We start from the raw sequence: 70,999 nt of genomic DNA, 5'->3' as shown, positions 1-70,999 counted from the left end.
ACAAGGAGTGAGCAAGACACATTGTACTCACAAACTGACATATTGAATTGAAACTCCTTTGTACAATTAGGTAAAGATAATAATAAATAAACAAATAGGCAAGTAAATGGAACAATGAAGCATGTTGAGATTTATTTGGGAAGTAGGAGGGGGTTGAAAGTGACTGAAGGAGTCAAGCTACATTGTATGCATATATAGACATGTCAAACTAAACCCCCATGTGTAACTAATTAAGTTAATACAACTGTGAGAATATTAATTTACCTAGTAATTGTGTTTTAGAATAATTCTAGGCTAAAAATGATGATGCATAAGTTATTGCAAAAGTAAATGGAAATTCTGGAATCAGAGATGTAATATACCATAACGACAGTATGTAGAAAAATGTCTAAATTCTGTAATGACCATAACTAGCAGGTTTTCTGACTGTATCTATCAGGGATTAGGTCCTATATTCTGTATTTTAACAAGCAGCGCAAGAGATTCTGATCCAGGTCATCTGGGGATAAAACATGTAAAACACTGTCTCATAACACCCATATACAGAATGTACTCAACCAAAGACTACTAGTGTGGGGCTCTAAGAGAAAAACACTCATAATTCCGAAGAAACCATCCACATTCCCAAGGAACTATCCTTTTTCACTAGTTTTCCCTAGACCCCATTATTTCCAGCCTCTGCTAAGGGCCACTCTACTCTCCTATAAGATCAACTCTATTAGAGTCTACCTGAGTAATACCATATTTTTCCAGTCCTGGGGCTTGAACTCAGGGCCTGAGCACTATCCCTGGCTTCTTTTTGCTCAAGGCTAGCACTCTGCCACTTGAGCCACAGCCCCACTTCTGGCTTTTTCTATATATGTGGGGCTGAGGAATCGAACCCAGAGCTTCATGTATGCGAGGCAGGCGCTCTTCCACTAGGCCATATTCCCAGCCCCCATATTTTGTTTATCTCTTTGGGCTTACCTACCAAAAATCATTTTTAAATACCACATATTCTTATCTACCCCTAGCAAGCACATAGTCACATACAAAGAACATAAATGTTAGTATACTATGTCACACACATATAAAACATTACAAACAATACCCACTCTCTGCTTTCCTCAAGTTATGGAGAAATATGGAAATTTTTCTCCATATCCTTAAGCAGTAGTAGGTATATGTGCATGTCCCTTCCTGAACTTCTATCCAGACAGCTCAGAAGACTTCCCTCCTCTCTTCCCTTTCCCTTATCCCCAGAGTCTCAGTTAATGAGGCCCAGGAGCCCAGTGAAGGTTCAATGACTGTATAAAAATCAGAGATTTAAACAATCACCCTCTAATCTGTTCCTATCACTCCTGGCCTCTAATTTCAGCATTCTTCTGCTTTACAGTGAGGTCTGCAGCCTCTGGACCAAGCCTTGGTATGTGATGATCAATACTGCAGGCAGGAATTCAGTGCTTAGTTGTAGAATCAATAAGAGGTCCAAAACACTCAATCCAAAACTTTGTTTGGGGGGCTGGGGATACAGCCTAGTGGCAAGAGTGCCTGCCTCGGATACACGAGGCCCTAGGTTCGATTCCCCAGCACCACATATGCAGAAAACGGCCAGAAGTGGTGCTGTCGCTCAAGTGGCAGAGTGCTAGCCTTGAGCAAAAGGAAGCCAGGGACAGTGCTCAGGCCCTGAGTCCAAGGCCCAGGACTGGCCAAAAAAAAACAAAAAAAAAAACCCAAAACTTTGTTTGGGCAATTGGAGATGAAGGGCTTTGACCACAAAACACAGCTGCAAAGGGTGCATGCTGAAGAGGCCAGCTGTTAGAAATTCTTCCTTCCTCCACATGAGCCCAGCTCTTAGCACTAGCTCAGAAAGACAATAGCATTTTCACAACCAAATGCTGGCTTACTTTACTGCCAAGAGAAGTTTCTTCTGTATGGTATAAACAGTAGGAATACTGGGACTCAGGAAGACCAACAACTGAGATGGGAAAACTGAGGTGGTGACGCGACATGGACTTGGTTATTACTTGTTCACCATCTACCACTTATTCCCAGGCACAAGGTTAGTAGATTTGTGAGTTGGCTTTATTTTCACAAAGGAAAAAAATACAAAAGTGTCAGAAGCAATGTAAACCTTTGGTTAAAAAAAGCTATCGATCTATGCATACACGCCTATATATACACAGATGTATGTATATATGTATATATACACATGTCTATATATACATATATATGTCACATAAAAATATGTCCTTGAATAATCATGGAGTCTAAGTGATAGAATCAAAAGTCACTCTACTTGCTGAACTCCTTTCAGGAAAAAAGTCTTCAAGAAGAGCAACTGGGTAGAAAGGCCACAGCAAAATGAACTGCCTAACCCTAAATGATTGTTTCAGTACTAGTCAGGAACAATGAAATCTTCCCCCATTAGAAAATAAATGCTTGGACAATCTTTCAATTTTGTAATACTATCTTACTAAAATCTGTAGGTCCAGAAGACTATAGGGGCTCATTCCCAAGAAAATCCTGATTTCATTATTCTAAATTTTCCTTTATTTCTAGGTTCCCTCTGCCAACCTACCCTCGTCAACATTCTCCTTTTGATTCCTCTTCTGTCCTACTCCCCATTTCTAATTCCAAAGAGAGTATCTTCAGGTTAACACAAACAAAAGATAGAACCCCAAACGTTTTTGTATATCAGTAAATAATGTGTCATTTAAACTACATCCATCTTATGCTGTGTTAAAATAACTGCTGAGATGAATTACCTTCGTTAAGTTTTTATCATGGCCATGGAAAAGTCCAGAGATTTAAATTTAATTTCTAGGTGTAGGTTGTATGATATTAGTTGCATTGTCAAATTACTGAAACCTCTCTTTTCACATTTATAAATTGAGGTAATAACCTGCAATGTTTTGTGAGATCTTAATATGATTACATTTGAACTGTCCCTTGTACACTGACAGCAAATGCTTGATGTTCATTGCAAATTATATTTCTTTCTATTTTCACATCCCACTTCATTTTAGCATACAAAGTAACTTCTGTTTCCAAGGTTTGTTTGTTTGTTTTAGTTATATTACAACATTGAAACTTATCTGGCCTTAACAAGCAAGTTTATCACAGCTCTTCTGAATTCACTTTAATGAATAATGTGATCAAGCAGCCACAGAAGCTGGAGCCAATGAGATCTTCAAATGGAAAATGAGTTAATGACAAGAGCTATTAATGTCTCTAGTACTAAGATGGAGAAAGAAAATGTGTACATATTTATTTCTTTAATAAGTTTTTTCCTCTGTAATGGGAATCAAACTCAGGACCACACACCTGCAAGGTAAGCCCTCTATAACTGAACCACATCCCTATAAACACTAGTTTATAGCTAGTCAGAAATTTGAAAGGCCTGTAAGCTTTTTATTTTATACTGACTGCTATTTGTCACTGAATTATTACTTAGGTGAGAAGAATATCAACAGCTGTCTAGAGCCCAGACTCTGAGAAATGTTTGTTACTGGCTAGAATCCTATTTGCTATCTGCTTGATTTTAGAACGATAATATATTTCTTTTCTTTTTCTTTTTTCCAATGAGCTTGAACTCAGGGCCTAGGTTCTGTCCTTTAGCTTTTATGCTCAAAGCTGGCACTCTACAACTGGAGCCGCACTTCTACTTCTGGTTTTTTGGTGGTTAATTGGAATGAGAGTCTCACAGACATTCCTGACATGACTGACTTCCAACCATGATCCTCAGATCTCAGCCTAAATAGCTAGCACTAGCACTTCACCAGTACCACACAGTAATACATTTCTTTAACCCTTCATTTCCTCTAGTATAACATAGCATTACTAATGGATCATTCATGAAGATTTAAGGGACATAAGGCATATACCAAATTATTTGTAATTAACTAAATAAAACCACCTCTTAAAAAAGAAACTGAGGGCTGGGGATATAGCCTAGTGGCAAGAGTGCCTGCCTCGGATACACGAGGCCCTAGGTTCGATTCCCCAGCACCACATATACAGAAAATGGCCAGAAGCGGCGCCACTGTGGCTCAAGTGGCGGAGTGCTAGCCTTGAGCGGGAAGAAGCCAGGGACAGTGCTCAGGCCCTGAGTCCAAGGCCCAGGACTGGCCAAAAAAAAAAAAAAAGAAAGAAACTGAGCATGAGCCATATGGCAGGACATAGTGTATATGCTGGGTTAACAAAGGTAAAGAAAGCAAGGCCTTGCCCTCTCCTTGTATTAACATTCTAGAGAGATCATGAAAGAGTTCCACAGTGGAACTCTGGAAGACAAGAGGTTTTAGTTTCATCTGGCATAGCATCTGACAGGGACTTCATTTCTCAACCTTTGTTTCTTCAGCTAAGAAGAATGGGAGCTACCAGTACGATTACTCCTTCTTCTATAGATTCTCATGAACTTAGCTTATGATAGATGATGAGACCATGGCTAATGGTGCTTCCACTCTCCTATTTAGTTCTGTAGCAGTTGGATCCTAGAATTCTGGGAAATATCAGTTACTGACTGATAGAAGATTAAAGCATTCTTATTTTATCTATTGAGAGTAACTTTAAAGATATCCATAACACCCTTTCTAGTTCTCCTTGGAGTTCTGTGGCCAGCATTTACCAGATACATTGAGCAGGCAAGATTTCTTTATCAGTAAGACCAGAGCAGGAGATAAGAGAAGGACAAGACCTTGACTTTATTTGTTTTAAATGGTTGGTGAAGTTGAAAGGAAGGAAGAAGAGAGAGAGAAAGAGAGAGAGAGAGAAGGAAGGAAGGAAGGAAGGAAGGAAGGAAGGAAGGAAGGAAGGAAGGAAGGAAGGAAAGAAGGAAGGAAGGAAAGGAGGGAGGAAGGGAGGGAGGGAGGAAGGGAGGGAGGTAGGGAGGGAGGGAGGGAAGAAAAGGACAAAGAAAATTAGTTCAAGGAACAGAAAAATGATAAATTATATATACTAATATAAGTAAAGGAAAGATAAGATGAAAGAAAAACTAAAACATTAGTAAGAGGACTAGCCGAATAGAGGTGTATGTTGAGTGTCTACTAAAGGTTTACCCATTAGAGATAAGTAAAGTTAATATGTTCAAAAGGATCATGACACATGCTCTTGTTTATTATCTTGAAGGAGCAAACACAGAAATGACTAGAATCCTAGGAGATAAGTTGCCATGGCATAAAGATCCCCAACAAGAGCTGTGGCCTTCAAAGGTGGAACACAGCCACTACTGACCCAACCCAATTGGCAAGCAACAGAATCACTCTCCTTCGTGACACTGTCCTAGACGCTTGCCATTGACAGAACCTAATGCAAATCCAAAGTCGGTCAGGGTACGAACCACTACAGGCCCACCTACTCAGGAGGCTAAAGAAGGAAGATTTCTTGAGGCAATTAGCTTGATACAAGTGTGGAAAACATATCAAGGCCTCACCTAAATAAATTTTGGAGTGCATAGTGTAGGGTGGAGGGCTGATACAGAGGTCAGAGAAGAGGGTAAGGGTAGAAGAGCTCACCTAGGATTTCCACCTCACCCAGGCAAACTCTTAAATGTTGCATAACCTAAGCAAAGCACTTTACAATTTCATGTCTTTGTTCCTCAAGTTAGATTAAAAATATTTCCCTAAGCATTCACACAGTGAGACCAAAGGAAGATATTCATAGAAAAAGATCACAAGGGCCCAATAGCTGTGTGTATATGATCATATAAAATGAGGCTTATCAAAATGAACTCTAAGTAATGGAAATAAGAGGGTTTTTATTGTACTGTCTGTGGTTCTTTTTTCCCCTTTTGTTGTTGTTTTTTTTTTATTTCTGTACACTTTGTTTTGTATATAAGTTTATCGGATTTGAGGAGAGGAAGGGAAAGCACAGAAATGGCGGGACAAAGGGTGAACCAATTCAGCAGTGAAACTCACTAGACACTATATTAGAAATGAACTATACAACTTTATTGGGGAGAAGACCGGGAGGGGGAAAAACTGGAAAAAATAAGGGAGGGGTGACACTGTTCAAAGAGAAATATACTCATTACCTGACTTATGTCATTGAAACCCCTCTGTATATCACCTTACTGTAAAAAATAAATTTAAAAAATTTAAAGGAAAAAAAAGGTCATTGAGAATAACATGGGTCCAAAACTTGAAACAACCTGTTGGTTGGACCTACCTACTTGATTCTAATCTTTGTTCCTTTGTGTTTTCCAATATTTGCTAGGTATAACCACTAACATTTCCAGAAATTATTTTGAGATTTTTGAAAGGAATCCAAATCATTGCTTCTCTATGAAATACAAAGATGCTGGGCTACCTAGAGAACGGTAGCAGCATGGCCTCAACCTTCCTGCTGAGTGGCATTCCTGGGCTTGAGCATTTATACATCTGGATTTCCTTCCCACTGTGCTTCCTGTATCTGGTTTCCATCCTAGGCAACTGCATGATTCTCTTCATCATTAAAACCGAGCCTTCACTGCATGAGCCTATGTACCTCTTCCTGTCCATGCTGGCTCTCACTGACTTGGGGCTTTCCCTTTGCACCCTTCCTACAGTACTGGGCATCTTTTGGGTGGGAGCAAGAGATATTAGTCATGACGCCTGCTTTGCCCAGCTCTTTTTCATTCACTGCTTGTCCTTCCTAGAGTCCTCTGTGCTACTGTCTATGGCTTTTGACCGGTTTGTGGCCATTTGCCGTCCCTTGCACTATGCTTCCATTCTCACCAACACAGTCATTGGCAGAATTGGTCTGGCTTCCCTGGCCCGTAGCATAGCACTCATTTTCCCATTGCCTTTTATGCTCAAAAGATTCCCATATTGTGGCTCTCCAGTCCTCTCACATTCCTATTGCCTCCACCAAGAAGTGATGAAACTGGCCTGTGCAGACATCAAAGCCAATAGCATCTATGGCATGTTTGTCATCGTGTCCACAGTGGGTGTGGACTCGCTGCTCATCCTCTGCTCCTATGCCTTCATCCTCAACACTGTGCTGTCTATTGCCTCCAAGGCTGAAAGGCTCAAAGCTCTGAACACCTGTGTTTCCCATCTCTGTGCTGTGCTTCTCTTCTACACACCCATGATCGGCCTGTCTGTCATCCACCGCTTTGGGAAGCAGGCACCCCATCTGGTGCAGGTGATCATGGGCTTTGTTTATCTTCTTGTCCCTCCTGTGATGAACCCCATTGTCTACAGTGTGAAGACAAAACAGATCCGAGATCGGGTTACACATGCTTTTTGTTCCTGACTGGATCAAGTTTGTAGACATGACTACTTTTGAGTACCTTTATTCCTCTATCTTTATAATGTGTGATATGCATGGAATAGAAGAGGTGATTTGTGTGTTTTTTTTTACTCTACAACTGTATACAAGGATGAACAGGTAGCAGCTTTCACACAATTCATACTTTATACAGGCAGATTGGGAAGGATCCAGGGTACTACAGGGTAAATGTTACAAAAATACAAAAAATATCTTTAATGATATCCCTAGTCTCACTTTCTGCAGAAGTATTTCCAATCCCAGAAGGTTGCCATTCTACATCAAGACACAGAGTAGTTGTTCTCTTATAACTGAGAAGGCCTATGTAACTGCCTCCGTGAAGTCCACATTATAGAAATGAGCCCAGAAGTATTTCAAGGTTAGATCATAGATGACGACATATGTCTGACTGGTGATGTTTACATATCTCTGGCATTCCTATCTGTCTTACTCAACATTTGCTTTTGCTGCTCAGCCACTATATTGGCAGGAAGCCAAGGCCACGTGGGGAAACTGGATAGTTCATTCAACAGGCTCAACTAAGGTCTGGACCCAGGGAGTGAACAAACCTTCAGATGTGTCCACTTGCCATCTCCCCAGCTTTTCCAGAAAACACTCAAGACACAGAAAGAGAGGAGTCGATCCTACTAAGAGATCCATAAAATACAAATCAAGATAAAAAATAAAATTTTAAGCTGTTTTACAACTCTGTTGTTTCTGTTATTCAGAGCAAAAGCAGTTAAAATGGCATATAAAAAATGAATATCTTCTGAATAGGAATATCTTTTCTAGAAGAAAGCCAATCTTAATAAAAACTCTTTGTGGTATCTCAGGGATATATAAATTTTAGACAAAGATGGTAGGAGAAAGGAGGTAAAAATGTATTTTAATCTAGAATAACATATCCAATGCTGAGACAGAGATGAGGAGAGACAGTGTATTCAGAAAATCATCTGGATATTTAATTGTCACCATAGAGAAAGTTTAGTAAATGGATAAAGGAGCCCAGAAATAACCCTGAAGGGAAAGAGTGGGGAATAATTCTAGAGAAGTTGTTCAGCCAAGACTCAAAGTAGAAGCAGAAGGTAGCTGGGTGACAAGAAGTGCTGATTGTTTACTGTCTTTTAGTGATAGTTGGTTAGACTCTCTAAGAAGGTAATTCAAAGCCTAACAATGGACTGTGCTCTTAAACTTGCTTTGTTTTGTTTTGTTTTTGTAAATACATGGGACTTTGTCTTGTAGCAATCCAAAACAAGTACATCCTTGCTAAAACTAAACACACAAAAACCAAAGATTTAGGTGTAAGTTTAGTAGGATGACACTGCATTTATATTACTCTGCAGAAACATAAGACGGAATGCTGTTAGTAAATCTATAGAGAAAAGTAGATATTGAATAATAGGAGAAAAGACAGGATAGATACACAGATGTCTTGTTACACAATTGTATGTACTATAGTAACATAATACTTAAAAATGAATTATAGAAGCTACACTTTATTCTAAATGCACGAGGAAAACACTATTACAAAAATGACTAAGCAGGAAATATTGTAGTTTAAAATTATGTTCTTGGGGGGAGGGGGAATGAGGGAGGAGGTAACAAACAGTACAAGAAATGTACCCAAGGCCTAACATATGAAACTGTAACCTCTCTGTACATCACCTTGACAGTAAGAAAAAAAAGAGAAAAAAGAATAAAGTGTCAAATATGACTAAAACATGAAAATAAATAAATAAAATTATGTTCTTAGTTACTTAGAGGAATCTCTGACTCTTCCATAAATCATATGCTGATTTTATAACAACATATTGTTCTTAAAATTAGATGTCTCATATTAGGTATTTTTGTAGACTGAATAGAATTTCTAATATCTCCTAAAATTAAAGTTGCAATTCTCTTCTAAATACTAATAAATATGATTCAGTCATTTTTATCCACAAATGATACTCGGTATTTGCCAGGTGACATTCTCATTGTTTTTACAAAATGAACATTCTTCATAAGTAATACTTGTTCCTTGATTTTTGTCTTTCCTTGATGGCATAGAGATCATACACTGTAGCAATAATTTTAATAAATACTAATCATACAATAATCTATCTGCTCAAATTCTATTCCTTAAGAAATGTTGCTGATCCAATTGCTCTGTCACATAAGTTTTATTTCCACTCCTCTTAAAATGCTCATTCAGTTTTAAATTGTTTAAATTGTATTCCCAACTTTATTATATAAATTCTATAGCCTAGCCCCTCACTAGATAGTTCAACACCATCATGGCTTTGAAGATAAATCAGTTTCATTAAGCATTTACTAATGGTTAATGTGTTTCTTACATACTCGACTTATTATCTTACACAGATGTTGACTACCTTTCCCAAGACCTTCTCCCGGATTTGCCGAGTTTTTACACAGTACACAATGGGGTTCATCAGGGGTGGCACCAACAAGAATATATCCGCAATAAGGATAATGACCAGAGGGCTTTTGTGCTTGGCAAAGCGATGCATGGCAGCCAAGGTGATGATAGGCACATAGAAGATGAACACAGCACAGATGTGGGAAACACAGGTATTCAGGGCCTTCAGCCTCTCTGCCAAAGAAGCAATGCTGAGTACAGTCTTCAAGATGAGCACATAAGACATCGCAATCAGTGAGAAGTCCAGCATAGTACAGAGAGCAACAAAGAAGCCATAGATGAAATTGATCTTGTTGTCAGAACAGGCCAGCTTCATGATATCCTGATGAAGACAGTATGAGTGAGAAAGGAGATTCTTTTCACAATACTTCAGCCTCCTTAGAGTGAAGGGAAATGGAAGTACTAAAATTATGCTCCTAAAGGCTAAAATTATTCCGATTTTCGCTACTCTGTTGGTAGTGAGAATAGAACTGTACCTTAGAGGACTGTGGATAGCAAGAAAGCGGTCCAAAGACATAATTAGAAGCACAGAAGATTCCATGACAGTGAATCCATGAATGAAAAATTCCTGAACAAAGCAAGCCTCAGGGGAAATTGTCATGGCATTGAACAAGAAGATTCTCAGCATGGTAGGAAGAGAAGAGAAGGACAGCCCCATGTCAGAGACAGCCAACATGGCAAGGAAATAATACATGGGCTCATGAAGTGAGGGTTCTGTCTTTATGATAAAGAGAATGGTGCAGTTGCCCAGGATGGCAATCAGGTACATGAGGCAGATTGGAATAGCGACCCATACATGAGCATGGTCCAATCCTGGGATCCCCGTCAGAAGAAAATACTTCACTTCAGAGTTGTTAAGAACAGACATGAGTGGAGAACGTGAGATTTTTTAGCCAGCTCTGAAATTACATGAACAAAATCTAGTCATACTTTGGAATAAGACACAGTTTTGTGAGGATAGAAAGTTCTTTCATACAGAGTACGATGAAGTATATTGGTTATATTAGATAATTACACTCTTCCAAATTTACCATAAGGTCTTAAATATTGTAATTTCTCCCTCATGACAAGTTTCCTTTAACAATTTGTGCTAACTATCCATTTTTCATCGAGCATGTAAAGCATATCAAAGTAGAATTGTATCAAATCAATAAAAAGACACCCAGAACCTCTTTTTCTTTTTTCCCCGGCCAGTCCTGGGCCTTGGACTCAAGGCCTGACCCTGGCTTCTTTTTGCTCAAGGCTAGCACTCTGCCACCTGAGCCACAGCGCCAGTTTCTGGCCATTTTCTATATATGTGGTTCTGGGGAATCGAACCCAGGGCTTCATGTATAAGAGGCAAGCACTCTTGCCACTAGGCCATATTCCCACCCCCAGAATCTCTCTCACAGAGTTTTGCCATGCAGTATTCACCAGATTCTAGAGTGCTTTCACAACAAAATTTATGGAAGAAATTTTGAAACAATTATCTAACTCAGAGACCACTGAGAATAGTAAATAAATTCTAAAGTGTTAGGCTTATGGGCTCTTTCATATATTAAACTTAGGAAGTAGGCTCTTATGTACATAATATTCATGAGTATGATTCATATAAATATGTATTCCTTCAAGAATCATATGAAAATAAACATAATAATTTGTGGGCAAATATACGTGCCACCTATTTGGTTTTAAGTTATCTAATCTATCTAAACATCATTTTAATCTACCAAATTAATAGGAGTATTATGCTGTTGGTTTTAATAAAGTATCAATTAGACCTATGTTTACCATGGTATAAAGAAGCATCAGAAAATATTTATTATAATAGATTCTAGTAAGACATGTGAGGGATGTAAAGCAGTGAATTTACCTTGCTTAGTTTAAACATTTGGGCCACATTTCACTCATTATTTCAAGGGAGAATGTGAGTCTGTACAGTAATGTTGTATACATATTAATCTTATCTGTCCTGACTGGGTTATTTTATCTTATAGCTGTGTTACGAGCCAGTTAAGGAAATTCTAAATTAAGAAAGATATTCAAAACACTTAATTCCTTTTTGAAATGTAAATATTAAAACTCTACCTACACAATAAACTAATACAGCCTATAATACAAGTGTGCTATTTGTATTTTCAGAGTTGAGATACATAATCTTCCAGTTTATTACTACATTTTAGGTTTCAGGATAACTAAAGTTGAATAAGTGATATAAATGACACAAAAAAACACAAATGTCTAAAACAGACAACATAACTCCTCCCTCTATTTAATAAACCTTCTAAATAGATGCATAAAATAATTATGAGGTTAATTTCTACTGCAAAACAATAGCAAAGTATCAACTTTACTGGAGAGCTCATAAAAGGGTAATGCACCCAGGATATGTCAATGTCACCTCATGAGTTTTAAAACTTCAAATTAGAACAGAAGAAAATTTATCAGTCTTTGATAGACAATATGAAGAAAGGAAATGTGCTCTTCCAAACTAAAGCTTGAATGCCAATGAAGGTGGCGCCATTTTGTGGTTGTTTGTAGGATAACTTGAAATATGATAAATGACTGCCAGGCATACCTATAATCCTAGATACTCAGAAGGCTAAGATCTGAAGATCACAGTTCAAAGCCAGCCCAGGCAGAAAAGGTACCATGAGACGTCAATTAACCACTTAAAAATCAGAAGCAGAGCTGTGGCTCAAAGCGGTAGAGTGCTAGTCTTGAGCAAAAGAGTTCAGGAACCTGAATTCAAGCACTACAACTGGCAAAAAAAATAAGTAAGAATATATGGTAAATGATAAACATCCTTAGATTAATATATCTTGTTTTCAAAATGCAACCTATGAGAACTTATTTAAGCAATGTAGAAACAATAAAATTAGATTGGTGCCATTCTTTCTATTGCATTTTCAGTCATAAATTCATTCTTCAATGGACTTTGTATCTGGGCATGGAGGTCCAAGCTTCAAAAAAAATAATAACCCAAAATAATTTAAATTAAGAAGTACTGACATAAGAGCTGGTATTTTATATCGTGAAAATAGATGATCTTTACCCAGAAACAAAAACATACAAAATAGATTCTTTAAATACCATAGAACTCTTCAGATCATCAATGTGATTGAGAAAATGTTGAAAGGGAATATTAAGAGAAATGGGAGGAAATCTAAGATAGTAGATATAACATGCACCAAAAGAACACAGTAAAGAGAAGAGTCTTCTGGTTAAATATCATCCAGAACTCAGAATTTTAATACTTAAGGTGAGAAATCAGCCCTTAGCCTAAGGAACAAACATCTAGGCACAAACCTCAGCATGGCATCCTACCTTGTGTGATCCAAAACCAACACACAGCTGTTTCCTCTTCTGTGGAAGACTATAAGAATAATGCCTATCTCAGAGTTCTTTTAGACAGTCTAATATGGTCTTTAACATATGAAGACAATGAGCAAACATCGCTGGCTACTTTAAAAATACTTGGAGAACATTTTCTTAGCCACTCCTTCCCAAACATCAAGTCTTCAACTGGCAAAGAGGACACTTTCTCTTCTTTGTTAATACTAAAGCATCAAGGTTTATTATATTGTCAAGTAAGTTGGACCTTACAAATGTTAGCGTATTGATAAAATAACCTAGTAATGACTTAACTTTCAGATAGTACCATCAGCCACACACAGAGACAAGCGTTTACACAAACACACACACACACACAACCAAACACACACACAATTTGCCGTACTTACTTCCTAGTCTTCCCCCCACAGTCATTTATTTGGACACAAGCCATTTAACAAAGCCCTGGCTTAAGGTTACCAATAGGACGTTTTAGCTCCTCACACTTACCAAAACCAGACCCTTGGTTCCCTGAAAGAACAAGCACTATATATTGGCCTCTACATTGTCTCCATGTATCTACTTCTATTTTCCTCAGGAGTGCAGACCTCTGAGGAGTTAGCTCCTCTAGGATCTCCTAGTAAATTAATAAAGAAAGGGTTGGGGCCCAAGACTTCCCAGTAACTCATTGGTACCCAGAACCTCAACAGAAGCTGGAGACAAAACATAGGGGAAAAAAAAATCTAGAGGATGAGATAGAATAGGATAGAATTATTCCATGATAAGCCACCTTACCTCTGCTTGCATCTGCATTTGAGGTAGGGCTTTCACCAGCAGCCTCTGTGTTTCCCACATTGCACAAGTGCTATTAGTCTAAACACACCTGGAGCAGCCTTCACTAAAAAGACACAAATTAAATTTAAAATGTTTCCCTTTCTTTAAAGCTAAGTCAAACATTCTAAAGTGGATCCCAGTTACCCAAAAGGTGTAAAACTTAATGCTTGGTATCTTACTTCATAATGTAAAACATGTTGGCTTCTTTCTTTTCCCTACTCCATTAAACTACAGGTATTTGGAGAATTAGCTATCAAATAATCAAGTTGTTCTAAAATTATTTTTACATATTTTCCCACATTTTATTAATATCAATGAATTATACAAATGAATTTCATGTTAGCAAGTCCCTATATGCATAAAATGTACCTCTAGCAGACTCCTGTTACCTTTATCATCTACTTTTCCTGCTTCCCAGACCAATTTCAACAAGCTTCATGGCTCTATTTTTAAAATGATTTTCTAAAGTTTGAGAGGAATCAAAAATATACAACCAATTCATTAAAGAAGGCTGAGAAGTGCATCATCAACACTGCTTACACTGGGACGAGAGATTCAGTGGGATGGTGAACAGGGTAAACAGGATCAAAATATCTTATGTACATACATGAAAATGAAATAGTGAAGCTGGTTGAGATTGACTTTTGAAAAAAGGGAGAGTGGTTGAGGAAGGATGATGGAAGAGTGAACCTGATCAAATGTATTAGACAGGTTCAACTGCAATTGAAAGTATCTGTACTACTAAGTAATGCTAATAAATAATGTAGAGGGGACAGCAAACATTGAATACAATAAGAAATGGAAGCAGCGTGACTTTAAGCTGTTTCATAAGCAAGAGTATAACTTAAATTCAGAGAAATATATGGAAATTAAAAAGGTATAAAATCTCTATTTTGCTATTCTTGACGCTGACTCTGCACCTCATCTAAACATCAGAAATCATCCAGTTTTAGTCAAATGATAGATTTAGAAGTCGATGTGTTGTAAAGATTGGTAAATAAAGCACTTCATGCCTATACGAATCAAATTTATCTGCCTAAGCAGGAAGGGAAAGATCTCAGCAGGCAACAGTTAATCCATAGACAACAGTTCCAGCCTATTATGCAGAATCAGAGAAAATTGACACAGGCTCAGAAGAGAGGGCAGGTGAGATGAGGTTACAGTTTCAAGTTACCGCTAGAATAACTTAGGACTAATCAATACAAAAACCAGTTACTCCTAAGAGTTATATCTATTTGGAAAGGAAGTGATATACAAAGCATTAGAATGTAGTAGTTAGCATTGGACAAGGGAATTGAGACAAACTTGGATTTGAATTCCAGTTCAATCTCTTTCTTTCATAAATTTCAGTTCTCTTTTTTTCATAATTTATAGACTAGAATTATAGTATCTGTCTCATAGAGATGCTCAGAGAATTAAGTAAAATGACATAGAGGAGGGATCTTAGACACAAAATACAATCTTCCATGTAAGCACACACACAGGTATATATGTGTGTGTATATATATGTGCAGGTATATATGTGCATGTGTGCATTTGTGTGTACGTGCACATGTGTGGTGTGTGTGTGTGTAATCAATTCAATAAAGAACAGCACATACAGAAGTGAAGCCCCATGAACAATTAACAGACAGTTTAACAAGTGACCATCAGGAAGCTGAAATGAGATTGTAAAGAGGGGGGTAATGGGAGTGGGCAGATGAAAGAAAAGGGAAGAGGGAACAAATACAGAACAATACTCGATGTAGAAATGTGATAACGAAAGCAAGAAATGAAAAATAAATCTGGAAGGAGAATGATGGAAGGGGCAACCCAGATCAAGAAGCATTTGCATAGGTTGTTAAATTGTAACACCTTTATACAACCATTTGAAATTCAGAAGAAAAGGAATCTAGGCATTACCTAAGAGAAATAGTATAAACCCATTTATAAAGTCAGTGAGGAATAATTATTCGTTTTACATCAGTAAGCTATCCATAGAAAGGTTCCTGTTCTGTTAAACCATAAAAAATCCTCATTGTTACAAAAGAAACAGAAAGAATGCTTATACCCTTTTTGATGTTTGTTGTAAATTTAGAAATTCAAATTTGTACCTGATGGAAATGACTTAAACCATAAACTGACAACAAATTAAAATACTGTCTACTTCCTTCTCTTAGATATAATATACATTTTCCATTTGATATTGTTTCTTTGAGAATTTACAGGAATAATTCTAAAATGGAGTTATAGGTAGATGCTAGATAATACAAGAGAAAAATAACAGCAACTAGAATAAGGCTCAATATGTAATTTATTTTATTTATTCATTAAACAGCCCTAAAATTGTGTTTTACTCAGAAAAAAATTAATGAATAGAACAAGCAAATAGAAAAGGCACACTTTGATATACTGTAGAAGATCTAAAAACTTAATACATATTTAAGGAATATAGGAACATTATGCAAATATACTGATTAGTCAACTAATGACAGTAGGAAAGATGGCACGCTATTTATAATAGCAGAGGCTCAGAGGCAGAGTGCTAAACTAAAATAATTTAAGGGTTGAGCACAAATATAACTTTAAATTTTAACTAAATATAAGTAAACAAATTATCAAAGGATGATAACAATTTTCTATGGAAATAACAATGAAAAGTGAAAAAGGAAACTAAATTCAATTTGTTATATGAATAACCTTTTGGTTTGGGGGAGAGGGAGGGTCCTGGGGCTTTAACTCGGGGCCTGGGCACTATCTCTGAGCTTTTTGCTCAAGGTTAGCACCCTACCACTTGAGCCAGAGCTCTAATATGGCTTTTTGCGGGGGCTGGGGAGGGGGCAACTTTCCTTTTGGTCTGGCTTTGAATCATGATCATGAGATCTCAGCTTTCTGAATAATTAGGATTATAGGCATGAGCCACCAACACTTAGCATTTATGAATAACCTTTAAAAACAAATTTAATTAAATTTGTGACTAAACAACAAAGAGTCACCGTACATATCCAGTATTTATCACATATAAGGTTGAGTTGTTTACCTGTATGAACATCATTACCTATTTTTGAGAACACATGAAGGTAGATTTTTATGACTTACTCCTATTCTGTAGAAACTAGTTAAAATTTTTAAATTTTGAATATTTTTCCAATGATATGGAGTTCTCAGAAAGGCAGTAAGATTCCAATGTCTACAATCTCAGACATTAAATGAGGTTGACAATTAATTTGCTTCCTTCAATATTTAATCATTCATATTTATAGGGTTTCAGAAGATAATGGGTATTATATATATTAATACTACTATTTATCAACTGTTACTGAAATATACAATATTGTTAACTAAGTGCAAGACTGAGTACAATAATAGGATTAATAGTAATAAATAGTATTAATAATTAATAGTGATAATATTGATAATTAATAGTAATAATATTAATAATTAATAGTAATAAATAGTATTCATTCATGTAACACAACATTAAAAACTAAGTCATATTTGTTAAATACAATATCAGTCCTTAAAAACTAAAGGTAACATATAACATAGACCCACTACCCATAATCTTAACTTCTCAAATGGCAACAACAACGTAAAGAATCAGCTTCTAGAGGTGAGAATCGGCTTCTAGAGACATGTAAAGCATAATTATATTCATGCCCTAGTTGCATATGATAACTTTCAACTCACATGAAAGAATGACAGACTGCTACTTTGCTATAAAATAAAGGACAGCTTCCTAAAGGAAGTAAAGTTTGAAATACAACTTTACAGTTAAACGGAGAATCATTAATATACTTTCATCATAATTTATAAGTATATGTACCTATCTGCATATATTCATATATTTAAAAAGATAAAGTCACATATAATTTTCCATTAGTGAGATTATAAAGAATATTTCTATGAATTAATTTTCTATATTCCTCGGTGTATTTACAAATTTTAATTTTCTACATGATACATAGGATATAATAAAATATACCATGTAGTATATTAAATATTTTGCTTAAAATAACAACCAAACACAAATCACATTATACAGTCATATCAGTCGATATGAAGTACACTAGTGAAACTGTTTTTGTGATGAGAAGGTAGCTTGCATGTTGATCCAAGTATAAAAAGTACATTTGTAGTGGGATTTCTGAAGAGGAAAGATGTTACACACACACACACACACACACACACACACACACACACACAAATAGCATAATGAAGCACAACACTCTTTGAAAGAGGGAGGGAGGAAAGGGAGGGAGACCAAAGAAATATAATGTAAAGAGTGAACTTGTTCGAAGTACACTAAGCATCTATGGAATGATGCTTTCTTTTTACTCTAAATGTATGCTAATTAAAAACAGTAAAAATGCAAAAACACAACTGATTAAACAGCATGGAAGTTACTATACAATCTACTGTAATGAGCACAACAGAAAGCAGAGGGCGCTAACAATAAAGCCTGCCCGGCAGAGGCTATGGGATGAGAATTAGAACACCCAGGAAATGATTTTTTTTTTTAATGCTATGTGTCATTTTATGTATGAAACTGACTGGGAGGCTTCAAAGTAACCATAAAAACCTTCGCTAATTAAAGAGATTAAAGAAAGCACAGGCATGAATCTGTAGATAGACAGTGCCCTCTAGAAATTACTCTAAGGAACTGAAACCAGCTGATTTCTTGGAGATTTTAATACAAATTCTTATGCGCACACTTTTCCTTTTACTACCTCAAGGAACAATCCTTATTGCTCCTGGGAAATTTGAATCTTATTCAGTTGAATAGAAAAAGAAAACTTGTCACTTACTTCTGACCTAAATCTTTTTAAAAGCAGATAAATTGTTACCTCAGATGGAAATTGTTTTAATTGTGCTTTGAATCTGTACACCCAGGAGTCCAGGTCATTGTTTTAAAATTTTGGTGGTTCGTTTCCCAGTCAGGGGACCAAAATCAAAAAACCAAACAAACAACCAAAAAATTTGGTGGAACTCAAGTTGGTTTTGACAAGTGATATTTGAGAAAAAAACCTCTGTGAGTAAACTCAAGGGAAAATGACGTCTTCTTTCTCCAGTAATCCAGCCACTAAACAAAATGCCTGTGGGTGACATTGTTCCAAGTCTTTTTTAAACTTAACCATAGTTTATATATCAATTTCACCTTCCTCTAAGACTCCTCATACTAGAGTTCCGTGAACCCTTGAATTGGAACAGCTGAAAGATGGCCCTGCGGATCACCTTGGTCTTCAAGCTATAAATGATGGGGTTCAGTACAGGAGGTAAGAGCAGGTAAATGTTGGCCAGCACACTGCAGATCACCCTGGGAGTGGAGCTGAACAGACGGTGGGCTAAAGACAGGCTGATCATGGGCACGTAGAAGACAGTCACGGCACAGATGTGGCAGACACAGGTGCTGAGGGCTTTCTGTTGCTTCTTAGGGGCCACGAGGCTCAGAACCGTCCGGAGGATCAGGACATAGGAGAAGAGAATGAATAGTAAGTCAGTGCCATTCAGGTAGAACTGAAGAAACATTCCCCAAAAGTTGCTGATCCAGGGATTGGTATAGGTAAATTTGATCAGGTCTGGGTGGAAGCAAAATGGATGGGAGAGCTCTTGGCCTCCCTGGAAAGACACCATATTCACGGCCAAAACGCAAGGAAACATGAAAATGACCTGCCGTATCAGGATGGTGAGTCCCATCACCAGGCTCATCATGTCTGTGAGGACAACGGCATACTTCAGGGGGTTACAGATGGCCATGTAGCGGTCAAAGGCCATGGCGACCAGCACGGATGACTCCAGGAAGGAGAAGCCATGCACAAAGAACATCTGAACTCGGCACGCTTTGATGCTGATCTCCCTGGCATGGAACCAGAGAACGCCCAGCACCGTGGGAAGGGTCGTGATGGTCAGGCAGAGGTCAACAGCCGAGAGCATGGAGAGGAAATAGTACATGGGCTTGTGAAGACTGCGCTCAACGATAACTACCAGCACGATCATGCTGTTTCCCACCAGGGCAATGGTGTAGAGGCAACAGACGGGAATGGAGATCCAGATGTGAGCCAGTTCCAGCCCAGGGAAAGCCGTGAGGAAGAAGCTGGAGGAGGATGAGGTGGTGTTATTGACCATCAACATGGTGAACGCATGGCATCCACTGAGAAGAAACAGAACAATGACAATATCTGGCACTAGATCATTCTTATAAGTCTTCTAACCCGCTTATAAACCTTTCAGAAAGCAGATGGCTGTGTCCCTTTATTTAAAATTCCCAGTAGAAATGTGCTCATCATGGAGTCCTCCAGAGTCTTGGATTGTTCTTGTTAGAACCTGCCCTCATTTTCTTACCTTTACTCCTTCCAGATTATAACCATCTGTGATAGTGTGCATCTTACATGCTCCCCACAGCTCATGTGGTAAAATCGTGGTTGCTGAGGCAGCAGTGTGCAGAGGTGAGGCTTGGGAAGGGGAGGCCATTGGAAGGACTCTGACCTCATGATGGGTCCATAGCATAATAGGCTGTTGTCAATTTTAGGAGGTGGGGCCTAGTTGGAGGGAAATAACCTTGAAAGGTAGTTTTTGTTCCCACCCCTTCTAGTCTTTTGGAGTTTTTTTCCCCCCAAATTTCTGTGAGATGAGCAACTTTCTATTGCCTCGGGCTTCAGCCATGCTGTACCTCACTACAGACCAAAGCAACTAGTCCAATAACTAGAGACTGAAAACGTAAGCCAAAACTAACCTTTCTTCTTCATAAGTTGCTTCTCTGAGGTATTTTTTTGTAAGCTCACACACAAACTATCAGTGTCCCATAAGCTCACTCCCCTCTTAGTTCCCAGCATCAAATGGGCCTAAATAAGAAATGCTTTTATATTTAAGTCATACATGTGTATAAATACCAACAAAGCAAAAACAATTGCAGCTGCAACCTAATGGATATTTGTATTAAGTTGCAAAGCTCTCTATGTTGTCCCTAAAATAATGAAGAGCATAGGTGCAATTCTGGGCACTTGCGATGCTCTTGTAGAAATCTAATCTGGGATATTGTATTCAGAGGTATCTTTGTACCCAACTCATAGGCCACTCTATTCTTACACTCTCATTTTATAAGACCAAGGTAAGTCTCTGGGTTCTCTATTTCATTTCCTAGATATACTAAAATAACTCCATTAATTCTGTTATTCCCTATACCACACAGATGTCAGTCTGGATTCACTGTGTTCTCTATTTCTGTTTCCCAGGTATACTGAAATACATACATTTCAGTCCTTTCTCCATCTCATACTTAGGATATTTTGTTTCTATTCCTCCCATAGATGTCTAAAGCATAAGTTTGAACTCCCTCATTATGAGTATACAACGTGTGGAGTCCTGTCTCGATTTCCAAACTCTATTTTGGAATATGACTATAGGCCTCTTCACGTTGGCCTAGCAGAGAAGCTCTGACAAACTATCCCCACACCTAAGCTTCTCTCTTGGTGCTAATTGCTTGTTAGTCGTGGCAACAGTCCAGGGACTTGCTGGAGACATCATTGCTGGCAACAGTGGCATGTGACTGTGGATGCCTGCACCGTGTTATTGGCCCATCAGGAGGATTCGGGGGGGGGGGGGAAAGTCCCCCTTTCTGCTTGCTCTTCTCTTGATGTTAAAATAAGTTGTGCCAATGTGTGGACTGATTCTAGTTACCTGAATGAACGTCTCTTTTATCAGGGCCTGGCTGTGTCCAGGTTGGGATGGACTTAAGATCACTTCTAAGTGATCTTTACACCCGAGGGTCTGCTGAGAAGCAGGAGAGGCAATCTCGTTACCATAACTTGGGGAAATTTATGAATGGGGACTAAAAGAAATTTATAAATAAGGATTAAAAGAAGAAAGTAAGGAAATTGCAGGCTGAGCTGATGTCATACATTGCAATATCTACTAGCTCAAAGGATGCAAAGAAATTCTATAGAACCATAGCATGGAAAAACTGATAAGAGCAAAACAATAACAAAACAACCCATGTGAATTTTTAGGGAGGCAGAAGGACAGGATCTATATTTTAGATGATTATCTCGATACTTTTTAAGACTTGCTTTTTGACTGTTAGTCAACAAAAATCAGAATCGATGATTTTTTTCAAGTTTTATTTCAGCCACGTAGTCATCAGCAAAGGCCATAAGGAATGATGCATCTAGCTTGGTTAGTCAGTGCACATGGTCAGCTCAAGATTCTCCTTCTCCAAAAGTCTAAGCTTTCAGGGCTGGGAATATGGCCTAGTGGCAAGAGTGCTTGCCTCGTATACATGAGGCCCTGGGTTCAATTCCTCAGCACCACATATACAGAAAATGACCAGAAGGGGCGCTGTGGCTCAAGTGGCAGAGTGCTAGCCTTGAGCAAAAAAGAAGCCAGGGACAGTGCTCAGGCCCTGAGTTCACAGCCTAGGACTGGCCAAAAAAAAAAAAAAAAAAAGTCTAAGCTTTCAGCACAGCTTATTAAGGAGTTGCAAGACATTTGCCAGTGGTAGAGAATCTCTGTATTATATAAAGATAAATATGAGAGTGTTGATAGTTTTCTGTGCAAATATAAGATAATGATATCTATAACTATTGTTTTATTCCAGCAGGGACTACAGATTATTTTTTTCTGCTATACTGTAAGTTAATGTATATGTACAGGATTTAATTGGGAATTAACACCAACAATCAAGAAAACTGGTACAAATGAGATGGGTTGCAAACATGTTGGATTAAACAAAACACTTGGATTCTAATTGGACCCTAATTCGAGTTCCATGGTCAAGGCCATGGGAACAGAAAAGAGTAAGGACACTTCTGCTTCCCAATTCTGTCAACATAGTGAGATTGGATGAAGAAAGACGCCAAAGCGGGGAGGTACTTTAATTGGAGATAACTACTACATGACAAAATGAGCGAAGAGCAAACAAACAGTTTGCTGAGAACTCTGGGTCATTATTCTCGGCTGCTAAACACAAACACTCAGAGGGATTCTCTCTGAAATTACCATTCAAGAATCTTCCTTAACATAAATAAAATGTATTGATTCTCACCCAATGATAGGGACACATATGCTTTTGGTACTCTCCCTGGACATTATTTTCCCCCACTAGAAGGCCAGTACTTTGGGAATAAGAAACATTCTATTTTCTCCAGATGAACCATATTGTTTGACACTTAATTTAAAAAAAACAAATTTATATGAGATATGTAAACTGTAGAGAGTAGAGAAATAATAAGTAACAGATGAAAGACACAGAGATTAAGCCTTGAATTTTTGAGGAAGGATGAGCCATAGGGAAAAATACTCCCCTAGAGACTGCTCAAAGACAATCACCTGTCAACCAGGAGAATAAACAGAATATAATGAGAGAAAAGGGATAATAATTAAGCTTGTCAATTGAGTCATAAATTTGACTTATATCTACTTTTATATGATTCCAAGAAAAATTTGAGGTAGATATTTTCCTCCTGTTTTAAAGACAGGACATGAGCAAGGTTAAATGTCATATCTAAAATAAGTAGATCTGGATTCAAAACCAGACTTACTAAAGTCTACATTTTACCAAAATTCAAAACATCAAAGATGCTTGGTTTAGGGGACAATCTACACACTGTGAGATGTTGTGATATCCCTCTTTGAAAATAAAATCTATTCTATTTTAAATAATATGATTCAGAGAAATTATATTGATGAGAAATAAGTAAAAGAGAAATGTGTGCTCACAGCTTTCTAAAGAATATTTGTGGGATCCAAAGGTGGTTGAAGATGTGCATAAAGTACATATATTTTGGCACACAGATGAGATACATAGAAGAAAGTTATAGAATGCAAGTATAATCAAGAGTATCTATGAAGCAAACACCAATTATATTCTGTTCCTTGAATAGCATTCATAAAAGACAAACAATGACATTGGGAAATGTGATAGAGATAGGAGAGAAATCAATCGCTCATTTTGATGTTGAGAACTTTGTCCTATGAGATAAACACGCATAGACAGAAGGACGTGTAGAGGCCTCTCATATGTTTTGGAGCGATATAGAGAACAAACCTGATTGCCTGTGTTCGTTGAAGTTTTTCCAATATTTCTCACCTTCCAAGAAAAAAAAAAACAATGGACTAGTGTTTTCCCTCTTCAAATTCAAGTCTCGGTTTGAATGGCCAAGCAGAAGTTAACATCTGCTCAAACACATATGGACTAGATAAAATGACTTGGCTAAAACCCGCTCAATTCTACCTAAGTGATTTGAGAATCAACATCAGTACCTCTGACATCGATAACAATAGAAGCTCACTCTTTTTCCAGCAGCTACCTTATGTTCATTTATTTGTCAACACTGAATTTTACTGCTTCCACAATCCAGAAATTGATCTGACAGCTCCACAACAGGTTTGGATCCTAGTCTTTGTACCATTTAGTTCGTGAGCATTTTATTTGATTCTTCATAGTGAATCAGAGATGGTATCAATCATTTCTTTTTCTGACTGGAATGAGTTGCATGAAATTTTAGGCATGCATATCACACTTTTCATATCCTGATGCTAGCTACCACAGCAAGATCGGTATCAAAAGAAAACTTTTACCAATAATATCAATTGCACACAGGAAATTTATGGCCACAGTCTTATTATCTCCTTTCTTTCTCCATTCTTTCCCTTCCTATCTTCTGTCTCCCCATCCCAGTACTTCCAGGATATATTATATATGCCTCCATTTCTTCAGTCATCTTCCTCATATCTTACATCAATTCATTGCTTATTCTCTTTCCTATCATCCCCTGCCATTCCTTCTTTCTTTCCCTTCCATTCCCTTGCCAAGTAGGCACCTTTTCTTACCTAGTCACATCAGCAAGAAACACCACAAATTTCTCTTCAGCCTCACCATACAGCAGTGACTCAAGCAGCTCCCAAGGTGGGGGCTTTATAAGTAGCCTCACAGAGTCACCAGGCAACAGTAAGTAATCTTGATTATTTCAATTGACTGTTGGAAGAAGAGTGATGGGATCCATATGAGTATGTTCCTCCCCAGCATCTGAGACACAGCTTCACATGCTGCTCCCAGGCCGAAATAAATGTCATCCATCAGGGTCTGGGGCAGCGCCTTGGCCCTGGAGGCTTACAATAATAGGTGTCTGCAAAAACAGCCTGTGTTGGATCACTAAATCCATTTCTCATTGCCCTGCCTTGGGCTACATATTCCCAGCCAAGAAGCTCCCTCAGTGTCAGAGATGAATTAGGAAAGGACAGAAAGATGAATCCCTCTGTCCGTCTGTTTCTAGTATGTATTCTGCCTCCCAGGTCCCATCATCTCTCTAGCAATTCCCATGTTCCTCTTCTTACGTAGGAACCCTTCCTGAGATGCCATGATATTTTAATCACTTTCAAGGTGCTTAGCTTCAAAAGGGTAAGCAAGCTAATATATTATGAGTAGAACCCCATCAGAAACTGTACTATGTGTTTTTAGTGCATTGTTATATACACTCATGATCAACCTTATGAGCTAAATTTTAGTCTCCATTATTTCCCAGCTAAGAATATTAAAGCTTAGAAAGGTTTTAGACAACTTTGTCAATCAAAGAGTAAATTACAAAGTTGGTATTCTTATTGCTGTTAATAAATATGCTACACATGAGGGCTGGGAATGTGCCTCAGTGGTAGATTGCTTGTCTCGAGTGCATGAACCCCTAGGTTCAATTCCTTCATATTACATAAGCATATGAAAATCACATAAAAAATAAGTTGAAAGTGGTAGAGTGCTAGCCTTGAGCAAAAAGAAGCTCAGAGACAGTACCCAGGCCCCGAGTTCAAGCCCTAAGACTAACAGAAAAAAGAATAAATAAATACACTACACTACCCAGGAATCGTGAAAAATATAAAAATGTATCACTAGCTATGCCCACCATTCCCCCACACTGTGATGGGCTTGTCACAGGTTAATGAGTAAAGGAAACATGGTCAGGGTCCATACAAACAATGGAGTTATTCATTCCTAAAGAAGAATTAAGCCCTGTGATTTGCAGCACAATGGGCAGACATACAAGGCATTAGGCTTATTAAAATAAGGCCAAAACATATATTCTCACATATGAAAGTAAAAACATGTCAACTGAATGCAATAGTGGTAACAAAAGCCTGGGTAGGAAAAAAGGTGTCAGTTAGATAACAGATGACAAACAGACAGAAGGGTTAATATGTATACCACCTCACAGTGTGTGGGGGGAGGGGTTATAGCTAATGATGAACTTTTATGTTTTCATGAAAATCTGGAAGAGAGGTTCCTAAAGACTCAAAACAAAGAAATCAGTTATAAGAGGGAACTGTGCATTACGCTTATTTGGTTAGTGCATGCTGTGTGCATAGATTGAAGTAGTACACTAAAGAAGCCCCATATATATGTATGTATGTATGTATGTATGTATGTATGTGTATATATATATATATATATATATATAGTTAATCTATGCTGGTCAGAAACTTTAGAATATTATACAGACAAAACAATTAGCGTGTAGGTGCAAGGAAATGGTGTAGATACGCTTCAGTCTAGTTGGGGAGCATTCTGAGAGTTCTAGTCCTAACAACTTGGCTTAACCCCCAGGGCCTGCTTTCAGCAGGGCTAGCTCCATGCTGAGCTGCTATTAGCAGGCCAGGTCCATGAGCTAGACAAAGCACACAAAGCAGACTATTGAAGCATATAGGCAAGCCAGAGCAGAGAAACGGGGATGGGCGTGGAGAGGCAGGTGTTTTACAAGCAGACGACTGCACGTCAGAGGAGAAAGCAAGGAGATAGTTGGAAGAAGGATTCAGAGTAGGAAGGTCAGCGTGTGGCCGAGGCGGTGGTAACGCCGGTTCTCCCGCGGTCACCGAGGAGCGAAGGCCTAGCCCTGCGACCACGTCTTGAGGCAGCTGCTTGAAGCAGAAGGCGCCACACCATGAAGGGTGGCGGGGGAAATGGCAACAAAACCACGGGAGGGTTGGCGGGCTTCTTCGGAGCCAGCGGGACCGCACGCGGACTTGGCCGGCGTGCCGTTCACTGGTATGAATCCTCTATCTCCTTATTTAAATGTGGATCCACGATATCTGGTGCAGGACACAGATGAGTTTATTGTACCTACTGGAGCCAATAAAACCCGGGGCAGATTTGAACTAGCCTTCTTTACTATTGGAGGATGTTGCATGACAGGGGCTGCATTCGGAGCAGTGAATGGTCTACGGCTAGGATTGAAAGAAACCCAAAACATGGCCTGGTCCAAACCAAGAAACGTGTACAGATTTTGAATATGGCAACTAGGCAAGGAGCACTTTGGGCTAATACTTTAGGTTCTCTGGCTTTGCTCTATAGTGCATTTGGTGTTATTATTGAGAAATCAACGAGGAGCAGAAGATGACCTGAACACAGTAGCAGCTGGAACCTTGACGGGCGTGTTGTATAAATGTACAGGTGGCCTTCAAGGAGTAGCACGAGGGGGACTGGCAGGATTTACACTTACCAGCCTCTATGCACTGTATAACAACTGGGAGCACATGAAAGGATCTGTGCTTCAGTCACTCTGAACATTTTTGCCACCTCATGAATGGAGGACGCGTCAGTAGTCTTTCAGATGAATTAAGTCAGTCTGGAGTTAATTGCCTTCTTCTATCTACAACTACTTTGAACAATTGGAGGTTGTGACTTGCTGTGGTGAAGACCATGGATAGTTGGCCAGGACCGGTACTCCTTGCCCTTAATGAGTTGAAGTCAAAACCTTTGGTAGCTCACTGAGTAATGTGGTTCTCCTTTGGAGATGATCTTGGACCTGTCCTCTCTTCCTACCCTCTGGGAAACCACAACCAGAATTCAGGTCCTGCTCATTGTCAATATTTTATCACCAAGTGTGTTTAATGATCTGAAACTATAATGCTGCCCATGTTCCAAATAAAAGGAGAGAATAGAACCAGTCATTAAAAAAAAAGGGGGGTTCAGAGTAAAAACCACAAGCTGAAGATTGTGGTGAGTTTGTAAAATACTTGTAAGAAATTTGAAAGCAGATAGTTGCTGCCAAAAGATGTCTATCAAAGCCACCTTTACACGAGATAGGCAAAGAATTACTGCAGTTCTCTGTGCCTCTAAATTGTGATTCTTGTTCTATATTTTATTTCCGCTCCACTCAGCTTTGAAATCAGGCTGATTTCTGTTTCTGTATTTGCTACATGTACACTTTTTTGGGAGGAGGGGTCATGGGGCTTGCGCCTTGGGTCTGGGCGTTGTCCCTGAGCTCTTCAGTTCAAGGCTAGCGCTCTACCACTTGAGTAACAGTACCACTTCCAGTTTTCTGGTGGTTAATTGGAGATAAGAGTCTCACAGACTTTCCTGCCCTGGCTGGCTTTGACCCACCATCCTCAGATCTCAGCCTCCTGAGTAGCTAGGATTATAGGCGTGAGCCACTGACACCCAGCTACATGTACACTTTTTTAGTCTTTTTTTTTTTTTTGGCATCAGCGCTACCATTTTACAAAATATCCATGTTCTGGTTTCCCTTTTGGCTCTCTTAATAGCAATCATTCATATTTAGAAAGACATACATCAAATATATCATAACATGTTTATCATCATGGAAACAACTGGAAATAGATCAAGAATATTTTATAAAACCAGGGTTTACATGTGTTAGGATCATAGATGTCAAAAAGTTCCCAAGGTCTTCCATGGGCTGCAGACCAGGTACTTCCATCTTCAGCTCTTGCTATTTTGCCTGTCCACACTACCATACATGACAGTGTTCACCATTTCCTCCGTGTCTAAAACTCTCAAACAGGGAAATGCATATTTCCTGCAGTTTCTTCCTGTTTCTGACTCCTTCACCACCCAACGAACCACAGAACACAAGGCAAACAGCAGGAGACACACAATCTAACTTCATGCTGATGAGTGGTCTCTATCCCCAAATGTTTGTATTCATTTGAGGAGGGCTTAGATCTAACTTCATGTTTTATAATTTTCCAAATGATTCTAATATGCGTATGTGACTTGTGAGCCATGACTTAGGCTTATTTTATTAAGTAAAAGTGAATGCTATACATAGTGTTAGTAAAGCATATTTTGAAGCATATTTTGGTATCTTGACATTTTTTTATTCAGTTGCAAAGATGTGTAAATAGAATATTAGTGGGTTTGGGGATGTAGCCTAATAGGAGAGTGTGTGCTTAACTTTGGGAAGACTTAAGTTCAAACTCCATACTAAAACCCACCAGAAAATGTTAAGCTATTATCCCAGTCTCCTATGTGACATAACCATGTTCTTTTCTCCATTGATATGATTGTTTTCATACTTTTGATCCTCACAGTACTTTAGAAACACTATTTCTTGAGATATACCATTTGTATCTTTGTCAGTGTTGCTGTTGTCTGACTGGAAAACATATACCCAAGAAAACTCACTGTAATCCATTGACCCAGAAGGGAGAATAGGAAAGAACTGTATTTAAGTTTCTCTGATCCTTCAAAAATGCTATTTTATGGATTCTTATATATATATAATATATTAGTACACAGAAGTGGCACTGTGGCTCAAATGGTAAGGTGCTAGCCTTCACTTGAAAGGCTCAGAGACAGCACCCAGGCCCAGAGTTCAAACTCCACGACCAACTATATACATACACACACACACACACACACACACACACACACACACTAGTACCTACATCTAATATTTCTTAGGGGAGGCCCTCTTTTTTATTTTTCTTGTATAGGTTGATAGCTATAGATGGTAACCATCATTTACTCTATAGTAAGAATAAAAGCCAGAGAGAATATTTTAAATTTCTCAAGCTCTATGATGACTGGGGCAATTTGCTGCAGATGCCCTTCCAATGCCCTCATTCTCTAATGGGCTATCAGATGACATTAGTACCCTGAATTTTCCTAGCAGCACACTGTACATGCACCTCGTGCCCGGGTGCACAATCCCTTCTCTCTCCCTGCATTTTGACTTTGGTTCCATTGCTACATGAAGTTGATGCCTCCACACACAGACTTTTTCTCATATCAGCATATACAATATATTTTCCTTGAATTCTCCTCCAGTTTTATCACTTGCCTTCCGCACTTCCCCTCACACGACGCAGCCACTTCTACAAGTTCTCCCCTCCTCACTCCATGACCTCTATAACTCCTCCTGCCAACGTTCCATCTTGTGACCATCAAGAGGAGATCGTATAAATGAACAAGAGCATTAAATCTGATAAGGAACTGTTTCATTCCGAACCTTCCAGTTAGTATGTCCTAAAATTAAAAAAAATTAATTAGAGCTTCTAGGCAAAGATTAATTCTTAGGAATACAAGATTCTTTAGTCAGAGAGAAAGAGTGCCTACTATAATTTTAACATAGAGAAAAGGCCTCTGTCAAACTTAAGACTATGCCTTACAACTTTCCTCTGCTAGCAATAGGCCTTGTAAGAATTTTTATATTGTCGGGCACTGGTGGCTCATGCCTGTAGTCCTAGCTAATAAGGAGGCTGAGATCTGAGGATTGAGGTTCAAAACAACCCAGGCAGGAAAGTCCATGAGACTCTTGTCTCCAATTAACCACCAGAAAACCAGAAGTGGTACTGTGGCTCACTAGCCTTGAGCTGAAGAGCTCAGGGACAGCACCGTGGCCCAGAGTTCAAGAGCCACTACTAAAAAAAAAAAAAAAAAACGAAAGAAAGAAAGAAAGAAAAAGAATTTTTATATGCCTTCTGAGAATTTTAAGAAAAATGTGCTAACACTTCAAGAAAAATGTTCTACACACATCCAAAAACTCTGAGAAAATGAAAATTTATCACAAAATATTTGTGTCTGTGGCTTTTGGCTAATTTTTCAACTCTTCTTGAGAAATCCACAGTGCTAAAAGTCTAGCTTGGTGGTAGAACATTGTCTGGAATGCTTTTGCAGAAAAAGGAAGTTAATTTCCAACATAGAAATGAACACTTGTAGAGTAGAATGTTTATATGGGTATTAGAACTGGGGAAGGGAGAGGGAATACCAAAATCGAGAGACAAAGAACAAAAAGACAAACCATTCAAAAAGCAGCACTTACAAAACCATTTGGTGTAAACCAACTGCACAACTCTTGGGGAGAAAGGGGAAGGGGGAGAGGGGAGGGGGGAAATGAGGGAGGAGGTAACAAGTAGAACAAGAAATGCACTCACTGCCTTTCATATGAATCTCTAACCCTGCTATACCACACTTTGACAATAAAGAAAAAAAATGGAGAAGTCAGTATCAAGAAATACAAGCCCTGACACCTAAATGTTAAATTAATTCATTAACAGTTAACTAATTAATTAACTGTAGTTGAAAGAAGAAAAAAAAAAACCTTGGCCTATTTCTGATGAAGGAGCTATTTTAAAAATTGGTGTATGTTTATTTATATACATTATACAAATTAAGTGCTTTATTTCTTTCAATAATCCACAAACAGGCAATGTTATCCTCACTTATGGAGCTATTTTTAGTGCAATTAGTAATATTTCCTCTCTCAGATATTCTATGTAATCTTAAATGTAGGCCTACATGGGAAAATCCCTTTTATTGATCCACTATTTCTATATCAAACAAAAGACAATTTGGCACAAGGGGAAGTATTTTGTTTGAGCAGAGAAATTTGTCTTTTCCTATTTTTAAATACCACACTTTAAAAATAAATAAAACTTTATTTCTCATTTGAATTTGCCATCATTGAATAGACTCATTCTCTCTCCAGATTGGAAGACTCTACCCTTCTGCAGAAATTTTGTTTGGAACAAACATCTGGACAATCTTCTTTCGTATCTCCTTAGTCTTCACAGTATAAACTATGGGGTTTAGCACTGGGGGTACAAGAAGGTAGGCGTTCGCCATAAGGGCATGCGTCAGAGGGGACAGGTGCTTTCCAAAGCGATGGATGACAGACACTCCGATCAGTGGCACGTAGAAGATGAGTACAGCACAGATGTGGGAAACACAGGTGTTCAGCGCCTTCAGCCGGCCCTCCCCAGAGGCGATGGCCATCACTGTTCTCAGTATGAACACATAGGACAAGAGGATGGAGAGCGAGTCTGAGCCCTTGGTGAAGATGACAGCGATGAGGCCGTAGAGACTGTTGACACGGGTGCTGGCACAAGCAAGGCGCATGACATCTTGGTGGAGGCAGAAGGAGTGGGAGAGGATGTTGGAGCGGTAGAAGGGGAGCCGTTTGATAAGGAAAGGCACAGGGAAGACCACACACACTGCCCTTGACAAGATAACTATCCCTGCTTTGCAGACTACCTCGTTGGTTAGGATAGTGCTGTACCTCAGGGGATTCCAGATTGCCACTACACGGTCGATGGCCATGGCCACCAGCACACCTGACTCAATGGCTGAGAAGGTGTGGATGAAGTACATCTGAACAAGGCAGGCATCAAAGGCAATGAACTTGTAGTTGAACCAGAATATGCCTAACATAGAGGGCAGAGTGCAAAGGGCAAGTCCCATGTCTGCAAATGCCAGCATGCACAGAAAGTAGTACATGGGGATGTGTAAGGACGATTCAGACTTGATGGTAGAGATAATGATGCCATTGCCAAAGAGAGCAACGACATAAATAGCACCCAGAGGAAATGCCATCCAGTAATACTTTTCCTCAAGCCCTGGAATCCCAGTCAAGACAAAGTAAAGGTGTTGGAAACGGGTGTGGTTACTTGCCATGGAGCCAACGTGATCTAGGCATGAGGAGAGAGCCTGAGAGATCCACAGCACTGACTTCCTAAAATCACAATGGTAGAGTTTAAAGGTTTATTACAGTGTGACTGCCTGAGAATACACCCATTTGATTTCCTGAATGTGTGTATGTATACGCATGCGTATGTGTATAATATGCCTGTGTGAATGCATGAGACCTGGGACTTAAATGTTAAATTAATTCATTAATAGATAGCTAATTAATTACCTTTAGTTGAAAGAAGTAACAACTCTTGACCTATTTCTGATAAAGGAGCTGAAGTGCAATCAGTCATATTTCCTCTCTCAGCTCTTCTATGCAATCTTTTTTTTTTTTTTTTTTGGCCAGTCCTGGGCCTTGGACTCAGGGCCTGAGCACTGTCCCTGGCTTCTTCCCGCTCAAGGCTAGCACTCTGCCACTTGAGCCACACCGCCACTTCTGGCCGTTTTCTGTATATGTGGTGCTGGGGAATCGAACCCAGGACCTCGTGTATCCGAGGCAGGCACTCTTGCCACTAGGCCATATCCCCAGCCCCTTCTATGCAATCTTAAATGTAAGCTGACATGGAAAAATACCCTTTTAAAGATCCCACTACCATTCCATTACCAAGCAAAAGACAATTTGGCAGAAGGAGAAGTGCCTTCTGAAAGCAGAGTGGGGGACTTAAGAGAATGAAAGAGAAGACCAAGTCTCTGAAATTAGCAGTCTATGGTATACTCTGCTAAGGAAGTTTCCAATAGTCCGGGGGGTGGGGCGGGGTGGAAATGACCCATTCATGTACAAACCAGTCACATTCTGTCTAAAGCCCACATTGCAGTGTCCACCCATAAGATGAAGTCTTCATTCTCCCGTTTCCTTCCTTCCCCCTTTCTAGTTAGTATTCTATGAAATGTTGAAGGCTGAGGAAAGGGGAGTCAATGAAATTCAAATAGAACCAACAGCAAGTGTGAAATATCTTACTCCTCACAAGGGATGTCACTGCCGCCAGTTCCACTACTCCTGCCCAGAGTTGTGAAGACAACAGATGAAGATGTTCAGTTCACATGTCTATGCTTTCCCTCTAAGCACAGCCCTCTTTCTTGTGCTGAGCCTAGATGTGGCCTCAGAAGCATTCTCAACTCAGCCATCAGATGCAGTCATGGCAATCATTTAACATAAAAGAAGTTGTGACTCAACAAAGCAGTTTACGACATTCTCACTCATCCCTCCTAACCCATCCCTTCTCTCACTTTTCTTAATTTTGTAGAATATGCATGGAATTTTTGCCTGAATTCTCCCACCATCCTTCTCCCCTTAACCCCATTCTACGCTGTTCCAAGTACTAGGTTCCTGGTATTTATTTGGTTGGACTTTGATTTAGTCTTCCTAATGAATTACACTGCTTGAATTCCCCCCTGAATCTACTGTACTTCAGATAATACTTTTGTGTATACTTGCATACCACCTGAAGTGTTCCCTTATCATAGTTATAAACGAATTCTATCTTCCATGTATGAAAAAAAAATCATTCAGTCTTAGTCTATCTAGGCCTGACTTACTTCATTTAACATATTTTTTTCCAGGTCATTCCATTTCTTTGCGAATGATGAAGTATCATTCTTCCTAATGGATGAGTACAATACCACATTTTCTTGATCCATTCATCCATTGAGGGGCATCCTGGCTAATTCCATACTTTGGCTATGATGACTAGTGCTGCAATGAACATGGTTGTGCCAGTGGCTCTACTGTATCTTAGTTTGTAATCTTTTGGATAAACACTCAAGAGTGAATGTTAACTCATTTGTACAACTACTTAAAGAGAATAAAAAATCTATAAAAAGAAAACTAACAATAACAATTGTTGGAGGGGATGTGGCCAAAAGGGAACCCTACTTCATTGTTGGTGGGAATGTAAACTGGTTCAGCCACTCTGGCAAGCAGTATGGAGATTCCTTAGAAGGCTAAATATAGAACTCCCCTATGACCCAGCAGCCCCACTTTTGGGTATCTATCCAAAAGACCACAAACAAAATCACAGTAATGCCACCAGCACAACAATGTTCATCACAGCACAATTTGTCATAGCAAGAATCTGGAACCAACCCAGATGCCCCTCAGTAGACGAATGGATCGGGAAAATGTGGTACATATACACAATGGAATTTTATGCCTCTATTAGAAAGAATGACATTGTCCCATTTGTAAGGAAATGGAAGGACTTGGAAAAAGTTATACTAAGTGAAGTGAGCCAGACCCAAAGAAACATGGACTCTATGGTCTCCCTTATTGGGAATAATTAGTACAGGTTTAGGCAAGCCATAGCAGAGCATCACAAGGCCCAATAGCTATACTTATGAACACATAAGATGATGCTAAGTGAAATGAACTCCATGTTATGGAAACAATTGTTATATCACAGTTGTAACTACTTTCAACGTCCCATGTGTATATGTAGCTTCTATTATTGATGATGTTCTTGTATCACCTTCCTGTGGTTGTACCTACACTATCTCTGTAATCTTATCTGAGTATATTGGAAACCATGTATACTGGTATTGGATGCAGGAAATTGAAAGGGAATACCAAATTTGAGAGACACAGGGTAAAAAAAAGACAACTACAAAAGCAATACTTGCAAAACTGTTTGGTATAAGTGAACTGAACACCTGGGGGGGGGGGAGGGAAAGGGGGAGGAGGTAGGGGGGTATGAGGGACAAGGTAACAAACAGTACAAGAAATGTATCCAATGCCTAACGTATGAAACTGTAACCTCTCTGTACATCAGTTTGATAATAAAAATTTGAAAAAAAATCTATAAAATAAAATAAAATTATCATTTCTAAATTAGTAGGATATTAGTATACTGAACTTGGGACGCATATATACTTGAGGAGTACATCACATGTAGGAAAGCAATGAAAAAGTTCACTGCAGTAACCCATACTTTGAAAAGTGAAGTAAGATACCAGGGCTCACCCAAAAGTGTTTTCAAGATCATCTTGCAATATCTTATCAACATTAATCATACCACACACTGGGTGAGGGATAAATCTCTGGGCCTTAATAAAGATCTAAAAGATATGCTCCTACTGCCAGAGACATCAAGTGTTCTCTCCAAGAGCCCTTAATAGAGTCCTGACAAGATTGCCAGCCAGAAATAGAACATATTCAATGCCAAAAGCTCTCAGTCCTAACATATTTGAGTTATATTTATTCCTTTATCAATTAATAAGAATCAAGTTCACTAAGAAGCAATGAATTGTTAAGAGCATAGGCTCTAGGTCCACACTTCTTATTCAATTTTTTAATCTTCAAATCTTTGTAAAAAGCACTTTCAACTTAACATCCATTTATCTGTGCAATATGCTCATGTCTCAGTTCCCATGTCAGTATCTATATGAATAGTACACAGGAAATCATAGCAGCTACCCCTAAATCACTGTAAGATACAAGCATAAAAGCCCAGGCAAAAAAAATGTGAACTTTTTACAATTATTTGGAATAGAAATGTTTTGTTCTTCATAGAATTCCAATATTGTTAACTATTTTTTTGTTTTGTACTTCTCTTGATTTGTGAGTTTAAAATGTTGTGCCAGAGTGCTTTTAAATCAGTGGAAGTGAAAACTGAAATATTGCCCACTGTCATGAAGAATCACATTTCATCTGTCTCCCTTATGATTTTCAGGAAGAAAAATACTTAAACCTTGCTCTTTAGTTTTTGAACATCACACTTCTGGCCTGTGTGTTCATTCCTAGCCAACATGATTTCATCATGAATCAAAAAACTTTTTAAATCCCCTAAAAGCATGTCTTTGAAAGAGTTCTGCTTTTTCTTAAATCTACTAAAATACTGTTTTTGAAAATTATTTTAGTAGGATTCTCCATCCAGGATATTTTATCTGTTTCTATAACCAATAACCACCTTTTTTTCCCACTGCTCTTTCAAATGTCCATTGACCGTCTTTCTTTCCAATAAATTGTTACCATTTTCTGTACTTGGAGGAAGAAAATGCTTATTAAACTTTTCAAATAATTAAACTATATAGTGGAAATGGTAAAAAAATATTTAAGAGGTGGGCAAAGGTGAGAGGGCATGAACCAATGATAGGAGGGAAGGAAATAAAGAAATTTGAAAAATGAAAACAGAAATTCAAACAAAAGCAGAGATAAAATAATTTATGTGCTTCACACTTTACTAACAAATCCCTGACGCCCATACAGTGAAAATAACTCTCCACAAGACAAAAACATTGATAGGAGTAAAATAAATGAGAAGAAGGAGAAAAAAAAAACATATAGCCTTGTTGAGAATGACAGCTAAGTACAATGATTGCTGGAGACTCTATTAGAGAAAGCTTTCAGATTGCACCTGGACAAAACCCTTCTTGACATGAGTCCTTGGATTTTTCTGGTTGTCTTGTCACAAGAACTAGAATATAGAATGCAAGTCTATCTTCTGACAGTCTCATAGACCTCCAGGCTCTGGCTTTGGCTGTTTTATCTCACCCTACCCCTCTGCTATATTTATTCCCTCACTTACAGCCAAGAAAATCATGGATATGTTCTGCATATGCCCCTTGGGCCCCTGAAAATTCATGGTCTCATCATAGATCCTAGATTGAAGAAGTAGTTGTAATTTTTTTTAATTATAAAATCTCTTTTGTGAGCAACAGCAAGAACAGAAACTAAAAATAAACTGTCACTTGATACAAGTCATAGGAAACCTTTAGGCATTCTAGGACATTAATAGAAATGAAATAAAATTGAGACCGATACTAAAATGAGAAATTTACCCTCCACTATTTCAGAATAAATGATGGTTAGGAAAGACCTGAAGAAATGGAGCTCAAAGCCCTCCTCCTAATAGAGATTAGATACAACCACCCTCCCTTGATAGCAAAGTTAGCCATTTCTCTCTCTGTGGTGAGAATTCCCTGAATCATTTGATGTTGTAGATGAAAATTATTTTTAAATGTCTGATCAATATAGACATATAGAAATATACACACCATATTTAATATGTGACACTTACCATCTACCTGTATTAATGTCAGTGAGTGGGAATTACCTGTCTTCAAAAGCCAATACATTCAATATAGAAGATCAGATATATTTCCCACTCTTAAGCCTTTGCATAAGTAAATTAAAGAAGTTAAGTGACTTGAAGCATGGGTGAGTGAGGAAGAAGAGACATAAGACATAGAGTACTTGGGTTGGGGAATAAAAAATAAGGAAAGATAAAGGGGCATAGAGAAAGGAAGGGTTCTTAAATTCTCTTAAGTTATTCGGTCTCTGGCCAACTTTATCTCCTTATTTTGCTGTAAAACATACCTGGCTACTGAAAGGAGCCCTATCTAGTAGATGATTCTGAAGCAATCTGGGGTTCACCTGGCAAAATCATTGCCACTACACTGTGATCATTTTTATATACTCAACCCCTCCAATATTCTCCCCTGTGTTGAACCTCTCAGATCAATTGCATTTATTCCCTGGGGCTTCCAGGACTGAAGAGATCTCTCCAGGGCTGTTAAATTATCCCAACTCCTTGGGTCTAGAAAATGAGATGGTACTGAGGAAGTGAGTGTGTGTGTGTGTGTGTGTGTGTGTGTGTGTACATGTTTGAGAAGGGGGTGGGAAATTCTAGAGGCTAGTTACATCTACCACTAGGCCATATGCCCAGCCACATTTCACCATTTTAATGACGCAAACAAAGGCTAGTCACTTTATTTTTTTTCTAAGTATACCACAACTAATAGGGGGGAAAAACTCAAGGAAAAATGTCCCTGATTTTTCCCATTCAAAAGAGATCTCAAGGGGCTGGGAATATGCTTAGCAGTAGAGTGCTTGCCTTGCATGCATGAAGTCCTGGGTTCGATTTCTCAGCACCACATAAACATAAAAAGCCATAAGTGGTACTGTGGCTCAAGTGGTAGAGTGCTAGATTTGAGCAAAACTAAGCTAGGGACAGTGCTCAGGCCCTGAGTCCAAGACCCAGGACTGGCAAAAAATAAAAATAAGACAAAAGAGATATCAAAGTTGAAATGACTTTCTAGTGAGTGAATTTTATGTTCCATTTGTATTTTTCAGTCTGCAATTTCAACCTGTTTGGTATTAAGTCATTCCTGGGATAAAAAGAAAGCAAGAAGCACTTTAGGAAGTTTATCAATGCCTTGATCAATCAAGGAACAGTGACTATTCCAGAATATTCAACTCTAATTCTACTCTCACTGACTGCCTTATGAATAATACATCAGCAGCAAAAATAAATAAATCATAATGTCTGACATGAATTCTGAGCTTTATTGGTCACATTATTTATTGTATTTATTATATGGTTTAGTCATTATAATACTTATACACCATAGATACAATTCTCCTGTGAAGTAGAGACAGTGAGCATTGTCATCATTATTGATCAGAAGACAGAAGCAGATCTCCTTTAACCCGGCATAGACTGTTGGTGTAGTGTTTTCTAAGAATTAGATAATAGAATCATATAAAATTAAAAAAAGACAGACCAGAGAATCCTCAATCCCCTAAGCTTGTTCTAGACTTTTGGACCTTGTAGGACACCATGACTAGGTAAAGAAGAAATGCTCATACAGAATGAGGATGGTATGCTAAGTTCACTTGTTCACCTGTCATTTGTCTACTTGATAGCCTTGGGGCTATTCAATATCCATAGAGATACCTCTCCCAGTAATGCAGTCTCTTCAAATATTAGATTTCTTAGCTCAAAATTTGTTTCTATATCTCATAATCACTCTTTCAATACAGTTTTAACTAAAATGTAGAACTATCTCCTCGCAGTATCTTAACCTCTACAAACCAGTGCTCATTAATAGATATACCATCTGGCAGCTCAATAATGCTGTTATTCACAGTTTTCTTCTATTTTTATGCATAAAGTATCTGTATAATTGAATCACAATAATTTTATTCTAATTGCTCAACGAACAGTGTTTTATTAATATCCACTTAATCATTTATAGCTCATTAGGTATTTCCTTTATTTACATCTTATGCATTTATTTATATCTCATGTAAATATTTCCTTTAAATTTCTGCCCTACAATACCAACACAAGTGCAAAATAAAAAAAAATTGCCATATTTCTTTATAAATTTATAAAACTAGCCATAAATAACTGTACAATAGACCAGGTATGTGTGTGTGTACATGTGCACACTTGTCCATGTGTGCCAGTTCTGGAGCTTGAACATTTCTAACATTTGAGACACAGTTCCACTTCCAGCCTTTTTGGTGGTTAACTGGAAATGAGAGTCTCATGGACTTTCACACATGGGCTGGCTTCAAATTGTGATCCTCAGATCTCAGCATTCTGAGTAGCCAGGACTACAGGTATGAGCTATCAGGGTCCAGCAACACAAATTAGGGGAATTTATGTTGAGTTAATTATTTAAACTACTTTTCACTGTATATTCTTTTTTTCTAAAGTTTGAGCAATGACTTACTTTTGTATAATAAGATAAAGTGAAGTATAACAAGAGAGAAGTGAAAAAGGAGAGAAAAGCTTCCTGTTCCTCACACAGGAAGTAACAAGAACACCCCTGGGGTACTTTGTCTTATCTAAAGCAATGGCAGAAGTTCACCACATTTCTGGGTCCCTCAATGGAATCCTTCTAACACTTTCTATAGAAAAAAAAAAACAATCGGGGCTGGGAATATGGTCTAGTGGCACGAGTGCTTGCCTCATATATATGAAGCCCTGGGTTCGATTCCCAAGCACCACATATATAGACAAAGGCCAGAAGTGGCGCTGTGACTCAAGTGGCGGAGTGCTAACCTTGAGCGGGAAGAAGCCAGGGACAGTGCTCAGGCCCTGAGTCCAAGGCCCAGGACTGGCAAAAAAAAAAAAAAAACAATCTTCCTTATTGTTCAAAGGATTTTGTGATGATTTGATCTGATCTCTCTCAATCCCCTCACCCCAAACTGATTATTTAAATAGGTAGATATTCATTCTTTCCTATCCAGAGTGTAAATAGTTACTTCTTAGACTTGATAGTAACCTTACTCCGTATTTTTAATTCATTTCCTACTTAAGTACTTGCTTTTCTCATGTTCTTTCTCTCTTAGTACACACACACACACACACACACACACAGACACACACAACATGTTTACTAATCTTTATCTTGAAGTTCAAGCACTGATAATTTTCTTCCAAGTCACCATCTTAACACTACATAGCAAGGATCTCCCCAAATCAAAATGTTTGTCACCTTCAAAGGCAACTACAGCAGCCTGGCACAATGACTAACACCTGTACTCCCATCTACTCAGGGGACCAAGATTTGAAGATCAAGTTCAAAGTAAGATTGAGCAAAAAGTTACTGAATCTCCACCTCAACATAAAAGCTTGGCATAGTAGTATATGTTTGTGATCCCAACTACACTGAAGGAACAAGTAAAAGGGTTGCAAGCTGAGGCAGGCCAGTTGGGCAATAATACAAGAGATATCCAAAATTAGCTAAAGTGCAAAAAGGCTGTACGTGTACCACAAGTATGGTAGATCAAATTCCTAACAGGCACAGAAAATAAAAAAATAAAATCAATTACATTCTTCCTGTTCCCATATACCTTGCTGGTTACTTCTTTTACTGAACAATTCATTTGATAGTAGAATCCATTTTTGATAGTAGAATCTAGTAGTATAAAATAAGAAAATATAAGTCACAATAAATAACAAACTCTGGGCTAGGAATATTGTTTAGTGGTAGAGTGCTTTCCTAGTATACATGAAGCCCTGGATTCAATTCCTCAGTACGACAAAAACAGAAAAAGCCAGAAGTGGCGCTGTGGCTCAAGTGGTAGAGTGCTAGCCTTGAGCAAAAGAAGCTCGGGGACAGTGTCCATGCCCTGAGTTCAAGCCCCAGGACTGGCAGAAAGAAAAAAAAAACTCTGACATATTTACTTCTCCAATATTAATATTGTTCCTTTCTAGCAATGGTATACCATTTCTTCTTTTCTTCTTACATGAACTTCAACACACTTTTTTCACATTAAAAATACATTGTTTAGCTTTTTATATTTTTTCTATTAAGAAAATCCCCTGAGAGAAATGGATGATTCTCTTATTATTCACATAAATTTCTGTAGAAAATATTGTTCAAATAACATTTGGCACTAATCAAATTTGAATTATGTACATTTCTTATTGCATGTCATAGAACAATTTTATTGTAACATAAATTAATTTTTTATGAAGTCCTTATGAAAAATCACAGTAATGACAAATTAAAAATACATTTGGAAATAATTTGTAGGCCTATATATCTTGTCACTGCCTAAGCAGTTTCATAATAGCTACATAAGTTTTAAGAAAAGTGTATATTTTTCTTCCAACATACTTTTTCTTATTCACACACTCTTAACCTTTACTGAGACTTTTTTTTTTTTTTTTTTGAAATGCAATAGCAAGGCAAGACTTTATTCAAGCGGGGCCGCGGCCCGGGCCTTGTCCTACCCACCAACACAGCGGAGGCTAGGAGGCAGCCCCGAGCTACGATTACACAGAGCTTATAAAGGCAAAAGACCAAGTTACAGCAATCAGGTGTTTAAGCAAGCAAGATTACGGGAACAAATCTGATTGGCTCAGGGCTCGAGGCATTCTAGGGGCAGTTAGAGTTAAGCATTCCCAGGCGGTTAGAGTTCTCGACCAGCTGGGCCCTAATAAGCTTGTCCTGGGTTTGTTCACAGGGCCTGCTTATCTCAGGTTCACGTGGTAAAGTGGGGTTCGCGTGGTAAAGTGGGGCCTGACTTCAAAGTCTGGCACTTCAATGGTACTAGGGTTGAGACGGACCCAAGTCGTCCTACCCCATCCCAGGAATGAGAGAGATTTCCATCAGTCCCCATTCCTGTTACTGAGACATTTTTTAAAAAATTAATTATTATAATTTGCCAAATATAAGGTGCTTGAATTCATAGTGCAGGACAACAGATATTGTATAATCATGGTCATGATAGTATACAAAGCAATGACAAGATAGAAAGACAGAGGGGGAAAAAGGAAGCAGGAAAACAAGGGGAAAAGTGAGCAAGATGGAAAGAAGACAGACAGACAGGATAAAAGGTGGATAACCCTTGATAGTTAAATTTTAAGGTGAAACCAGATGAACTTTAAGGTGAAAATTACTTAAGTATGTTTAACCTTTGTTTTGTTATCTTTAAATAGTGGTAGAATGGAGTTTACATCCAATTTGTCAATTTATGCATATAATGCATCTTGATCAGTGTCACCCCTTCCATCGTTCTCCCCCATCTCTCCCAACCCCACCCATTGCTGGTTCGATTTCACATAGGTACGCTGAATGTTATGATTGTATTTTCCTACTCTTCCTCTTTTGATTTATCTGTCCCAATCTTGTTAAGTCCCACCAACCTCAGATGAAACGTGTTTCAAGCTGGGCACCAGTGGCTCACACCTGTCATCCTAACTACTCAGGAGGCTGAGATCTGAGGATCATAGTTCAAAGCCAGCCCAGGCAGAAAAGGCTGTGAGACTCTTATCTCCAATTAACCACCAGAAAACCAGAAGTGGAGCTGTGGCTCAAAGTGGTAGAGCATTAACCTTGTACTGAAGAGCTCAAAGACAGTGGCCAGGCCATAGTTCAAGCCCCACACTGACGAAAGAAAGAGAGAAGGAAAGAAAAAAAGAGGGAGGGAAGGAAGGAAGGAAGGAAGGAAGGAAGGAAGGAAGGAAGGAAGGAAGGAAGGAAGGAAGGAAGGAAGGAAGGAAGGAAGGAAGGAAGGAAGGAAGGAGAAAGAAAGAAGCATGAACTTGAGCCTTGATTCACCTACTTTTAGCTGTTGCTGGGATGACAGGAGTACTCTGCCTCAACTAGCTTGTCTGCTGTGGAGATAGAATCTTCCAGACTTCTGCACCAGTTGTCCAGTGTCTGTGATGCACCCCACTGGGGGTTGTGTATTAGAAAATGTCTCTTAGGTTCATTTTTCCATTTATTGATTGGGTTATTTGCTCTTTAGTGTTTACATTTTTAGCTCTACCTAACCCACATCAAATATATAGCTGGCAAAGAAGTTCTCGCATTTTTAAGACATCTCTTCACTCAGTCCTTTGCAGTGCAGAGAAATATTTTAATTTGATGTTATTCCATTTGTCAATTCTTGCTATTACTTCCAGAGATACTGATGTACTGTTCGGAAAGTCATTGACTGTGTGTTAATCTTGATGCCCCTATATTTTTCTGTAAGTTTAAACGTTTGGGTCCTACAAAGAAACATAGATTTCATGGTTTCCCTCATTGGTAATAATTAGTATGTGTCCATATAAAATGATGCTAATTGAAATAAACTCCAAAATATGGAAACAAGAGTGTTTTCATTGTTGTTGTTATTTATAATGTACTATGTGAAATTACTTTTTTCTTTCATTTTTCTTGCCTTTGGTTTATCCCCTGTTGTCACTGTATTTGATTTTGGTACTCTGAGTATTGTATATATTTTTTCTGAATTAGGGAAGGGAAGGGGAACATCAAAGGATAAAGGGTGAACGAATGTAACAGCAATACTCACAAGACAATATATTGGTAATTAACTGTACAACTTGGGGGGAGGGAAAGAAAGGTAAAAATGAGGGTGGTAACAAGTATGGCAAGAAATGTACTCACTACCTTCTGTATGTAACTATAACCCCTCTTTCTATGTATCACCATGACAATAAAATTAAATTTTTTAAAAAAGAAGAAAGTTTTGGGTCCTACAAAAAGAACTTGTATCCATTTTGAGTTTATTTTTACACAGAATGAGAGACAGGAATATAGTGTTAATCTGTTTATATGGGAATATTTCTGAACACCACATACTAAAAATGCTACAATTTCTGCAGAGTAAGTTTTCGGCAATTTCATCAATAATTGAATGGCAGTAATTGTTTGGACTTATTTCTGGATCTTCTACTTACATGGCCTATGTTTCTGTATTTTCATCTGTGTGAGTACCATATTGATTTTGTTATTGTCTCTGTAGTACAGTTAAACCCCACATATGATGATATTTTGATGTATCCAGTTTTGTTCTTTTTGCTCATGATTGCTTTGGCTATCTAGGGTCTTCTGTGTTTTCACATAAATTTTAATATTGTTTTTCCTAGTTCTATAAAATTATTAGAATTTGGGGGGATTGCATTGAATCTATAGATTACTTTTGATACTATAACTATTTAAAAATATCAGTTTTGCCAATCTATGAGCACATTAAGTCTTTCAACCTTCCAATGTCTTCTTCAACTTCTTTATCAGCATTTTATAAATTTTACTGAGGATATTTTTTAGTATTCTAAGTTAAATTTGTCTTGCTATTCTTTTGAATGGAGTTATTTTTCTGACTTGTCTTTCAACTAGCTTTTTCTTGGTGAACAGAAAAGCTATTGAATGTTGTGTGCTGATATAATTTTCTGATATTTTGCAGGAAGTGTTTATTAGAACTGGGATATTTTAATGGCATCTTTAGTCTTTTAATTATCAAATTCTCTCATCTGTGAAAAGAAATAACTTGAATTCTTTTCTTCTTATTTGCATACCTTTTCTTTCTCTTAACTTATTGCTTTACCTATGATTTCACACATTAAATAAGAGCAGGGAGAATTGATACACTACTCTTATTCCTTGTTTTAGAGAAAACAATTTACATTTTTTCCTAGTTAAAATGATATTGCCTATCAGTTTGCCATATGTAGATTTTATTATATTATGTTTAGGTTCCGTTCTTCTACTCCTGGCTCCTTCAGAACTTTCAGTATGAAAAAAGATAAGAAAAAAGAAAAGAAAGACCATATGGAAACAAGAGCCTTCCACTTGAAAGAGCTTCAGAGGAAGTATTAGCTTGTGGTGAAATAGTTTCAACTAAGTCTGGTGCAATGGCCATAGAAACATTAAAGATTCCTACTGGAAAATATTTAGACATAGAAAACAAAGATGAGATTAAGGAAGCATGATGTTCTAAGGATGCTATTTTGGAGTCATTCATATGAACAAATAGATAGGTTTGACTTGGTTGCTGAATGGAACCTTGGGTTATGCCTCTCGGAAGTCTACAGACTTAGTCTTGTTTTTACACGCCTGTGTATGAAAATCCCTTGAGCAGTTGACAAAAGGCAATGAGTACAGATGTATTCAAGGAAGTTGATTAATTATTAAGACACAAAAAAATGTTTTGAAAACTCTGGCTATGAAATGCATGATCACTGGAGGAAGATTGTTTTTTGTTGTTTTTTTTTACTTGTTGTTCTTGCTTTGTTTTCACTTCAGGACACATCACAAGTTTTAAAACAAAATCAACTTGACCCACAAACATGCCTGAAACACATGGAGGAAGCATGTTGCCATGTTCCCGCACCCATTGTTGAATCTGGGAGCCAGGAGAAGAGCACGCTGACACTAGCTAGGTAAGGCATGTAGATGGAACTCTCAGAGAATAATGTTAAATGTTTATGTCATGTAAGTATTTGTAATACTAGTTTTATAAACACCGGTTATATAAAATGAGAATATTGTGATGCTTTAAGCAAAAATTAGTAGCTTCTCAGAAAAAAAATGTAAATCCGCAAATGGCTCGGTAAAAGTAAAGAATTCGATGAGTTCATATTGACTATTCATGAGTGTGTTATTATATCCACATGGGAAAAAATTCAAGTGTGACATGCGTTCATTTGAAATAATGTCCAATAGTTGACATGGAATCTATGTAGGGAAAATGGGAGAGAATTTCAGGAGAGGGGGTGGGGATAGAGAGTTGATGATCTTGATTACCAAAGCAAAAGTGATAAGGAAATCAGCAGGCTGAGATCTGAGGATCGCTGTTCAAAGCCAGCCCAGGCAGGAAAGTCCATGAGACTCATCTCCAATTAACCACCAGAAAATCAGAAGTGGCTCAAGTGGTAGAGTGCTATCTGTGAGCTGAAGAGCTCGAGGACAGCACCGAAGCCCAGAGTTCAAGCCCGATGACCAACAACAACAACAACAAAATTAAAAAGCCATGAGAGAGATAGTGATGTCAGTGAAAGGCATTCAAACTTCCTTTTGCAACATACATACTGTTTAACTACATGTACAGCGCTAAACTTCTCTATGAGAACTCTATAGGCCAGCTGAGAAGCTACATCACCCAGGCAAATATTAACTGTGAAGGTATTCTAGCAAGAAAAGAAAAAAATATATATTATAGCATTGTGCCCTTTATGTTCATTCCCCTTCCCAGGACCCAAGATAGTACATAAAAATAAGAGGAAATGTCCCACTATTGGGCTCCTCCTTTGTGATAAAATTGAGAGTGAGACACAAGTTCACTACCCAGATTTTCTAGCAGCTGCTCAAGGAACAGGTTTCTGCCGCACCTGACTTCAAACACAGACTGGCCTACATCAGAGTTTGAAGGAGCTGAAAAGGAGAGACATTTCCACATTACAGTTGCTGTTCTATAGCTGGACACCAGGGGGAACAAGAGATCACAAAAGATTTGAGAAATAGAGCCCTGTGACTGGAAAAGGTCTTGCAGGAAGCCAGATTGAAGAAATTTAAACACACACACACACACACACACACACACACACACACGCACGCACGCACAACAGAAAAGATTGCAAGGCATCCAAAAACAGAAACAATTCAATGACAAGATGGCAACAACAGAAATCCCATTAATCAAGAATAATGCATCCAGCAGATCTATCCTCTGAAAATGGTAAGACTAAGATACTTAAGCCAGGCTCCAGTGACTCACACCTATAATTGTAAGCTACTCAGGAAGCTGAGATCTGAAGATCATAGTTTGAAGGCAGCCCAGACAGGAAAATCCAGGAGACTCTTCTCTCCAATTAAACACCAAAAAAGCCAAAAGTATAGCCATGGCTTGAGTGGTAGAGCACTATCCTTGAGTAAAAAAAGCTCAGGGACAGCACCCAAGCCCTGAATTCAAGCCTCAGGATGTGAATTGTTTTTAAGTTACATACTATATAAAGTGATACGTTGTAGCATCAGTTATACAGAATAGAGGGAGATGAATAGAACTGTTTGTACGTTGCTGTCAGTTTAAAACAAATGCTATAGTTTTAATATAATATAGCTTTAATATAATATATCACAATATAAATTGTTGCAAGGGCTAGGTTTAAAATATAAAATGCTGTAACTTTAATATATTTTATGCAGTGTTATCTACATTGAAAATATCTAAGAAAACACAAGAAACTGAGAACAAAACTTTGTCACAGCAACAAAAAAAATCAGTGAAACAAAAAGGAATGTAAACAGATGGGAAACAGTGGCAGAAATAATAAGTAATTAAGTTCTTCCTATATTAAACTTCTCAATCCAAAGGCAAACATTGACTAAGTGGATCAAAAGTCAGATTTACTGTAGAAGCTATATATAAGAAACACACCTTGGAGCAATGGACAAACAGGCTGATAAAGAAAAGGCAGAAAACAGTTATCTATACAAGCAATAACTGAAAAAATCAAGAGTGGATACCCTATAATCAGATAAAACCGATTTTAAGTGTAAACTAGAATAAGAGAAAAAGTAAGGAATTGTATAATGGTGAAAGTGTTAGTTGACTAAGATCACACAATTAAAAACATGCATGCACCAACCTTAAAAGTCCTTAAAAGTAGTGTTTGATAAAGCAAACACTACTAGAATTGAAGGAAGAAATACTGACACCGTAACAGCAAGAATCTTCACATTCAATGACAACCAAGCAAGATAAATTAGAAAACTATAAACTGTATCTGTCCAACAAACTTACAAAGTCATCCCACACCACAATAACATCATGTACCTTAGTCACAGTACACATCGAACATTCTCTAAGACTGACCACGTGTTAGGTCACAAAACCAAACTTAAAGTCAATAAGTCTGAGATCTTACTAAGCATCATTCCTGACTGAGACGAAATGAGGCTAGCAGAAGGAAAACTGGAAAATCCACAAGGATTAAGAGATCATTCTATAAACACAAGTGTTGATTGATTTTAAAAGTTTCCCTTAAATGTCATTCTTGCTTTTGTTTTGTTTGGGGGGGGCATTTTTTCTTTTTTTGTTTGTTTTTTGTTTGATAGTTATTTAGATCTCAGTTTAAATATCACCTCTTCAAAAATGTTACATGTTTGGTCATTCTTTGTTTATCTCATCATCTTTTTCTCATCGTTTATGTTGAGTCATCTGGAATTGTCATAATCACTTATTCATTTCCTATCATGCATTTCCGGACTATATGATCAATATAAAACAGGAGTCTCATCTTCCTCACTTTGTTCTGTGCCTTAGAACTCTGTCTGGCACAAAATGATCTGCCCAGTAACAGCCATTTTCAAACAGCAACGGGAACTGCATTAAGGCCCTGAAGTTGATGTCCAAATACTATGAAGAATGGAAAGCAGGAATTGCGCTGGACGCTTCAATAACATTGTTTATGTTCTGATTAGAACCTGATGCTTAGGCTAAGTATGGTAGCACCTGTCTGTAAACCCAGCACTCAAGAGGCTGAGGCAGGAGTTTAGAGTTCAAACCCAGCCTAGGATGTGAGGGCAATCTGGCTGAGACATCCATCTGTCACCCCATTGATCGCCAGGGTTGATGCTGCTGATCTGGCTGGCTAGGAGGGTGTCCCCTTCCTCCCTCACTGCTCCCTGTGCATCCCTCCCGAAGCTGCATGCTGGGTGGGAGAGGACGACCATCCCCGACAGAGGAGGACCGGTCTTCGGTCAAGGGTATACAAGTAGCTGCGCTCCCCTGCTAGAACCTCCAGACAAGCTCTCAAACCCAGCCTAGGCTAGTGAAACATAATAGAAAAGGATAGACATGTCAATCTGAGAAAAGAGGATATAAGGGGATTGTTTATGTTGGACCCTTCCTCTACCCATTAGTGCAGTTTCACTTGCTACATTAATTATTACTTTCTATGTCAAAGATGCCAGATTAAAAATAGATATGTGGTGCTTCCTACAGTTCATATACCAGAAGAAAACAGAGTGGTGGAGGAGCAGAGAGAGGTCACTTGAACTGAGCCAGGAAGCCTAACGCAGGGCGGGGATCTGGAATTCTGAAGAGCTAGGGACAATTTAACCGTATCTCCTACCTCTATTGACTGTGGCATTGGGCCACATTGGATAAGTTTAAAGGCAGCCTCTAGGTCCAACAGATCATACAGATGGAAGGATCTGGAAGAAAATAGGTTGATAGACACAAATACTTGAGTCTAGGGGATGTCTGGCTATACTCTGGGCATAGAAAAATCAGTGCACCATTCCCTGAATGGCAGTATAAGAGGGCCAGGGACAAGGCAGGAGATACCAGAAATGGAAATTCAGGATATGATTACTCAGGCTTGTTGCAGAGATGACAGGAACAAAAGCACCGCTAAGAGGTCAGAGGAAGGAGATCAGTGGAGGGCTCACCACAATTCCTAGAGGAGCTATTTACAGGGATTCTGGCTGATTATGCCCAGCATATGACACAACCTGAGAAGGGGCTTGAGAAGCATTTGGTGATAGATGATCTATCAGAAAACTACACATCCATGAGCAGAAAGATAGATGGGGGAAATTTAGAAATATAAGATAAGAGGAGTTTTAAAAAAGAAAATCAAGGGACAGTGCCAAAGAATTGAGCCAGCTCAGTCTGCTTTGCTGGTGTCTTTCATCTTTTAGGTTTTTGGGGTTTTTTTTTGGCCAGTCCTGGGGCTTGAACTCATGGCCTGAGCACTGTCCCTGGCTTCTTTTTGTTCAAGGCTAGCACTCTGCCAACTTGAGCCACAGTGCCACTTCTGGCCTTTCCTATATAGGTGGTGCTAAGGAATCGAACCTAGGGCTTCATGTATATATGAGCCAAGCACTCTTGCCACTGGGCCATATTCCCAGCCCTTGCTGATGTCTTTCAGAGGGATCTGACTTAGCAAATGTGTGTGGCCCAAGATGAAAGTGGAATGATGACAAGGAGCTGGAGATGATCACATGACCCTAGAGGTGGTTTGTGGAGCTATGGGAAGAACAGACTGTCATGACTGAGCTAAGTCAGTGGAACATGGATTTCTCCACTCCTACCCTAAAATTTCCCTTTGTACTTCATATTACTAAGAAATTAGTAGTATTTTTGTTAATGCACACACAAAAGGAGGTCATTTTACAGCACAGGTACTGACTGACTTTGTTCCAGCCTAAACTTGATGATACAAAGCCAAGTGGATAAGTGATCCCTATAGAGCAAAACCCCACGACCTTGGTGCTATTACCACCTTGTGGTACCACACTGAGCTAATAGCAATTAATTAAAACAAAAAACAACAAAACGAGAAGGTGTCTCTGAGGACTCAACCCAGGGTACTCTCTGGGCTCATTATCCACAGCCTGGGGGGGCAGGGGGAGGGTTGGGGAGGATGATAATGGTCAAAGGGCAGACAGGTCAGAGGAAGACAGCATCAGGACTCGGTGGGTCTGTGAGACCCACTGAGACTCCAGCCTAATCTGGAGTGAAGGAAGATTTGTTTCAGGCATTTTGAGAGCAAGACTGGATGCCAGTGATGGAGAAAGTCCATTGTTGCTGCAGATCAAAGTCATCATGGGAAGAACAGGCTCGTAACTACGCAGTCATACCACAGAGGCTTCCCCATGGGGCTCTGGATAACAGAGACTGGACATATGCTGCTCTCTTGTCCTTTACCCCATATCTGACCCATTCTCTCAGACTTGGTCTAGCCAGAGTAGCATAAAGAATGCAGCTGAGGCAGTCCACCACGACACCGAAGTGTGTGTGAGGGTCGCTGGGAGAAACCAGGTATGGTGAGTGAACTGCCAAAGGGAGAGACAGGTGTGGGAAGAACAGCTGTGACTGGGGGTTGAAAGTGCCTAAAGAAATGGGGAGAGGGGAGGAAGAGGGGAGAGAAAAGAAGGAAGGAAAGAGATTGGAAGACATAGGTAGAAATTTTCCCTTGTCTAAAGCCTTAATGGACAGGAAGGAGACAGGGGAAATACTTTTTGTCAGAAGTTACTTTGATGTTTGAAGAGTTACATAGCAGACTGGGCTGAAAAGTGATGGTGGAGCAGGTGGAGAGGTAAGAAAAAGTGAAGCTTACAGAGATGATTTCTACCATGGGGTGTGCTGAGGTCTTCCATGATGGGATAGGGGACAGTGATTCCTTTGAAGACTAGCAGTGTATGGCAAGGTCTAATGAAGCTGGTAACTGACACATTCCAGTAAATTTAAACTGAAACAGGCAGGAAATAGATCTTGCCACAGGTGCAAACGCAAGGGTTACAAAGGAGCAGACTATTTGCAATTGGATAAATGATGCTACAACTGAATACCCTACTTGAGAAATAAATGACCAGATAGGGAAGTTTGCCAGCCAAGCTTGTGCCTAAGGGAAGATTCAACATTGTAGGATGTCTCTCTAAAGTTAACTTATGGCCAAAAGTCCTAGATGGTGGAATTTGGGGAACCTTACAATTTCAACCATGACATCTTTTATCCCTAAATCTAAGGTTGTTTTCTGGTTGGCAATCAACCAAGGTATTCCTCCTCATGTCCTTTAGAGCAGATCTGAATTCCATGGGCATCCTGGGTATTCACCCACCACTCACCATGAAAAGTACAAAGAAAATAGGGAGATGCCAAGCTGGCCATTTGCTAATGTTCCAACTGCCCCAAAGACCATAGGCTAATAACACACGAGGCTGTTGTTCACATTTAAGGTAAGTCAGGAGAGATACCTCACTCATTTGATCAGATAGATTCAACTCATGTCTATTCAGAACTATTTCTATGAAATTAGATGCAAATTCAGCTGTATGAGAGATATAGGATAATTTTTGAGATTTAAAGCATACATGATACTATATGTAAAAAATCATTCTGAAAGCAAAAAAAACTCAGTGAAATGGTTTCTTTTTTTAAACTATTGTAATTGTTAAGGGTCATGGATATTCTTTTAATTAACAAATTGTTCCCCTACAAAGAACACTAATTTCCCTCTTGAAAACTACAGTGTTTTTATGTCTCTGATAGATGACTTAGAAACTAGAATTGCCAAAACAAATCAATTTACTTCAAATTGCTCCCCTAGGGGCCACACAATTTCATAATCTTGACAGCTTGGGTTCAAGGTAGTCACTTAATATCTGTTCCAGAAGACAGTTTTATCAAAGTTTTTATTTAATTCCACTTTGATATATAAAGTCTGTTTGATGTTTGAAAACATGTATCCTGTTTGTAACCACAGAGACTGATTTTATTATTCACTTGCTTATTTATGTCATATGCGTCACTAGTCACATATGGGAAGATTTTGTTTTCAGTTTCTATCTCCTGATTATTTGTAGTTCTCTATATGCTCCAAATTCTGCACTTGGTCAATAATCTAAGCTTCAAATGTTTTCCTCTTATGGAAATTTCTATCCTATCATCTCCTTTATTTTTAATATATTTTATTACCTTTACCTAGTTGTACAAAGGAGTTGTGTTCAACAAAGCAGTTTATGAATACATCTTAATTGAAGTCACCCCTTTCAGCATTCTTCACCATCTCTCCCAGCCCCTCTACTCCTCTCAATTTTTTTAAATTTTGCACAGTATGCATTGATTTTTATTGATTGTATTCTCCCCCATTTCTCTTCACGCATCTGTCTTTAATCTATCCTTATCTTCTTTTTTATTTTTATTTGTTTATTTTTTGCCAGTACTAGGATTTGGGACTCAGGGCCTGAGCACTGTCCCTCAAGGCTAGCACTGTACCACTTGAGCCACAGTACCACTGGCCTTTTCTGTTTATGTGGTGCTAAAGAATAGAACCCAGGGCTTCATGCATGCTAGGCAAGCACTCTACCACTAAGCCACATTCCCAGCCTTATCTTCATTATTTGTAACTGCACTGAAGCTATCCATTTTCCATAGCAGTTATTTTAACATTATCACATGGATACTTTTAACTTATGGATTTATTTTGCTTAATTTAGTTTCAGACAGCCATTTTTTGCCTGTAATTATAAAGTTTCTTGATATTTTTTATCCAAATGTTAGGTTGCACTTTTGGATTCCTAAGAAAAGGCCCGTTGACCTTTGCTATGGAGCTTTTTAACACTGACAATTCATTTGGGGATACTTGATACCTATCTGTATCAAATCTTCCAGTCTATAAGTGAAGAATATCTGCAATTTTAGAGCTTCTGAGTCCTTGTCATTGCTTTATAATTTTCAGGATATGATTTTTGCAATATTGTATAAATTCTGTTCTTTTTACTTATAATGGTATCATGAATACATTATTTTCTCATTTTGCATTTGCATTACCATTGTATTATGGATATACAATTTATGTTTACAGGCAGGCATTTTTTTTTATCCTGTGGCCTTACTAATGTGTTGATTCATTTTATCAGGATTTTTAAATAGGATTTTCTACATAACGTCCTATATTCATGGAGATTATTTCTCCTCCCCAAAGTAGAAGCTTACATTTCTTTCTTTAAAGCATCACCTCTAGAAACTGTAGTCTAATTTAGAATAAAACACAGGAAAAGTTGTACCTTTTCTTAAATTTCAACTTTCGAAAGGACCCAGATTTTTTTCACTTTATATATATATATATGTATATATATATTATTATTATTATCAAACTGAATTACAGAGAGGTTACAGTTTCATACATTAGGCATTGGATACATTTCTTGTACTGTTTGTTACCTCCTCCCTCATTCCGCCCTCCCCCCTCCATCTTTCCCTTCCCCTTCCCCCCCCCCATGAGTTGTTCAGTTGTTCAGTCCATTTTCACCAAACAGTTTGTAAGTATTGCTTTTGTAGTTGTTTGTCTTTTTTACCCTGTGCCTCTCGATTTTGGTATTCCCTTCCAATTTCCTGGTTCTAATGCCAGTATACACAGTTTCCAATATACTCAGATAAGATACAGAGATAGTGTAGTTACAACCACAGGAGGGTGATACAAGAAGATAATCAATAATAGAAGCTACAGTTATACATGGCACGTTGAAAGTTGTTACAACTGTGATATAACAATCGTTACCATAACATGGAGTTCATTTCACTTAGCATCATCTTATGTGTTCATAAGGGTATAGCTATTGGGCTCTGTGATGCTCTGCTGTGACTTGCCTAAACCTGTGCTAATTATTCCCTATAAGGGAGACCACAGAGTCCATGTTTCTTTGGGTCTGGCTCACTTCACTTAGTCTAATTTTTTCCAAGTCCTTCCATTTCCTTACAAATGGGGGCAATGTCATTCTTTCTGATAGAGGCATATAATAAGGACCCAGATTTTTACAGATAAGCAGCCCTATTTGCTGTCAGTTATTCTCTTTGTCACATTGAGAAAGTTCGTTTCTCATTTGGAGATAGATACTGGGCAAACATGTTTTGGGTGGATAGTTGGTTTACTTGCTTGCCTGTTTGTTTTGAGAAAGTCTCCCTATGTAGCCGGGGCTGCCCGTTACTCTCCATCCTCCTGCCTCCACATACTAATTACTGAGGGCCCATAGAACAGCATGGGCTACCATGCCTGGCTTGGGTATCTGTTTGTGTGGTGCAGGAAAGAGGAGATGCAGGCTATTTTAGAAAGCATCATACAAATGGGTTACGAAATTAACTAAACCTTGTCAATCCGTTTTTAGGTTTCAGAGTTCAAAGTGTGACCCTGAACTATGTCAACACTCTTCACCCTGACAGCCTCCAACACCAGCACTTCAATGGCCCCTACCTTCCTGCTAGTGGGTTTGCCTGGCTTGTCTGCTGCACCATCCTGGTGGACGATACCCCTCCTCACTGTCTACCTCCTCTCTGCTGTGGGCAATGGTACTGTCCTTTGGATCATTGTCCTGGAGCCCACTCTGCACCGGCCAATGTACTTCTTCCTCTCCCTGCTTAGCATGTCTGATGTTGGCTTGGTCTCAGCCCTGATGCCCACCTTGCTGGGCCTGGCTTTTGCTGATGCTCATGTGATCCCTGCCTCCGCCTGCCTCTTACAGATGTTCTTTGTCCATGTCTTTTCTGTCATGGAATCCTCAGTCTTGCTTGCCATGGCATTTGATCGAGCACTGGCTATCTATCGCCCTCTCCACTACCCATCACTCCTCACCAATGGGGTCACTAGCAAGATTGGTCTAGCCATTGTTTTCCGATGCCTGGGTCTCCATCTGCCTCTGCCGTTCCTCCTGGCCCACATGCCCTACTGCCACTCACAGATCCTGACCCATTCTTACTGCTTACACCCAGATATAGCCCGCCTTGCCTGCCCAGGAGCTTGGGGAACAATCTACAGCTTAGTTGTAGTCCTATCAGCCATGGCAATAGACCCCTTGCTTATTTTCTTTTCCTATGGCCTCATTGTCAGGGTGTTGCAGACTGTGGGGTCCAGGGAGGACCGCTGGAAGGCTGCTCAAACCTGTGCTGCCCACCTGTCTGCTGTGCTTCTCTTCTATGTGCCTATGATTCTCCTGGCCCTCATTGACCGGCTCAAGTTGCCCCTCCCTCAGCCTGCCCATACACTTCTCTCTTACATCCACTTCCTGCTTCCTCCACTGTTAAATCCTATTCTGTACAGTGTCAAGATGAAGGAGATTAGAGAGAAGATACTCAAGAGGATTCATCCCAGGAAGGTTGGCTGTGCTCGGTGAGTGAGATGTCCTTCCATGTTTGCTTGGAGAAGGCACCCACACCAAAGCTGCCAGCACTAAGAACTGTTTGCTATGCATGAAATGGCCATTCTGGTAGACAAGTGCCTATGTGTCATTGTAGCTGCCTCTCCCTAGAAGTGTGCATGTGGTATGTTTAAGAAAGCCGAAGAGAATGGATGCAAGCCATCCACAGTTGTACTCTGTGTCAGTACATCGATAGACTCTAGGTCTTGCCGCAAGCGTGCATATACTGGGCTGCTGTTCTCTGGTTGTTAAGTCACTCACTCTGCCTGAATAACTAAGAAAGGTAGAGAGTTGGACGGAAGACACAGCAGAAGAAGGAGAAGACAGAAACATCCTGCCCAGCTGGATGGAGGGCATTCCATATGTGTTGCCACCTGATAAGAAGATTCTGACTGATTCAAATTAATTACATGACAGAAGATGCAGTGAATCTTTCATTTAGGCATTTTCCATAGAGACAATAACAAATAAAAGAAAACAATTGGTTATTTTTAATTCTTTTGTTTTCAAAAGGTTCATATGATGTTTTAATATAAAGCATGTTTGTTGTTACAATTAAATATATCATATGCAAAAAATGCTGTCTTAACTCTTTATTGCCTAGTAGTAGCTTTGCACATCCATAGCCACATCAATGAGGGTCGATATGAGGACAATGGGCTTATTTTCACGGTATCTCTGAGTTTGGGCATATGATTTTATTCTACTAAATTTCATCTTCATGATCAGTTTGCATAAATAAGAGTTTAGGAAGTGTAGCTATGGCTCAAAGTGGTATAGAGCTAGCCTTGAGCAAAAGAGCTCAGGGACAGTGCCCAGGTCCTTAGCTCAAGCCCCATGATAAACAAAAGAGGAGGGAAAATTTGATATTTTTCTGAGATGTAGCGCAGTGGTAAAGTGCTTGCCTAGCAAGTATAATATCCTGGGATCAAACCCCAGTACCAAAAGAAGAAGAAAGAACGAAAGAACGAAAGAAAGAAAGAAAGAGGGAGAGAGAGAGGGAGGGAGGGAGGGAGGGAGGGAGGAAGGGAGGGAGGGAGGGAGGGAGGAAGGGAGGGAGGGAGGGAGGGAGGGAGAAAGGAAGGAAAAGGAAGGGAGGGAGGGAGAGAAGGAAACGAAAAGACAAGTATCCTTTTTATCAACAGGGTTTTTTCAAAATGTACTGTGTAAAGTTATTTCTTTTTTCTTTCATTTTTTAAAAAATAATAATTATTTATTTATTGTCAAAATGATGTACAGAGGGGTTACAGTTTCAAACGGTAGGCCATGGGTACATTTCTTGTACTATTTGTTACCTCCTCCCTCATTCCCTCCCCCCCTCCCCCTCTCCCTCTCCCCCCATGAGTTGCTCAGTTGGTTAACACCAAATAGTTTTGCAAGTACTGCTTTTGTAGTCATTTGTCTTTTTATCCTTTGTCTCTCGATTTTGATATTCCCTTTCTCTTCCCTAGTTCTAATAACAGTATATACAGTATCCAGGGTACTCAGATGAGATACAGTGATAGCATGGGGACAACCACAGGAAGGGGATACAAGAGGATCATCAAGAAAAGAAGCTACAGTTTCACATCGCATGTTGAAAGTAATTACAACAGTGATATAACAGTTGTTTCCATAACATGGAGTTCCTTTCACTTAGCATCATCTTATGTGTTTGTAAGGGCATAGCTATTGGGCTCTTGTGATCCTCTGCTGTGACTAGCATTATTTCCTATGAGGGAAACCATAGAGTCCATGTTTCTTTGGGTCTGGCTCATTTCACTTAGTATAATTTTTTCCAAGTTCTTCCGTTTCCTTATGAATAGAGCAATGTCATTCTTTCTGATAAAGGCATAAAATTCCATTGTGTATATGTACCACATTTTCCTGATCCATTTGTCTACTGAAGGGCATCTGGGTTGGTTCCATATTTTAGATATGACAAATTGTGCTGTGATGAACATTGTTGTGCTGGTGGCTTTCGTGTGTTCTTGTTTGTAATCTTTTGGGTAGATGACCAAAAGTGGGGCTGCTGGGTCAAACGGGACCTCTATGTTTAGCCTTCTGTGGAATCTCCATACCGCTTTCCAGAGTGGCTGAACCAGTTTACATTCCCGGTAAAGTGCTTGCTTCGTATACATGAAGCCCTGGGTTCTATTCCTCAGCACCACACATATGGAAAAAAGCTCGAAGTGGCGCTGTAGCTCAAGTGGCTGAGTGCTAGCCTTGAGCAAAAGGAAGCCAGGGAAGTGCTCAGGCCCTGAGTTCAAGCCCCAGGACTGGCAAAAAAACAAAACCAAACAAATCTTTCATTTTTTTCCTTTGGTTTATCCCATGTTGCCCTGTTGTCACTATATTTGATTTTGGTACTCTGTGTCTTGTATATATGTTTTCTGGTTTGGCAAAGGAAAGGAACAACAAAATGGTGAGACAAAGGACAAAGTGTGAACCAATGCAACAGTGATACTCACAAGACACTATGTTGGAAATGAACTTTCCAACTTGGAGGGGAGGGGTCAGGGAGGAGGAAATGGGAGTAAATGAGGGAGGGGTAACAATGTTCAACAAGAAATGTCCTCATTACCTTACTTATGTGACTGTGACTCCTCTGTACATCACCATGATAATAAAATTAAGTTAAAAATTTTAAAAGAGTTTAATATATGTAATAAGAGTCAGGCTCCAGGATGACTTTCCAGTTGAGTGTGGCTCCTGTGGGTAGTGCTTATGGTATACTGCATGTGCGTAGCACATCGCTGGTAGGTACAGCCTCCATGGTAGGTACTGGTCTCCTCCATGATCTCCATAATGACACACAGAAGAGAACGTGTGCAAAGTCTAAGCATGGAGCAAGTCCCTGCTGCTTGGACAGCTGGAGCAGAACCATCAAGTGAAGCAACCTAGATGAGGAAGACTCAGGCCAGCTGCTGACCAGAAAACATTGCCAGGGATATTGTCAAAGCAAACAGTTGAAGTTTGGGAGTTGCTATTCAGCAAAAGTAAACTAAGTATGGTGGAGTTATGCTTTTATTGTATACTCTATATGCATGGTTAACTTCCCCATTTTCTTCTTTGATTAATTTTAAGTTTTATGTACAGAGGGATTATAGTTACATAAGTCAGGTAAAGAATACATCATTTCTCACACTTTTCCCCTCTTGACCACCCCTTTCACCCAAAGTTATATAGTTCATTTCCAAAACAGTGTCTAGTGAGAATCACTGCTGAATTGGTTCACTCTTCGACCCACCATTTGTGTGCTTCCTCTTTCCCTCCCCAAATCGGATAAACTTATACACAAGACAAAGGGTACAGAAATTTTTCCAAAAAGCAAAAAAAAAAAAGAATAAGCTAAAGAAAAAAAGGAAAAAAAAGAATCGCAAACAGTACAATAAAAAGCCTCTTGTTTCCATTTCTTCAAGTTCATTTCAATAAGCCTCATTTTACATGATCATATGCACATAGCTATGGGGTCCTTGTGATCCTCTCCTAAGAATATCCTTCTTTGTTCTTGCTGTGTGAATGTTTAGAGTATTGTTTCATTAATCATGTCCAAATGCAATCATTTGTCTTTTAGCCATTGGATTTGCTTGTGGATTTATATGCACATTCTAATTATTGCAAATGAGAGAAGCTATGCATCCTCTTTCTTTGGGTCTGGCTTACCTCACTTAATATAATTTTTTTCCAAGTGTTCCCATTTCCTTATGAATGGAGCAATGTTATTCTTTTTTATGGAAACAGAATTCCGTTGTGTATATATACCACATTTTCTTGATCCATTCATCTACCGAGGGGCATCTGGGTTGGTTCCATATCTTAGCTATGGTAAACAATGCTGCAATGGATGAACGTGGTTGTGCTGGTGGCTTTGGTGCAGCCTGGTTTGTGGCCTATTGGATAAATGCTCAGGAGTGGGATTTCTTGGTCATAGGGAAGCTCTATGTTCAACTTCTTGAGGAACCTCCATACTGCATTCCAGAGTGATTGAACTAGTTTGCATCCCACCAACAATGTAGTAGGGTTCCCTTTAGGCCACATCCTCACCAGCATACTTGGGTGAAGGAGAATCTCAATGTTGTTTTGATTTGCAGGTCTTTTATGGCCAGGGATATTGAGCAGTTAGTGCCTCGTGTGTCTATTGGTCATTCTTATTTCTTCTTTGGAGAAATCTCTCTTTAAGTCTTTACCCCACTTATTAATGGGGTTGTTATTTCTTTGAGGATTTGTTTTTGGAAGATTTAATTTTTGATCGCTTAGTATATTTAAGGTATGAGACCCATGTCTGATGTATAACTAGCAAATATTTTTCTCCCATTCTGTGGGCTTTCTACTTATCTTGCTAGCTATGTTGTTTACCATGCAGAAACTCTTCATTTTGATGCAGTCTCATTAATCCAGTCTTTCTTCAATTTGTTGTGATTCTGGATCTTTTCTTAGGAAGTATTGAGCTGTTTCAAAGAGCCCTATTGTTTCTCCTATCCCTTCCTGTAGTATTTTTAGGGTATCTGTTCTTACATTAAGGTCTTTGATCCATTTGGAGTTAATTCTGGTACAAGGTGATATATAAGGATATAACTTCAGTTTTCTGAAAATGTATAGCCAATTCTGGCAGCACCATTTGCTGACAAGGCTATCTTTCTTTTATTCTGTATTTGGTTCCCTTATCAAATATTTGATGGCTATTGGTCTGTGCGTTCATTTCTGTGTCTTCAGTTCTATTCCATTGGTCCTCAGGCCTATTCTTGTACCAGTAACAAACTGTTTTTATTACTACAGCTTTGTGATAGAGTTTGAATTTTGGTGTTGATATTCCTCCAGCACTGTTCTTCCTGCTAAGGACTGTTTTGCTATTTGAGGTCTTCTGTTATTCCATATGAATTTTTGTATTGCTTCTCCTATATCACTGAAGAATGTTGGCGTTTTGATGGGTATTGTATTGAATTTGTAGCTATCTTTGGACAGTGTTGCCATTTTCATGATGTTAATCCTCCAATCCAGGAGCATAGGAGGTTTTATCATTTCCTTAAATCTGCTTTAATTTCCTTTTTCAGGTTTTTTAAGTTTTCATCGTAGATGTCCTTCACAACTTTGGTTAAGTTAATTCCTAAGTCTTTTTGAGGCTATTATAAATGGAGTTGCTTTCCTGATTAAGTCTCACTCTTCTCATTGTTGGCAAACAGAAAAGATCCTGCTTTCTGTAGGTTAATTTTATACCCTGCTACTTTGCCAAAGTTCTGGATCAGCTTGAGTAACTTGGGAGTGAAGTCTATGGTTTTTGTTTTTGTTTTTTTAATATAGGATCGTGTCATCTGCAATGAGGGAAACTTTTACTTCTTTCCCTATTTAGTTCCCCTTTATGTTTGTCTCTTGCTTTATTGCTCTAGCTAGGAATTCCAGTACTATATTAAAGAGGAGTAGAGAAAGCAGAAATTTTTGTCTCATTCCTCCTCGTCCTCCTCCTCCTCCTCCTCCTTCTCTCTCTTTCTCTTTCTCTCCCTCTCTCTCTCTTTCTCTCTCTCTCCTATCCTACTAGACCTAGGGCCTGAATCCCTGAGCTCTCTTGCTTAAGGACAGCACTCTTATCACTTGAACCACAGCCATTTCTGGCTTTCTGGTGGTAAATTAGAGATAAGAATCTCATAAGACTTTCCTGCCTGGGCTGGCTTTGAATCACAATCCTCAGATCTCAGTCACCTGAGTAGCTAGGATTGCAGGTATGAGCCACTGGTGTGGGGCTCACTGGAAGATTCTTTGTCTCTCAAATACAGTTTCTAAAGTCCCTGAAATGCTAGGTTCTGTCTACAAAATGTGAAGAGGAGAAAGTGTGGGGTTAAATCAGTTGATAGCTACCGTGACTCATACCAGCAGAATTGGCAGGACTCATCCTGATCTTCATTGCCTACTAAATGGTAAGACAACCTGTGTTTCCTTGTTCTAGAAACTTCTCTAAATATTATTTGTTCTCAATGTTTATTACACCCCATTGGGCCACACATTTGCTTTCTTTTAAACTATTCTTTTACTACAAATTTTCACACATCTATGGAGAACATTATGGGCAAGTTACTTTTATGACAGGGGGTTTAAAGTTGAATAATCCACAGCCATTTCCCTGGTACTGTTAGCAATATAAATGGGCCTTTGACAATGGAATCAGGAAAATGAATCCCCTTGTGCTACAATGTTGCCAAAAGCCAACACCCTTCTATAATTTCTTCTTCCCAAATTGACTTCACCAAGGATGGGCTTGAGCAAATGTTGAGAGTTTCTGTGGTCTCCCTTTTCACACACCCCGGGTCAGATGCCTTAAACATGAATGTGTGTGACAATTGCCTGGGATTTTGCTGGAATGCAGATCAACTCAAGCTTTCAGAACACCAGAGGCAGCCATTTTGCTAACTTTCTTGATGATTGCCACTGCTGCTTAATGAGTCACACTTTGAGTGGTATAGTAGAGAACAGACACAGACAAACTCAGACTTATAGAGTTTAATGCAAATCACAATAAGGAATACAATAAAGAATCCAGTACAGAGATACTAAATGGTTTTACAATCTTATAGGTTACTCCTAGTCACCTTCTTCTGTAGAACATTTATTTTATATTCTTACTCTTCCTTATTTTACCTGAGAATGGATGTCTTTAATCATTCAAATAACAATAAAAAATTCAGATAATCTCTATGACATAAATACTTCTTCCTCATTACCAGAACAATTAAAATGATAGGCTTGATTGAATGAAGCTAAAGCCTGAAGTATATGGAACAATCTCTTTTGGAAACAACATTGTCCCGCTCCTAAGATAGTTTATTATAGGGAAAAATGGAATTTTTACCTTCGTCTCTTCAGGCCCAGTTTTTCCCAGACTTTCTCTCTGATCTGCCGAGTTTTTACACAATATACAATTGGATTCATCAAGGGGGGTACCAACAAGAAAGCATCTGCTATAAGAATCATTGCTAAAGGTGACTTATGCTTAGCAAAGCGATGCATGACAGCCAGGATGATGATGGGCACATAGAAGATGAGCACAGCACAGATGTGGGAGACACAGGTGTTAAGAGCTTTGAGCTGCTCCCCATGGGATGCAATGCCCAATACAGTCTTTAGGATGAACACATAGGAGACAGCAATGAATACGCTGTCTGACATCATACAGAATGCAACAAACAGCCCATAGTAAAAGTTAACCCTGTTGTCAGAGCAGGCCAGCTTCATGACATCCTGGTGGAGGCAGTAGGAGTGAGATAATAGTCGCTTATGACAGTATCTGAGTCTCTTTAAAGTGAAAGGAAGGGGAAGCACTAGAAGAATGCTTTTAACAGCAAATACCAGTCCAACATACCCAACTCTAGAGCTGGTGAGAATGGAGCTGTATCTCAGGGGGTGACGAATGGCTACAAAGCGATCAAAGGACATGACCAGAAGAACTGAAGACTCCATGTCTGTGAATCCATGGATGAAGAATTCCTGGGCAATGCATGCATCTGCAGAAATCTCCATGGAATTGAATAAGAAGATTCTTAGCATAGTGGGAATGGAGGAGAAAGACAGACCCAGGTCAGAGAGAGCTAGCATGGAGAGGAAATAGTACATGGGCTCATGCAGGGAAGGCTCTGTGCTGATGACACAGAGGATGGTGCAGTTACCCAGAATGGCCATTACATAGATGAGACAGAGAGGAATGGAGATCCAAATGTGCATATACTCAAGACCTGGGATCCCAACCAACACAAATGAGGAGACTTCAACTTTCGAGGCATTGAGATCAATCATCCCAAATAGGTCTTTGTTTAGCTGCTTCCAGATCTGAAATGACACCAATCATAGACAAAAATGCTTTTGAGTTTTAGTAACCAAGCAGAACTAAGCTTACTTAATTAAGGTTTGGATTAAATATAGCTCCAACTTACGGAACAGGAAAGCCAGGCATGATGGTGCACCCCTGTAATCTCGGTAGTAGGGAGTCCAAGTCAGAGGGATCACAATTTCGAAGCCAGTCTGGGCTACATGGTGTGTTTAAATCCAGCCTGGGATGTAAAGTGGCATACTGTCTCAAAATTAACAAATCAAATAAGAGGCAAGAAATAATGTACTACCATTTTTTCTATACAAAGAAAAATGTACCGTGTATTTAAAGAGGTTCTTCATAGTATTTATTTAAGGACTTCATGCTAGCCTTCAAATCTATTTTTATAGAAATACTTCTTCTCAGATATATTTCTAAACTGTAACTAAACTTAACTAACTAAACTAGAACTATTACTAAGAATACCAAAGTGCTTTGATATGCTTTCTTCGATCATAGCTTTTGATATTTATAATTAATTAAAATAAGTAGTCTTTTGTAACATAAAACGATTCAGATATCAAGATTGTTCAGTGTAGCATGTTTTTATGTCATGCAACTTGACTGTAAACTATACGTTTAGTTTTTGTTCTTTTATTCTGGGGAATGTGGTAGTTTTCTGTAGAGAATTCCATATTCTGGGATTTTTCTCACTCATTGCATTTCTCTGACAGGATTAACCTGTTTCTCTGTATCTTACATGTCCTGTACATTGGTGATTATTTCTAGGATATGGGAAGGATCCAGGATGGAAACATGGGTAGATGAATGCATTCATTCATACAAAGGCACCTTATGAGTAATTTCTTTAGCAAGAAACTAAAGCTATATGATTTTTATGGTATTCCATAAAATATGCGTGTACTTAGGATTGAAGTACTAATGCACTTCAAGTTCCTGAACTATTCAGGAAAATGGATGTAATCAAGGTCAGATAAGGATAAGAAAATGAATGCCAATGTCCACAGCTAAAACTTTCTGATAATTTTGTGCACTAGCATGTAAGATAACACACTCTCTTGGAAGGGGCCATATCATTGTAATAATAGAGATCATTGTTTTTAGTAACTCAATAGTAACAGAGAGATTGAGACAACATCATTGCCACAGACAATTGGCTCTATTCAAATGTCCCTCAGTGGACGAATGGATCACAAAAATACAATACAGATAGATAGATAGATAGATAGATAGATAGATAGATAGATACACACAATTGAATTCTACCTTCCTTCAGAAAGAATTATATTGTGCCATTCATAAGGACATGGAAATACTTGGAAAAAATTATATTAAGTGAAGTAACCCAGAGCCAAAGAAGCATAGACACTATATGGAAAATGAACTATATATCTTATAGGTGGGGATGGGAGGGAAAAGAAAAAACAGCAACAGAAGGGATGACATGGTTCAAAAAAAATCTGTACTTATTATTCATTACCTGATTCATGTAACTTTAACCACTCTGTATATCAATATTACAATAACAATAAAAAAGAATCATAAAGGAAAAAAAAGATTGTGCAGTGTTCAGGTGCCCCCCTCCCCATAATACAGTGCTACAGGAATAAGGATTAAAAGAGGCCCAAATATTAACTTAAAGCTCACAGTAATTATATTTCAACTAAAGTGCATAGTTAAATTTGGCTGATGATATATTGGTGTAAAAGCTGTAAACTTTTTTATATTTTTAAAAATATTTTCCAGACTAGTTTTAAATCATGTTTGCCAAAAAGAAAAGCCACAACTGATACAGATCGTTTCACCTAAAAGAATAAAATATTTATATTCTGGCCATTTATTTAAAAATATTGACCCTTGGTTCCCGAGGAAGACGGCGGAGGAGAAGCAGAGCCCTTGAAGAGCTCCCTCCAATATCGTAGTTTTCTCACCCCATAGAAACTGTTACTCCTAGAAAGACAGCCAAAATGACATGATCCTATACCTAAAGAATCCCATAGACTCTACCCCCAAGCTACTAGAGCTGATCCAAAACTTTGGCAAAGTTGCAGGATATAAAATAAACCTTCAAAAATCAATGGCCTTTCTCTATGCTAACAACCCGAAGACCGAGGCTGAAATCAGGAAAGCAACTCCTTTTGCAATAGCCCCCCAAAAGCATAAAATACCTAGGAATAACCTTAACCAAAGAAGTGAAAGACCTCTTTGATGAGAACTTTAAAAGCTTGAAAAATGAAATTAAGTCAGAACTAAGAAAATGGAAAAACCTCCCATGCTCCTGGATTGGGAGGATTAATATAATCAAAATGGCAATATTGCCAAAGGCTATCTACAAATTCAATGCAATACCCATTAATATCCCAACACCATTCTTTAATGAAATAGAGGAAGCAATCCAGAAATTCATATGGAACAATAAAAGACCTAGAATAGCAAAAACACTCCTAAGCAGAAAGAACAGTGCTGGAGGAATTACAATACCCAACTTCAAGCTGTATTATAAAACTATAGTAATAAAAAACAGCTTGGTATTGGCACCGGAACAGGCCTGAACACCAATGGAACAGAATTGAAGACCCAGAATTGAACCCACAGAACTACGCCTACTTAATCTTTGATAAAGGAGCTAAAACAATAGTATGGAAGAAAGATAGCCTCTTTAACAAGTGGTGCTGGCAAAACTGGCTCAACACATGCAACAAACTAAAACTAGATCCTTATATATCACCCTGCACCAAAATCAATTCCAAATGGATTAAAGACCTTGAAATCAAAACAGGCACCCTGAAAACACTAAAGGAAGGAGTAGGAGAAACACTTGGGCTCCTTGGCACAGGACAGAACTTCCTTAACAAAGACCCTGAAAGGCTACAAATCAAAGAAAGGTTGGACAAATGGGACTGCATCAAACTGCAGAGCTTCTGCACGGCAAAGGACATAGCTCTCAAGATAAACAGAAAGCCCACAGACTGGGAGAAGATCTTTACCGGACATTCAACAGACAAAGGCCTCATCTCTAAAATATATGCAGAACTAAAAAAATTACCTTCTTCCAAAACAAAACCTCAAAGAACCAATAGTCCCCTCATCAGGTGGGCTAAAGACTTACAAAGAAACTTCTCTGATGAGGAAATGAGGATGGCCAATAGGCATATGAAAAAATGCTCTACATCACTGGCCATAAAGGAAATGCAAATCAAAACAACATTGAGATTCCATCTCACCCCAGTAAGAATGTCATATATCAAGAAAACTAATAATAACAATTGTTGGAGGGGATGTGGCCAAAAGGGAACCCTACTCCATTGTTGGTGGGAATGTAAACTGGTTCAGCCACTCTGGCAAGCAGTATGGAGATTCCTCAGAAGGCTCAATATAGAACTCCCCTATGATCCAGCACCCTCACTGTTGGGTATCTATCCAAAAGCTCACAAACAAAATCACAGTAATGCCACCAGCACAACAATGTTCATTGCAGCACAATTTGTCATAGCGAGAATCTGGAACCAACCCAGATGCCCCTCCATAGATGAATGGATCAGGAAAATGTGGTACATTTACACAATGGAATTTTATGCCTCTATCAGAAAGAATGACATTGTTCCATTTGTAAGGAAATGGAAGGACTTGGAAAAAGTTATACTAAGTGAAGTGAGCCAGACCCAAAGAAACATGGACTCTATGGCCTCCCTTATTGGGAATAATTAGTACAGGTTTAGGCAAGCCATAGCAGAGCATCACAAGGCCCAATAGCTATACCCTTAGGAATACATAAGATGATGCTAAGTGAAATGAACTCCACGTTATGGAAAAAAGTGATATATCACAGTTGTAACTACTTTCAACGTCCTATGTGTATGTGTAGTTTCTATTATTGATGATGTTCTTGTATCACCTTCCTATGGTTGTACCTACACTATCTCTGTAATCTTATCTGAGTATATTGGAAACCGTGTTTACTGGTATTGGAAGTAGGAAATTCAAAAGGAATACCAAATTTGAGAGCAACAGGGTAAAAAAAGAGAAATAACTACAAAAGCAATACTTGCAAAACTGTTTGGTGTAAGTGAACTGAACACCTGGGGGGGGAGGGAAAGGGGGGGAGGAAGGGGGGAATGAGGGACAAGGCAACAAACAGTACAAGAAATGTATCCAATGCCCAACGTATGATACTGTAACCTCTCTGTACATCAGTTTGATAATAAAAATTTGAGAAAAAAAAAAAGGAATGCCAAAATCGAGAGACACAGGGTAAAAAAAAGACAAACAACTTCAAAAGCAATACTTGCAAAACTGTTTGGTGTAAGTGAACTGAACACTCCATGGGGGGAAAGGGAAAGGGGGAGGGGGGAGGAGGAATGAGGGACAAGGTAACAAACAGTACAAGAAATGTATCCAATGCCTAACATATGAAACTGTAACCTCTCTGTACATAAGTTTGATAATAAAAATTTGGAAAAAAAAGGGATGGATGAAACAGAAATAAATAGTACAACTTTCCACATTTAAGGTTACACAATATTACAATAAAAAATCTCCTCATTTCTTTGATACAACTGGCTTTATTTCCTTTGTAATTAAATGCTTGTTTTAAGTTCTTGCTAATCGCTCACTAGAGTCCCCTAATCATCAGTGTGTGCCTCTTACCTGAACCTCTTGTCTCAGTATTTCTGGACTTCATCTCCGAATTGCAGTCTTTTGTCTCTCAGCACTTGTCTTCCTTCTTGACTCCCTTCCTCCCTCCAGTTTAGCCCTCAACAGCTTGTCTTGTATACTTGGTCTTTGTCAGCCTAGCATCTTACCTGGCTTGCAAAGGAGAGGTGTCCTTCCACTTGCTTCTCAGCCACACGTGTGTGAGCATAGTTAGCTCATGGAGCTGGCCTTCTAATAAGAGCCCAGCATGACACTCTAGCTTGCTTCCAAGAGACCTGTGAGACTCTCCCCTAGGTGAGGAACCAGGATTTCCCTGGAGGCTCCTCACACTAGACTGATACAGAACAAATGATGTGTGTTAAAAAGCCCCACTTTTCATCATTTTATTTTTTCAATACTTTTCAAATTTTCCTTGACTAACATGAATTGATTTTTCATATGAAGGGGTCTTTGATATTTGACATGTGTCCACAGCGTAAACTGAGCAAACGTGACCATAAGCTTTTTCCAGTAACTTTTACTAGGAGCCTTCAATAGCCTGCTATGTGCTGTGGAGCACCCAAAGTTAATCTGTCCCCCGGTGTTTTTTGGTCTCTATTAGACTTTTCCACCCTCAGAGTCCCCAGGATTCATCCTTCCCTGTTCTTTTGTCTTCAGCTTATGAGAATGTGAGGCATTTGCTTTTCAGAGTCTGCCTTATTTCCCATAACAATGTCCTCTAACCCATCCATCTTGGGGCAAATGACAAGACTTTGTTCTTCTTTATAGCTAACATTCCATTGTGTACATATGTCCCATTGCATTTATCTAATCATTTGTTGATAGATAACTAGGCTGATTCTCTATCTTAATTATTATGAATGGTGCCACAATAAACATGAGGCATGTAGCTATGTGTTTGGTATGCTGATTTCATTTCCTTTGGATGTGAATCCAGTCAAGTTCTTTGTACTAACTTAAATATCCTATATATTGTTCTCCAAAGGCTGGTCTAATTTACATTCCCACCAACAATGTATAAGACCTTCTTTCTTGCATTCTTACCGGCATTCATTTTTCAAATTGTATAAGCAACACAATCAAAATTATGAATGTAATACTTGGCTTGCTGGTTGAAATGAAATCTCATTCACATTTTCTTCTGGCTGGCCTTAAACTATTCTGCTTCTTGTTTCTACCCTCGGAATAGCTGAGCTTTACAAACATGTGCCACCCTGCCTGGTACAAGAAAATTAGTTTCTTGTTGGTGGGAATGTAAACTGGTTCAGCCACTCTGGCAAGCAGTATGGAGATTCCTCAGAAGGCTCAATATAGAACTCCCCTATGACCCAGCAGCCCCACTGTTGGGTATCTATCCAAAAGACCACAAACAAAATCACAGTAATGCCACCAGCACAACAATGTTCATCGCAGCACAGTTTGTCATAGCGAGAAGCTGGAACCAACCCAGATGCCCCTCCATAGATGAATGGATCAGGAAAATGTGGTACATTTACACAATGGAATTTTATGCCTCTATCAGAAAGAATGACATTGTTCCATTTGTAAGGAAATGGAAGGACTTGGAAAAAGTTATACTAAGTGAAGTGAGCCAGACCCAAAGAAACATGGACTCTATGGCCTCCCTTATTGGGAATAATTAGTACAGGTTTAGGCAAGCCATAGCAGAGCATCACAAGGCCCAATAGCTATACCCTTAGAAACACATAAGATGATGCTAAGTGAAATGAACTCCATGATATGGAAACAAGTGATATATCACAGTTATAACTACTTTCAACGTCCTATGTGTATGTGTAGTTTCTATTATTGATGATGTTTTGTATCACCCTCCTATGTTTGTACCTACACTATCTCTGTAATCTTATCTGAGTATATTGGAAACCGTGTTTACTGGTATTGGAAGTAGGAAATTCAAAGGGAATACCAAATTCGAGAGACACAGGGTAAAAAAAGAGAAATAACTACAAAAGCAATACTTGTAAAACTGTTTGCTGTAAGTGAACTGAACAACTGGGGGGGGGGGGAGGGAAAGGGGGGAGGGAGGGGGGCATGAGGGACAAGGCAACAAACAGTACAAGAAATGTATCCAATGCCCAACGTATGACACTGTAACCTCTCTGTACGTCAGTTTGATAATAAAAATTTGAGAAAAAAAAAAAAAGAAAATTAGTTTCAACTTACGATAGAAACAACATTTTAAAATACAACATCCACCAATTATGTAAATTTATAACACCTGAAATACTTTCTGAAAAACTGGAATCTCCATAAAAACATAATATACTTGATTTTACTACTCTGATATTAATATGTGGTGGAACATTTGTGAATATGATCACAATCTCCCATAAGCATATTAACATAAACTTGATAACCTTGGCAATCTTATGCCCATTTTTTTTCCTAAATCTGAAATCTT

General features: G+C 38.7%; 6 protein-coding genes and 1 pseudogene across 6 annotated transcripts; 3 read left to right on the top strand and 4 right to left on the bottom strand.

The window, feature by feature from the left end:
* The first annotated feature begins 5,562 nt into the window (after positions 1-5,562).
* Positions 5,563-7,212, top strand: LOC125361530 (olfactory receptor 51G2). The gene is made up of 2 exons (XM_048360052.1): positions 5,563-5,579; positions 6,300-7,212. Exons 1-2 carry the CDS (start codon positions 5,563-5,565, stop codon positions 7,210-7,212), a joined length of 930 nt encoding a protein of 309 aa, XP_048216009.1.
* A 2,363-nt stretch (positions 7,213-9,575) lies between these two features.
* Positions 9,576-10,520, bottom strand: LOC125361531 (olfactory receptor 51A7). Its single transcript, XM_048360053.1, has one exon. It carries the CDS (start codon positions 10,512-10,514, stop codon positions 9,576-9,578), a length of 939 nt encoding a protein of 312 aa, XP_048216010.1. The 5' UTR covers positions 10,515-10,520.
* An 8,405-nt stretch (positions 10,521-18,925) lies between these two features.
* Positions 18,926-19,903, bottom strand: LOC125362365 (olfactory receptor 51T1). The gene has a single exon (XM_048361197.1). It carries the CDS (start codon positions 19,901-19,903, stop codon positions 18,926-18,928), a length of 978 nt encoding a protein of 325 aa, XP_048217154.1.
* A 6,791-nt stretch (positions 19,904-26,694) lies between these two features.
* LOC125361640 lies at positions 26,695-27,699 on the top strand (annotated as a pseudogene).
* A 3,797-nt stretch (positions 27,700-31,496) lies between these two features.
* LOC125362251 (olfactory receptor 51H1-like) lies at positions 31,497-32,450 on the bottom strand. The gene has a single exon (XM_048361008.1). It carries the CDS (start codon positions 32,448-32,450, stop codon positions 31,497-31,499), a length of 954 nt encoding a protein of 317 aa, XP_048216965.1.
* A 22,683-nt stretch (positions 32,451-55,133) lies between these two features.
* LOC125362336 (olfactory receptor 51S1) lies at positions 55,134-56,105 on the top strand. The gene has a single exon (XM_048361141.1). The coding sequence runs from the start codon at positions 55,134-55,136 to the stop codon at positions 56,103-56,105; it is 972 nt and encodes a 323-aa protein (XP_048217098.1).
* Positions 56,106-62,945: 6,840 nt separating this feature from the next.
* On the bottom strand, positions 62,946-63,916 carry LOC125362032 (olfactory receptor 51A7-like). The gene has a single exon (XM_048360687.1). It carries the CDS (start codon positions 63,888-63,890, stop codon positions 62,946-62,948), a length of 945 nt encoding a protein of 314 aa, XP_048216644.1. The 5' UTR covers positions 63,891-63,916.
* Positions 63,917-70,999: the final 7,083 nt, after the last annotated feature.

The sequence above is a fragment of the Perognathus longimembris genome, chromosome 13 (assembly GCF_023159225.1).
Source record: "Perognathus longimembris pacificus isolate PPM17 chromosome 13, ASM2315922v1, whole genome shotgun sequence".
In the NCBI taxonomy this organism is placed as follows: Eukaryota; Metazoa; Chordata; class Mammalia; order Rodentia; family Heteromyidae; genus Perognathus; species Perognathus longimembris.
This window is presented reverse-complemented; position numbering and strand designations above follow the sequence as displayed.

Excerpts from the sequence above, each read along its gene's own strand:
- LOC125362032 (XM_048360687.1), bottom strand. The coding sequence starts at position 63,890 with ATGATTGATCTCAATGCCTCGAAAGTTGAAGTCTCCTCATTTGTGTTG.
- LOC125362251 (XM_048361008.1), bottom strand. The coding sequence starts at position 32,450 with ATGGCAAGTAACCACACCCGTTTCCAACACCTTTACTTTGTCTTGACT.
- LOC125362365 (XM_048361197.1), bottom strand. The coding sequence starts at position 19,903 with ATGTTGATGGTCAATAACACCACCTCATCCTCCTCCAGCTTCTTCCTC.
- LOC125361531 (XM_048360053.1), bottom strand. The coding sequence starts at position 10,514 with ATGTCTGTTCTTAACAACTCTGAAGTGAAGTATTTTCTTCTGACGGGG.
- LOC125362336 (XM_048361141.1), top strand. The coding sequence starts at position 55,134 with ATGTCAACACTCTTCACCCTGACAGCCTCCAACACCAGCACTTCAATG.